Source organism: Pelobates fuscus, chromosome 2 (genome assembly GCF_036172605.1).
Source record: "Pelobates fuscus isolate aPelFus1 chromosome 2, aPelFus1.pri, whole genome shotgun sequence".
Lineage (NCBI taxonomy): Eukaryota > Metazoa > Chordata > Amphibia > Anura > Pelobatidae > Pelobates > Pelobates fuscus.
This window is the reverse complement of record NC_086318.1, coordinates 79,076,103-79,148,191: the sequence shown is the minus strand read 5'-3', so window position 1 is coordinate 79,148,191 and position 72,089 is coordinate 79,076,103. Positions and strand designations below refer to the sequence as shown.

At 42.1% G+C, this 72,089-nt stretch overlaps 1 protein-coding gene across 1 annotated transcript; it reads right to left on the bottom strand.

The window, feature by feature from the left end:
- Positions 1-29,190: 29,190 nt before the first annotated feature.
- On the bottom strand, positions 29,191-69,896 carry PID1 (phosphotyrosine interaction domain containing 1). The gene is made up of 3 exons (XM_063440933.1): positions 69,764-69,896; positions 42,891-43,037; positions 29,191-30,107 (listed from the first exon to the last, which is right to left on the bottom strand). Exons 1-3 carry the CDS (start codon positions 69,791-69,793, stop codon positions 29,631-29,633), a joined length of 654 nt encoding a protein of 217 aa, XP_063297003.1. The 5' UTR covers positions 69,794-69,896; the 3' UTR covers positions 29,191-29,630.
- Between the last annotated feature and the right edge of the window lie 2,193 nt (positions 69,897-72,089).

Genomic DNA, 72,089 nt, shown 5'->3' with positions numbered 1-72,089 from the left:
CATATTTTGCAAAGACCTGATGGTGACAGTGGTGGCCCAGAGTTGCAGCAGATTTATGGTTACTTGATGCTGTCCCCTACGACAGCACCATCTTCGTTCTTCAGTTCCTGTTGTTGTATCCACAAGGAGCCCATGTCAGTGCTGTACTCTTGTATATGCTACAGAGAACAACACTGATGTCTGTGGAGGATACCATGGAGGGCCATGGGACCGTGGGGGGAATTCAGAGATAATATCTTGCTACGGCGGAGATAATGCTTTATTCCCACAGCTGACACTAGCGATGGCTGGGGGAGGTGAGAACAGTGATGGTGGTAGCTCCATCGTTTGTCAAATTTTGCCAAGTTAGAGATTTCCCATAAAACAAAGTAATCCCTGAATTGGATTATGATATATTTTCACTGCATTGGAATTTCAGAGAAATTCCAATGCATTCTTTATGAACATTTCACAAATATTTTATCTTTATGATTTGCTAAACAAATAAGTGACAGAGACCCTTTGCCTAGATAATGTTGTTTTTACAAGCTAAGCGAATAGTGGCTAAAGTATAGATAGTGTAAATTATACGAGTGTCTGTACCAGTTATCTAGTACTTGTATGGCCAGGGGTAAACACAACCAAGTAAGAGGTGGGTCTGAGTATGTGATATGATTGTAAACCATTGCTAACGTAAACAACTGAATTAGTAAAAAGAACACATAACAGATATACTGTGGCTAAAGCAGAAGTTATAGATATATAAACTCCACAGTCGGCTTGCACTACACATGCCCGCTGATAGTAACCAGCAGCACTTGACTTACACGCATCCCAGGTGGTCAGCACTCATGCTTAGCACCCAAACGTAGCTTTTATTTATCATCAATGTTTCACGACCCTGATGAAAGTTTACGAATTTAAACTGAAATGTTGATGATACATAAAACCTTTTACATTTTAAAGCTCTAAAGTTACAATGGAATAAGACCATCTTTGGGATCCTTATATATATATATACATATTAGATGGAATTTATGGGTTGAGAGAGTCAACTGATGCTCTGAGCCAGGGAATGCTCTATGGACACATTTGTATAAATGTCCGGATTATTCTAAGAGAAATCATTGTGCATTTTTTAAAGCGGTTCTGTCACTTCATGGTATTTCACAAAGACATAATTTTTATGAAATACTGATTGAGTTGGAATGTCATAGAAATGCTATTGCAATCCCAACATTCCATAAGATAAAGTAGGGAGTACTTTGTCTTATAGCCATGCCTGAGGTTGACAAAAGCCAGAGCTACAATGTCAACATTTCTCCAGTCCCAGCAGCTGTTACAAGTGACGGATGTGGGATTCATGGACCGTGATCTATCCAGTTTGCAGCAGTCTCACAGGGTTTCTCGATAGACCTCAGTGTTGTACTGTTGTACTCTTGTCAGTGTACAGCACTGACACAGCTCCTGGTAGGTCCAGTGCAAGGAGTTGAGCCGGTCCCCTGGATGAAGATGACGGCGACTGCAAGGTACTTCTTCAGACAAGTAAAACGTACACCTCATGGCAACCCGTCCCTGACCAGAAATGTTACCTTCGGGAATCTTTGCAAAATATGCATGGACCCCTGAAAGCTTCAAATCCGCTTTCATTTTTAACCAAAGTAGCTGAACTGAAAACATAGTTGACGTTTGGCCAATTTGGCCTAAAATTTAAAAATCACTTTGAATTCCTTACAATTCACCCCGTACAGCACACAGCCTGGGGAATCTGACTTTACTTTTCCAGCACGGCCATAAGATCTTTAATAGAAGCAATATCTTTAAACATCATTCCTTGAATTCCAACCCACGTCTTCAGCAGGGGAGGGCTGGCAGCGTTAGGCCTGGGGGGCAAATCCAGTCAAGTGGCCCATCGCACCAAGAGGAGAGTAAAAACACGTTTCCCATGTGATTGAAAAGGGGGGCAGTCACCTAAACAGACACACTCACTGACAGGCACACACACTAACAAATGCACACTCACTGATACTGACTCACACAGCCATACAAATTGACACACACACATACAGGCATACTGGCTAACAGACACAGACAAACTGGCACACACACAGAGACATACATACTTGCACACACACACACAGACATACTTGCACACACACATAGACCTACTGACAAACACACACACACACACACAGACCTACTGACACACACACACACACACACAGACACAGACATACTGACACACACACACTTTACACTTTTAAAGACCGTTTCCTACCTTTGCTGGTACCTTTCCTAAGGTCCAGTGTGCTGGCTAGGGTGCTTGGGAGTTGGGGTCTGGCTCTGCTTGCTGTGTATGGGCCACCCGGTGGTCCCCCTTAGTGTGTGGGCCCCAGTTCAACCACAGTACCAGCACCGTGGGCCCATGGAGGGCAACGAGGGGCATAACTGGGGACCACTGGGCCCCTGTGCAAGAATTAAAGTAGGGCCCCCTTGTCACTCTACCTGGTGCATATTTTCACTCCTCGTCACTCCCCACTAAGCAATACACATGGTTGACATGTGTGTGGTTTATTTGTGTGATTGTACTGTTGCTGAGTGAGTGTTACATGTATGTGTGTAGTTGGATGAGTGTGATTGTGTGGGTGTGAGAGCTGGCTGAGTGTGATTGTATTTGTGGCTGTTTGAGAGAGAGACAAAGAAACAGAGAGGGAGATAGGGAGGGAGAGACCGACAGAGAGCCAAAGGGAGACAGAGCTACACATGTAAAGAGATGGAGAGACAGAGAGTGACACAAGGAAAGGAGAGCCAGAGACAGCTAGAGAGAGACAAAGAGTGACACAAGGAAAGGAGAGACTGGGACAGCTAGAAAACCATAGAGAGACAGAGAGTGACACAAGGAAAAGAGAGCCAGAGACAGCTAGAAAACCATAGAGAGACAGAGAGTGACACAAGGAAAGGAGAGCCAGAGACAGCTAGAAAACCATAGAGAGACAGAGAGTGACACAAGGAAAGGAGAGCCAGAGACAGCTAGAAAACCATAGAGAGACAGAGAGTGACACAAGAAAAGGAGAGCCAGAGACAGCTAGAAAACCATAGAGAGACAGAGAGTGACACAAGGAAAGGAGAGCCAGAGACAGCTAGAAAACCATAGAGAGACAGAGAGTGACACAAGGAAAGGAGAGCCAGAGACAGCTAGAGAGAGACAGAGAGTGACACAAGGAAAGGAGAGACTGAGACAGCTAGAGAGAGACAAAGAGTGACACAAGGAAAGGAGAGACTGAGACAGCTAGAAAACCATAGAGAGACAGAGAGTGACACAAGGAAAGGAGAGCCAGAGACAGCTAGAAAACCATAGAGAGACAGAGAGTGACACAAGGAAAGGAGAGCCAGAGACAGCTAGAAAACCATAGAGAGACAGAGAGTGACACAAGGAAAGGAGAGCCAGAGACAGCTAGAAAACCATAGAGAGACAGAGAGTGACACAAGGAAAGGAGAGCCAGAGACAGCTAGAAAACCATAGAGAGACAGAGAGTGACACAAGGAAAGGAGAGCCAGAGACAGCTAGAAAACCATAGACAGAGAGTGACACAAGAAAAGGAGAGCCAGAGACAGCTAGAAAACCATAGAGAGACAGAGAGTGACACAAGAAAAGGAGAGCCAGAGACAGCTAGAAAACCATAGAGAGACAGAGAGTGACACAAGGAAAGGAGAGCCAGAGACAGCTAGAAAACCATAGAGAGACAGAGAGTGACACAAGGAAAGGAGAGCCCAAGACAGTTAAAAAAACTAGAGAGACAGAAAGGAAGTGAGACACACAGAAAGAAGTAGAGCCAGGAAGAGACAGCCTCCTATGTGTGCAGGGAGAGGTGAGGTTGAGTATGTCACTCACCTTGATCCTGTGTGCCACTGCTGCCAGCTGGGACAGGGAATCCTGGGGGCCTAAGGGCTGCTTGGCTTGCTCTGTGCTCCCCTGTGCAGTCCCAGTGCTGGCATCCTGGAAACTGAGGGAGGGGCCCTGCAGGCAGGATATGGAGGCAGCTCTGCCAGAACTCCGCCCAGGAAGAGGTGAGGGTAGGCATTGAGTTCCGGTGTGCCTCCGCGGCACACACAAACAATGAATACAGCGGGACCTCCATCTGCACCTCACTCTGCCCCTTACTGAGGTTACTGGCCGATCGGCCAATCAGTGAGGTAAGATAATTTCTATTTAGTATATTGCCGAATTAGCAATATACTAAATAGCAGTTTTGCAAGGGGAGCCAGTCCTGCCAGCAGGGGTCTCCAGAGCAGCCAGGCCCCCTGGTGTGATGGGCCTGGACGCAGCTCCGACCCGGTAGTTCAGCCACTGGTGGGAACTTTTTTATTTTTATTTTGGATGTGGGCAGCCCTGGATTTAGGACGGCCTGGGGGGCAATTGCCACCCTGCCCCCCGGCCCAGCCCGCCCCTGGTCTTCAGTGTCTCGTCTTGCTGCATGACAACATCTGTCTGGCAATGACAAGGTTAAAATAATGGTTACGTATTCCTAATTACCTCTTTTTATTTGCTTATTTTTTTCCCTTTTCAGATGAAGTCCAGATGTTATACTAATAAGAATTGTTTTTCTCTGTTCCCTCTAACGGCCCCTATGAGGAAACAGAAGCAGACATTGCTCTCCGATTCCCCATAGGAATTCTCCCTAAAAGGAAGTCACAGGGAACAGATTTAAGAATAACAATAATATCAAACTCTGCATAAAGTGCACATGTTACAAAATACTTAGGGAAACAATTAGATGCGGCTGAAAATTGAACATAATGTAAAATATAGACTGTTTAAAAACAAGCTTTTGTCACAATGACCCCTTGCTATTAATGTTGTTTAATATGGAAGAAAGCAGAATAAAATGGGGTTTGTTCATTAAACAGTTAATTTAATTTTACATCAAATAACCTGAATAGATCTGGAAAAAAAAATTGTCACAGCATTATCTTAAATTTTGCCAATTATATGTCAATTCAGCACAATTCACTTTTAGAATGTGAGGCCCTATATTTCACTTTTTTTATGACTGACTGTAGCTCCACTTGTCAAATGTCTTCTGGACCATATCAATTATGTCATATAATATATTAAAGCCAGCTGGCAGAACAAAACTGTTTCAAAGCTTTATACCTGTTTGTTAAGCTTACTTCTTTTTTTCTTTTTTTTTTAATTTGCAATTCCTCTTCTCTTTCTAGGCCCTGTTTCCTTCAAGTCTTTGTAAAAACTGGACGTCCAAGAGGATATACAAATAAATGTTTGAAACCAAGGTTAACAACTGGATGTCAGAGGGTTAGATTGAAAGTTTTTCTTCAATACCTTAACGACTCAAGCCATCCCCCCTATAGTCCCAGATCCAGCTGGACCATCCCATATCCGGGCTAGTAGCCCTCTGTCCCGGATGATTCCCTCATGTCCCACATCCGGGGAGAACAGGGGACTGTACCCAGCACAGAGCATATTAGGCGCCCTTGCACTAATGACATCAGAGCACTAGAACCATGCAGAGAATGAATTGTCAGCACTCTTGGTACAGTCTGCCCTGATTGGCTCTGCCAAGGACCAGTGTTAATTTTGGTGGCAAATTTCAATTTAGTTTCAGTTTAGTCTTGTGAATAAAAAGCCATTTTACTATTAGTCGTATTTTAGTCTTCTGAATTGTTTTAGTTTTTGTCTAGTTTTAGTCGGCTAAATACCCAGTAGATTTTTAAATACCCAGTAGATTTTAGTCGACACAACTAAAATCTAATGGGTTTAGTTAAAGCCTCTATCTGCCTCTTTTGCCCCTTCCCCAGCCTCTCTAGGTGTCTCTCTCCCCAGCCCTGGTCTGTTTATTGGGCCCCTTCCCCAGCCCCTCTAGGTTTCTCTCTCCCCAGCCCTGGTCTGTTTATTGGGCCCCTTCCACAGCCCCTCTGTGCACTGTTACATTTTGGCGGCAAATTTCAATTTAGTTTTAGTCATAGTGTTTGAATAAAGCTCCATTTCAGTTTTTGTCATATTTTAGTCATCTGAATTGTTTTAGTTTTAGTCTAGTTTTTAGTTGACTAAATTTCAAAAAGTTTGGTCGACTAAAATCTGATTAAATTTTTAGGCGACAAAACTAACACTGTCCAGGACAGAGCATGTCAAACTAATTTAATTTTATGAAAGAAAAGGAAGCTTTACTCTATCTTTACTTTCCCTCGGCAGCATAGAGATTGTCATCGCAGGCAACTGATAGTTAAAGAAACATGCAGCGTATTCCGAATCCCCCAAAACCATCACAGTCTATGACAGTCTACTAATGATGAACATTCCATCTTCTTTTATTTGTTGCTCCGTCAGATAAGTACAACATATTTCAGTTTGCCTCATAATATTTTCTGTGTATTTACTTTATGATTTATTTATCTTCATTATCTGGTATTCTTTTGAAGTATGTTTTTTATTTGTGATTTTTGGGGCTTCATGATTTATTACTACACTCTACGTTGGGTTTTGAATTCATTGCATATTTTTTGGTTTGCATACAGGGAGTGCAGAATTATTAGGCAAGTTGTATTTTTGAGGATTAATTTTATTATTGAACAACAACCATGTTCTCAATGAACCCAAAAAACTCATTAATATCACAGCTGAATATTTTTGGAAGTAGTTTTTAGTTTGTTTTTAGTTTTAGCTATTTTAGGGGGATATCTGTGTGTGCAGGTGACTATTACTGTGCATAATTATTAGGCAACTTAACAAAAAACAAATATATACCCATTTCAATTATTTATTTTTTACCAGTGAAACCAATATAACATCTCAACATTCACAAATATACATTTCTCACATTCAAAAACAAAACAAAAAAAAATCAGTGACCAATATAGCCACCTTTCTTTGCAAGGACACTCAAAAGCCTGCCATCCATGGATTCTGTCAGTGTTTTGATCTGTTCACCATCAACATTGCGTGCAGAAGCAACCACAGCCTCCCAGTCACTGTTCAGAGAGGTGTACTGTTTTCCCTCCTTGTAAATCTCACATTTGATGATGGACCACAGGTTCTCAATGGGGTTCAGATCAGGTGAACAAGGAGGCCATGTCATTAGATTTTCTTCTTTTATACCCTTTCTTGCCAGCCACGCTGTGGAGTACTGTGGACGTGTGTGATGGAGCATTGTCCTGCATGAAAATCATGTTTTTCTTGAAGGATGCAGACTTCTTCCTGTACCACTGCTTGAAGAAGGTGTCTTCCAGAAACTGGCAGTAGGACTGGGAGTTGAGCTTGACTCCATCCTCAACCCGAAAAGGCCCCACAAGCTCATCTTTGATGATACCAGCCCAAACCAGTACTCCACCTCCACCTTGCTGGCGTCTGAGATGGACTGGAGCTCTCTGCCCTTTACCAATCCAGCCACGGGCCCATCCATCTGGCCCATCAAGACTCACTCTCATTTCATCAGTCCATAAAACCTTAGAAAAATCAGTCTTGAGATATTTCTTGGCCCAGTCTTGACGTTTCAGCTTGTGTGTCTTGTTCAGTGGTGGTCGTCTTTCAGCCTTTCTTACCTTGGCCATGTCTCTGAGTATTGCACACCTTGTGCTTTTGGGCACTCCAGTGATGTTGCAGCTCTGAAATATGGCCAAACTGGTGGCAAGTGGCATCTTGGCAGCTGCACGCTTGACTTTTCTCAGTTCATGGGCAGTTATTTTGCGCCTTGGTTTTTCCACACGCTTCTTGCGACCCTGTTGACTATTTTGAATGAAACGCTTGATTGTTCGATGATCACGCTTCAGAAGCTTTGCAATTTTAAGAGTGCTGCATCCCTCTGCAAGATATCTCACTATTTTTGACTTTTCTGAGCCTGTCAAGTCCTTCTTTTGACCCATTTTGCCAAAGGAAAGGAAGTTGCCTAATAATTATGCACACCTGATATAGGGTGTTGATGTCATTAGACCACACCCCTTCTCATTACAGAGATGCACATCACCTAATATGCTTAATTGGTAGTAGGCTTTCGAGCCTATACAGCTTGGAGTAAGACAACATGCATAAAGAGGATGATGTGGTCAAAATACTAATTTGCCTAATAATTCTGCACTCCCTGTATGTATTGTTTGTCTCTGTTTGGAATGGCTTGTTTGATAATGCACACTTTCTTGAATCATTTTAATTTATTTGTTTTTTCCCAGTGATAGACATGGCAACACTTACTTATAGGGCAGTGATGGCACGCCGGGCCCTCTCTGTGGGCACGCGGCCGGAGGTTCACCATCAATGCAGAGTAGGCACCTGCCTGCCTGAAACGGCAGGCGCCTACTCTGCTTCCGGATCGGGAGGCAGGGGGAGGGATCTGTGATGCAGCTCCCCTGTCCTCCCGCGCGATGCTGTGTGGAGCGTTGCCGAGCGTTACCATGGCAACGCTCCACACAGCATAGCGTGGGACGACAGGGGAGCTGATTCACAGATCCCTCCCCCTGCAGTGCTTACCACCACCGGACCACCAGGGATGACACACAGCACCCCTACCCCCCCCCAGCAGTACCCCTTCCCCCCACAACAGTACCTCTACCCCCCACAAGAGTACCCCTACCCCCCCAGCACCCCTATCCCCCCAGCAGTACCCCTACCCCTACTACCCCCAGCAGTACCCCTATCCCACCAGCAGTACCCCTAGCACCCCCAGCAGTACCCCTTCCCCCCAGCAGTACCCCTACCCCCCACACACAGTACCCCTACCCCCCCAGCAGTACCCCTTCCCCCCACAGCAGTACCCCTACTCCCCCACAGCAGTACCCCTACCCCACAACAGTACCCCTACCCCCCGCACTCCTATCCCCCCAGCAGTACCCCTATCCCCCAGAAGTACCCCTACCCCCCCAGAAGTACCTCTACCTCCCCACAAGTACCCCTATCCCCCCAGCAGTACCCCTACCCCCCCAGCAGTACCCCTACCCCCCCAGCAGTACCCCTACCCCCCCAGCGGTACCCCTACCACCCCCAGCAGTACCCCTACCACCCCCAGCAGCTCCCCTTCCCCCCCAGAAGTACCCCTACTCCCCCCCAGCAGTACCCCTACCCCCCCACACACAGTACCCCTACCCCCCAGCAGTACCCCTACCTTCCCACAGAACCCCTACCCCCCACACACAGTACCCCTTCCCCCCACAGCAGTACCCCTACCCCCCACACAGTACCCCTACCCCCCGCAGTACCCCTTCCCCCCCAGCAGTACCCCTACCCCCCCACAGAACCCCTACCCCCACACACAGTACCCCTACCCCCCACAGCAGTACCCCTACCCCCCACACAGTACCCCTACCCCCTTGCAGTACCCCTCCCCCCAGCAGTACCCCTTCCCCCCTGCAGTACCCCTACCCCCCCAGCAGTACCCCTACCCCCCACAACAGTACCCCTACCCCCCCACACAGTACCCCTACCCCCTCGCAGTACCCCTCCCCCAGCAGTACCCCTTCCCCCTGCAGTACCCCTACCCCCCAGCAGTACCCGTACCCCCCACAACAGTACCCCTACCCCCCAGCAGTACCCTACCACCCCAGCAGTACCCCTACCCCTCCAGCAGTACCCCTACCCCCCCACACACAGTACCCCTACCCCCAGCAGTACCCCTACCCCCCAGCAGTACCCCTACCCCCCCCACAGCACCCTTACCCCCACAGCAGTACGCCTACCCCCCCCCCCACACAGTACCCCTACCCCCCCAGCAGTACCCCTACCCCCCAAGCAGTACCCCTACCCCCCAGCAGTACCCCTACCCCCCAACAGCACCCCTACCCCCCACAGCACCCTTACCCCCGCCCAGCACCCCTCTCACACACACATTACCCCTCATACACACACACATACAGCACCCCTCTCTCACACACACTTACACACACAGCACTCCCACACACACACAGCACCCCCACACACAGCACCCCCCCCACACACACACAGCACCCCCCCACACACACAGCACCCCCCCACACACTTACACAGCACCCCTCATACACACACACAACACTCCCACACACACACGCACCCCACACACACACACGCACCCCCCCCATACATGCACCCCCCCACACACGCAATTGCCGTGTTGGCACCTTAAGGAAAAAAAAGTTGGGCACTCGGGCTCAAAAAGGTTCGCCATCACTGTTATAAGGTTTGATGTTGTGGGCTCAGCAGGCTCTCTCATCATCATGGTATTTATATGGGAGATGGCAGTTGGGCATTCCAGTTGATTGTGGAGAACTGGGGGTTACCCGAGATAGACCTGATGGAAACATTCTCCAAAAAACAGGTGAAGAGATTCATATCCACCTTCCCTGATTCCCAAGCAGATGCAGTAAATGCACTATCGTCTTTTTTTGTCAATCAATATTTTAATGAAGCTTACTAGACACATAACATTGATATAAAGCACATATAAAGCTGAACATATGTTCACAAGTATGGTATGACAATTCAAGCTTTGTAAAAGGAATAGTGAAATTATTTTTTTTTGGTTTAGAAAAGGCATAAAACGAGGGGGCGGGGCCTGACTGCCAAGATGGCAGGACGTGCTCCATGAGGGCTCCCTTGCCAACGAGCACAAATACGATTATCCCGAACAATCCAACCATGCCAGCAGCACAAAGTGCCCAAAAACCGATACAGGACCACACAGGGAACAGAACGACATCTGTCCCACATCGACACATCAAACGAGCACCCTTACTGGCCATGCTGTCTACACTGGAGCGGAGCCTGAGGCGTGGGGGAGGCGGACGATCCCCCGGCACAGGACCTGCTCATAAGTCTCACTTGGAGGTTGCCCCGCTACCCCCCCTCTGGACCGGCGGGGGATATCCCGGTCCTCGCTGGGGACGACTACCCCCACAACGCGGCTCAACCAAGCGACCAAACCCGCAAATACACGGGACTACAGGGGCGCACGCAAGATGGCGGCAGAAAACACCCTCATCAAACCACCCAAGTGCACCCTAGAATTCTTTTACCAGCTTCGCACCAGCCTCTGGACATCGCTCCACACAAAGGGTCAGCACTTCAAGCTGGCGATGCAAAGTGTGGCGGCGTGGATCCGCCTGGCTACCTAACCCGACGCCTCCTGAGTAGAGGCCCACCCCGAGCCCCCAGACAGCACCATCCTTGGAGCTCAAAACGGCAGGAAACAACGACATGCCTCCCAGACTCCGGCCTTCACCCTCACACATACCAGAGTGAGACCAAGCTCGCACAATTCACCTACCACTCAGCAACACCGGAATCCTCCAGCCAAAGAAGCACCTCGCGCTCATACCCCCGAGTAGACGGCCGCGAGGCTTACCGGAAAGCAACACAGCTTCCAATTGGCAATGGACTCGGGCAGGGAACCTCTTCAGGACATAAGGGTGGCGGACTCTTGCCGCAGCACCAACTCTGCAAGTGCCCATGGCCCACCTGTCAAGCCTCAAGGGTCGGCATCGGCTGATTGGGATGACATGCACCGGAGATGGACTATGCTCCTGCAGGCCCAAAAGCAGGGACAACACATGGTCCTATAGTTCAAGCCTGGGAGATGACCACTCAGGACAGGGGCCGAGGCACAAGCACTGCGGGACTCTGATGGACTTGAAATCTTTCTGGTTGCCTAGGTACCCCCCTGCATACAGAGAATGCCATAGCTACCCATTTAGTTTAAAACAGCGGAGTACACATTACATGTCCCAATTTTGAATTTCATGCTATTGCCCTACCATAGGTTAACACAAGTGGGACACTATAAGCAATTATAACACACCTGTGGTTTCATCTTATAGAGCTTTGTAAATAACGCATATGAACCTGGCTTGAATCAAAGATGCGCTAGCTACTTTAGCATTGTTTTATTGATATCAGTTAAACATGTATAACTTTCATTACATGCAAAAATTGTTCCTAGATTGTTTCAAACATGCTTTTCAAAAAAATAAAATAAATGTGCAATTCCTGAACGCCATATTGTCAATACTAGTGTTTAACCTATGCATGCTGTTGTGGCAATTGACATATGCTTGTAACTCCTCATGCACAGAAAAATAAAGAATTAAAAAAAAAAAAAGGCATAAAACAACAACAAATTGTCGAATGAAAAGGCTCATCCATTATACAGCTGAATACAGCGAATTAACTATCAACAAAGGACCACTAGGACAAAAGAACAACAAAATAGAATGCAAATAATGAGAAAAAGAACATAACCAACCATATAGACTTTTAGAAGTGGCAGAGAGTAATATTGACAGGACCAGACCCCAAAAGAGTCTGTGCCTGTTAACCAATGTCTATTCTGGAGAAATAATACTGGTTTTGTGAATGGAGGCCAAGGAGATCTCTCTAAAGTAAGTCTCTCCGATAAAAATGGAGACAGCCATGAGAGGTAAAACCTTACTTTAAGTGCACCCTATGGCCACCAGATCCTAACTGGAGATTTCACCTTCAGGGGTCTTTGCAAAATAGGTGACAGATCTTGGAAGTGACAGATCTTCTTTAAGTAGTTTCTTTCAGCATAACTTACCGTACCTTTGTGATGTTATTACAGTACAAATGTCACACTGATCCAATCTGTATATGTAGGACAAGAAGGCTGGCAGCTTGAAAAATAAAAAGTTTGATGGATTGATTTAGATTGAATCAATTTAGCATGAAAATCATATATCAGCATACCATGTGTGATTAAAGAAGTGTTTATTTACCTGGTAATCTCCATAAAATCCATTCTTTGTCTCCAATGAAAAACAGACCAGCTGGAGTTCAGATGGTATCTGTCAATACACATCTCATTGAAATATTAGTGTTTACAGCCTATATTTACCCCTCAGTGCTCTGGTAGGCTTTGCGATTTTCCATTACCATAAAGCATATGGCTGCTCAACAGAAGGCATATGACAGCAGGATTCCATATTGGCACCATCAATATTGTGTAAAAAGAAACTCGAGTCAACAGGAAAAAAAATTAAGATACTCAACGTGGCTGTTATGTTATTGTTCCAATAAAATATATTTTAAAAAAATATTATAAAAACAAAACTATGCTGAATATATTACAGGAATTTGTATATATATATATATATTAGCTCGGTCCATAAAGAATATAGATTTTTTTTCCGGGGAGGGGCTGGAGCTTATCTTACATTGGGATTTTATAAATTGGCTTAAGTTTAACCCCTTAAGGACACATGACATGTGTGACATGTCATGATTCCCTTTTATTCCAGAAGTTTGGTCCTTAAGGGGTTAAATTAGATTCATGGTTGAACTAAGATAGTGTTAGATAGATCCTCGTGACATTTGCCCAAATTATTTTGCCATTATTAGAATGCGATGGGATACAATACCCAAATATGCGGTTTATTTAGGAAATGTTATTTTATTTAGCAAAATCTCTGTACTTTTGGGGAATGGGTTAATTCAGAGAGCATTTAAATACCATCTTTACCTTTAGTTTATCATTGCAATTTTCTGCACATGCAATTCTTCATTGGTATTTTCGGTAAATATATTTCACCAATATTCCATATACATATAGTAATATTTCGGGTAATATAAATTGCTGTAAACTTTTCAATTGTCTGCCTTACTGTCTGTTGCTCCATTCCTTGCCCCTCCTAGCAGTAAATAAATACCGTTACCTATGTTGCTTCTCCATTCCTGCACAGAAACCCAATTATCCAACAGCAATAAAGAGCAACTTTATTTTCACAAAGCACTACCCACCAACCCTCTTCTCCTGCCCATCCAGTTTACTTATTTCTTCACCAGCTGCTTGAAATCTCACTCAATTACCTCCTCGTCCCCATTACAACTTACCAGCGGCTGCAATTATCCTTTAATTCCATCAAATTCTCCCTGCTGCCATAGATTGTAAGCTCACCCACTATCTAGCTAGAACTCATGGGCAAGGCCCTTTTACGTTTCCTGTCGGCCTGTGTATATTTTATTGTCCCACTCATCATTCATAGAAAACCACTATTGTCCATGGGAAATAAAAAATAGTCAAGGAAGCAGAAAATTCAAATCAAGTAGACCTCATTCAGTGTAGGAAAAAAAAGAAATTGAGAGTTTTCCTTAGGATAATGAAATCCCAATTATATCACATTTTAATAGTGACTATAGGGACGTTCAAAAAAATAAAAATAATAATAATTAACACTTAACAAGGACCAATCAGAATCTGTCTGAAACAAGAGCAGGAATTGAATTTAGCAAAAATAAATGAATGGAAGGGAGGTAAGGCTTAAACCATGTGGAGTGGAACATGGCAATTAAGGGATCCATGAAATGGAAAGGTAGTGCGGATTGTAACAAAATATCAGATGACAGAGTAAAGGAGTTTAAGCATGCGTGGGATAGGCATAAGGCTATCCTAGACTTAAGATAAGGCCAGGAACTAACTGAAAGTATTTAAAAAATCGGGCAGACTAGATGGGCCGAATGGTTCTTATCTGCTGTCACATTCTATGTTTCTATGACAGAAAGAAAAAAAAAAGAACGAAAGAAAGAAAGAAAAGGAGGTGGTAATGGAAGGAATCTGAGGTTGAATTCTTTTTATGTAGGGCTCACCATACCAATCACAGGCCCTGTGCCATGACATTTGTAAGCATGCAGGAGTACGGTACTAGGCTAGGCAAGTCAATGAAGATGTGAACATGGCTCTACTCAATGAGTGTAGTTCATTTCTCCCACTGCTTGCCAGCCTTAATACCCTGCATTCCTGTATATCCATGTATCCACAGGAGCCTTAGGTTCCAGGTTTATGAAATGTTTACTTGAGTGGGGGCAACCAAACTAATGGGCTTTGGGTTTTCATTTGCAGCAGCATAATTAAAGCTATCCTTTATTTACATGTCCGTGATCAAATCACATTAACGGGAGCAACTGTGGAGAGACTCTGACAACCCCGTTTCCGCCTGTAGGCAGTGATTTGTTTTTTGTATTAGTTTCTGCTAGTATTAGTTTATTAATCTCAATTACCTGAAATTCAAATATTTAGTCCTGTGGTCCCAGAGGACCAGTCCTACTTGATTTATGTTAAATGTGGCGTTTCTCCTCTTCTTAAACTTAAGCATTTCAGTAGAGACTATAGTGTATGAAAGTAATTTTGCAACATCTGCATCCGCTCACATTACTGCCTGCACGGTTTTAAAGAGGCAGGTTCTGTTTGTCGGTTTATTGACAACTTGCCTCTTACGAATGCTGGCATCAAGCAGCACGGGTCTGCAATTCTGGACATAGGCCCATCATTGTAGCTTGAGCAGACGTGGGTGGTCTGTCATGGATTTTCACAACTCCAAGCTTTTAGGCATGCATGTTGTTTGCTGTGTACAGAAAACAGCCTCTAGACACTAGGGGATTATTCAGAAAAAGAAAATAGGACTGAACTCCTTTTGCTAAGTGTCTCAGAGCTTCACAGATCTGTCTTCCATCCCGTTCAATGCAGTAAGACCATGAGCTAAACTTTGGGGAAAATGATTAGTTACAGAGTTTAACTGAGCCAGTTTAGGTTTGTCCAGATTACTCTTTATAGATTTTTCTTGGATTTCTGCCTTGTATCTACTTACTCATAGTCAACAAACTGGCAAAATGTGGAACTCAACTCATCCTAGTGATTTGTAATAACTAGGTCCGCTAAGCGTATTGAGCAACAATTCTGCAAAGGATTAATGAACTTTGTTAAATAAATAGCGTGGTAGATAGACTTGGCTGAATATTTGGTTTTGTTTGCTTTATGTGTAGTACGTTACTGCTGTTCATGACTGTCAGTGTTTTTAGAATAGAACAGTATGTCTACAATGCATTTGGAGACATCTGCATCAATTTATTTGAGTGCGTGAATTATTTAAAGAGACATTTACCTGACTTTTATGTGTTTAGAACTAATCTACACAGCTTGGAACGCAATTAAGTAGGTATTAGTTAGAGCAAGTATATGTATAATCTGAACCATGTGCTAGATTGTATTGATGCTTCTTTTTATTCACCTTCAAAACAATGGACCAACTTCATGACTGAAAGGGTCAGCTCTGGGTCTGAATCCACACACTTGCAATTTTAACATGGTACAAGCTAAAACGTGAACATTGGCCGATGTTCAATATGTCAGCGATATGAGAAGGAGAATAGTGAATGTCAGTGTAAGTGTATCAGTGAGAACGTTTGTCTGTCAGTGAGAATATGTATGTCCATGTACTGGATCACCCCTTCTTCTTTTTATTTATTTTTATTTTTGAAATTCTTTATTTTTGGTATGCAGGGTAGTAACAACAGTGCCTGTGTCGCCACAACAGCATTGACAGGCTCGATTTTCATAGACATATGATAGCAGTATTGTGGCAAAAATCTTGAGAAAATCAAGACGAGACAGGGGGGATATGATAGAAACATTTAAATACATAAAGGGATTCAACTCAGTTAAGGAGGAGACCATATTTAAAAGAAGAAAAACTACCACAACAAGAGGACATAGTCTTAAATTAGAGGGGCAAAGGTTTAACATTAATATCAAGAAGTATTACTTTACTGAGAGGGTAGTGGATGCATGGAATAGCCTTCCAGCTGATGTGGTAGAGGTTAACATAGTGAGGGAGTTTAAGCATGCGTGGGATAGGCAGCATAAGGCTATCCTAACTATAAGTTAAGGCTCGGGACTAATAAAAGTATTTAGAAAATTGGGCAGACTAGATGGGCCGAATGGTTCTTATCTGCCGTCACATTCTATGTTTCTATGAAAAACAAGAAAGGTGGTGGGGTATGTTTGTCAACCATGAGTTAAAGTCAAATCTTAGGCATGTGGAGTGTGACGAGGAAAATGTGGAAGTTTTATGGGTAGATATCTGCTTGGGGCAAACAAAGGGAAATCAATTATTGGTTGGGATATGTTATAAACCACCTAATGTAATGAGGAAGAACAGATGTTAGAGCAAATTGGGAAAGCTGCAAATCGGGGTAACACGTTAATTATTGGAGATTTTAATTACCCGGACATAAATTGGGATACAGTGACTAGTACTTCAGCAAGGGGAATCAGGTTTTTGAATTTGTTAAATGACACCTTCATGTCACAACTGGTACAAGCACCAAGAAAGGATGCTTGACTGGATCTCGTTATAACAAACAATGTTGACCTTTTGACCAACATTCAAGTAGAGGAGCATTTGGGAAATAGTGATCACAATATGGTAATTTTTTAAATAAAATTTAAATAAATTTTAAAAAGCAAAAAGCAAAAGCACCAATGTGGCTTAGTAGAGAAGTAAAACAAGAGATTAAAAATAGGAAAAGGGCATTTAAAGCATTTATATCGGACAAATCAGAGGCATCCGATATAAGATATAAGGAAGCCAATAACGCTTGCAAAAAGGCAATTAAAGTGGCTAAACTAGAAAATAAGAATTTAATAGCCAAAGAATGCAAAACCAACCCCAATTTTTTTTTTTCAAGTACATCAACTCTAAAAAAACAAAAAATGAAAGTGTAGGTACACTGGAAACAGAGATGGGTCTGTTAGTTAATGAAGACCAGGAAAAGGCAGAAATTTTAAATAACTTTTTCTTCAGTATATATTAATGAGGATCTTATGGCAAGCGATTGCTGCAAAAAACTTGCGGATAACTTGTGGTTGGATAACTCGAGACAAGGTGCTACAGCAATTAATGTAAATAAAGCTCTGGGGCCTGACGGTATTCACCCACGAGTACTTAAGGAGCTAAGTAGGGAAATAAGTGAACCACTGTATTTATTTTTTTAAATTCTTTTGTTTCAGGTATTGTACCGGAGGATTGGAGGAAGGCAGATGTCGTTCCTGAATTTAAAAAGGGTTCAAAATCCTTGCCTGGAAATTATAGACCTTTGAGCTTAACTTCTGTGACTGGGAAAATATTTGAAGGGCTATTAAGGGATAATATTCAGGAATTCATTGGGAAGAACTTTGTTATTAGCAATAATCAACATGGTTTTATGAAACATAGTTCATGTCAAACTAACCTAATTGCATTATACGAAGAAGTAAGTAGAAGTATAGATCAGGGTATTGCAGTGTATGTGATCTACTTGGATTTTGCCAAGGCATTTGATACGGTTCCTCACAATAAGTTAGTCTTCAAACTAAAAGAAATTGGTCTAGATGATTATTCTTGTTCTTGGGTAGAACATTGGCTTAAGCATAGAGTACAACGAGTTGTCATTAATGGTAAATTTTAAGGTAGGACAAAAGTGGTAACTGGTGACCCTCAGGGTTCTGTTTTAGGACTGCTTCTTTTGAACATATTTATAAATGATCTTGAAATGGGCATTGAAAGTCATATTTCGGTGTTTGCAGATGACACAAAACTCTGTAAAGCAATAAAATGTGAGCAGGATGTTGCTTTGCCGCAGAGGGATTTGGATAGATTGGGGGATTGGGCACTAAAATGGCAGATGAAATTTAACATGGAGAAATGCAAAGTTATGCACTTCGGGGTCAAGAATGCACAAGCAACTTACACCCTAAATGGTAGTAAATTAGGGACAACAAGACACAAGAAGGATTTGGGAATTGTTATAGACAACAAATTAGGCAGCAATATGCAATGCCAATCTGCAGTTGCTAAGGCCAGTAAGGTTTTGTCATGTATAAATAGGGGCATAAATTATCGGGAATAAAATATAATTTTGTCTCTTTATAAATCGCTGGTAAGACCACACCTTGAATATGCGGTGCAATTTTGGGCACCTGTTCTAAAGAGGGATATCATGGCACTAGAAAAAGTTCAGAAGACGAGCTACAAAATTGATAAAAGGAATGGAGCATTTTAGTTACAAAGAAAGGTTAAAAAATTTAAATCTCTTTAGTATGGAAAAACGGCGCCTCAGACGGTATATGATAACATTATACAAATATATCCGGGGCCAGTACAAACCATTATCTGGAAATCTATTAATAAATAGGGCTATACATAGTACACGAGGTCACGCATTTAGGCTGGAAGAAAGGAGATTTAATCTAAGGCAAAGAAAAGTTGTTTTTTACAGTAAGAGCAATAAGGATATGGAGTTCTCTGCCTGAAGAGGTGTTTTTTTCAGAGTCCATATAGATGTTTAAACAGCAATTGGATAAATACTTCCAAAACCATTACATGCAGGGATATAATTTCTAATTAGTGGGGTAATAGCTGCTTGATCCAAGGAGATATCTGACTGATATTTTGGGGTCAAGAATAAATATTTTCCTAGTTTGTTGCAAAATTGGAAGCGTTTCAGACTGGGTTTTTGCCTTCTTTTGGATCAACAGCAAAAACAAATGTGAGGAAGACTGAACTTGAGAGGCAAGTCTCTTTTCAGCTATGTAACTATGTAACTATGGAGTAAATGGGCAGCAAACTGAAAACCCCTTTAATAATCTCGACTACAGGACATCTTCAGTAAGGTTAAAAATAATAATATTGTAAAGCAGACCCAAAGGTATGATGATACTGACCACCAACCCAGAAAGGAATATAAGAGTAAGGAATACTAAGGCTAAGGGAATGGTTTCACACCCATGAGAAGTGGATTGATAAGAACCCGCCCACTCTTTTAATTCCTCCATGGCATCATACTTCTGTATCTTATCCTAGTCATGGGTCTTAAAAATTAATTAATGATGCTCAGCACTTGATCCGATAAAAGGGGATGGGTAACAGTCTACGAGAACTGCAATCCACATCAGCTGCGAGAGATTGAGCAAAAGATTGGTGGTTCCCTGAAATAACTCTGCAGTCCAGCCCAATTGGATATTGGTTCCCTTGACTGACTGATGAATCAAAGAATAGCAGGGTCTGGAGGTCCAGATTGGGTAAACCAGTACTAAACGCTGTACCCAGTCTCTGCAAATCAGATGGTCCACCTCTGGTCTGAGCTACTCTGCCACCGCTTGAGAACTTGTGGTGGCAGAACTGAGTCTGTTGAAACACTTCCTGTGATTCTCCTGCAGCCCTATAGGGGCGAACCTCTGTCCAAAAGGGTTTCTTGTAGCCTGAAAAGGTCCTTTTAAGCTCTGAAAAAGATCTCCTTACCTAATAACGCCCTTTAACCTCCTGTATGAAAGAGGGCCTAAAAAGGTAATACTATTCCAAATTGGGGAATTTAGGTTAGAGCTTCCACAATATGAGGTACAGTTTAAACATTAATAGTACAAGGAGTCAAAGACAGCTGTGTGTTTTTATAGGGTAATTCCCAAAAATAAGACAAGCTTAATTGATAGTCCAACACCCGGATTAACGAGAAAGAGAAGGAATATATTAAACTGTGACAGAGGCAAACCTGCACACGCAAGAGTAGGGACTACTGCTATGAGTTGCCCAATATTGTCAACAACCTGACCCACAGCCTATGGATCGAGTGAATGGCTGGACTCACCCACTCCACAAGGGTGAGAAGGTAAAGGGGAACCTGCACTGATCTACGTAGTACAGGTGTGTAGTTCCAGCCAGGTAATTACATACTGTACATGGACATTATGCCTATGGAAAATTCGGTCTTACCAAAAAAAATCTGGCCCTTCTACAGGAACAGGGTTATTCCTTAAAAAAAGCAAATTATCAGATTTGAAGTAAATTTCACATTCTAGACCACAACAGCTGAATTATAAAACTTCTCCAATCAATAAGATATGCTTAATTTTTTGCCATTTCTACCTAAAAAATGTAATTTACTCTGACTCCTTGTGAATGATCACGTGCATGCCCTATGTGGGTCATATTACTCACAAACATTTAGTTACAGTTGCATTTATAGGCACCTCTATTTCAAAGAGCTGTGTAGGCTTCACTATATATGTCTCAATGCCAAGGATGAGCCCTGTTCATATTAGGCCAAACTAGCTCTTCCAAAAAATACAAGGAATAAGGATGTACTGGACTGGAACTAGTAGAGAGAAAATAGTTTCTGAGTTTGATAAGGACTAGTACTGGAGCAGAGTTGTAGTGAACGAGTTAAGGTACTGTTGATCCCAATCGGTTAAACACGTGCATGAAAACTGATTTGATTTAGAATAGGGCAAATCCGGAGGGGGATAAATAACAGCTCTATTCTAGACATGAGGACAGCCATACATGACAAACAATGTGTTTGCTAAAGGTTTGAGAGTTCAAAACATTAATTCATTATAACAGTCAAGAATACAGTATCAACAGGAATTGAGAGTCACATGTTCAGCTTAAGACATTTCCTCGGCATTGCACAGGATTCCGTGTCCCTGTGTAGTAGATTGTAAACGATGTTATGAACTGACAAAGAGTGACTGGTCTAAGCTTGGAAGTCCTACAGAGCCTGAAACACTGATCCTATTGTGTTAGAAATCTCTCTGTAATTAAACAGAGGAACAAACATATTTACTTTCTGTAAGCCAACTCCAGCAGCCTTGTGCACACTAAATATTTATAAGCCTGCTTAATGTAAAGACCTATCACCCAGCAGCCTTATGGTCTAATCATGTGGGTATCTACTATGAGGTGCATAGCGCAGATCCCAAAGGGACCTTTTGTTTGTGTTTTTATGCTTTTGTTTTATTTATTTTTTTACTGCCAACTATAGCAACATATGAGAAAAATATATGAGATCACAAATTATGCCCAAAGGGTTATTTATTAAAAGGACCACTAAAGTTACCTAGACCTTTTCATTTATTGTTGTGGCCTGGGTGCAGTGTCTCTATACTTTTTTTTTGTAGAAACACACACAACAGGGTTAAACACACCTCTTATCAGTGTCCGACGCTGTGAGTCTTGGTAACGGAGAAAAGGTGTCAAGGTGCCTGCCGCTCTAGATTGGAGCATTCTGTCCACATGTCAGAGGTTCCGCACTCTCTCCCATCTCCTCTGGCAGATGCCGGCTGCTGCAAAACTTAGCTCTCATATGGCTCTACCCCGATAATTATGTCAATGTGCTTTCGTCATGCAGATGTCACCCACGCATTTCAATGTCACATGACAGCCAATAACCTATCCCATCCCTCTTAAAGGGAAACTATAGTGCCAGGAAAACAACACTGAAGTCTGCTGGCAAGTGAGACATAATGCTTGCATTAGGATTTCCCCCATACGAAAGCATTATTCAATGCTATCCTATGGGGATTCATCCAGCGTCGTTTAGGCGACCAAAAGTGGCCTATCCACCTAAAAGTCCCTGTAGTGGCTGTCTGGTAGACAGCCACCAGAGGAGAAGTTGACCCTAGCAGGTAATTATTGCAGTTTATAAAAACTGCAACAATTACATGCTCAGGATTAAGGGTGATGTGAGTTTGCATCCAGACCACTTCAATGAGCAGAAGTGGTCTGAGTCCCTACAGCGTCCCTTTAAGACTATTTAAGCTCTTTTGAACTTTTTCTCAGTGTCCGGTTATGGTTTGCATTATAGCTTATCAGAGAGTGTGATATATTACAGATTCATGTACCTGGACTATTCCAGGTACAACCCAGCTTGTACCTGGATCATTCTATATTCCTTGATTTTTGGCTTGCCTCATCAGTTACGGACTTTCTATGTCCATGAACTTGGTCTGTCATATATTAATCTAGATCACATTGAGTCGGCCCAAACGTTTTAGCATTCAGTTTTTATATAGGTGTGTTCACTTAAAGGGACTCTATAGTCACCATATAAAAGCAAGAAAGACAGGTCCCCCAGCCTTCCTTCTTGCTTTTATATGAACTTTCATTCATTAAAAAAAAAAAAATCGGTGTTTTTATATTAAAAACTTACCTCCGTTCCAGCGCCGAGCTCCCCGCTCGTCCGCGCCCCCTTTTTCGTCAAAATGACGAAATCGCGGGGCCCAATGGGACGGCTTCGCACTGCACCAATCGCGTTCTTCATAGAGCGGCATTGAATGCCGCCCTATGAAGAACCTGAGCGCTTTACCGCGCATGTGCGCGGAATGCGCGTTCGCGAGCTGAGCTGTCTGATTGACAGCTCAGCTCGCTTTCTAAAACCTACTGTCCCCCCCCGGCCCCCACCCCTGTGCGGCGGGTGGGGGCCGTAAAATTATCAATGAGGGGGGGGACCTACTGCCCCCCCCGGCCCCCACCCCTGAGCGGCGGGTGGGGGCCCTAAAATTATCAATAAGGGGGGGACCTACTGTCCCCCCCCGGCCCCCACCCCTGTGCGGCGGGTGGGGGCCCTAAAATTATCAATGAGGGGGGGACCTACTGTCCCCCCCCGGCCCCCACCCCTGAGCGGCGGGTGGGGGCCCTACAATTATCAATAAGGGGGGGACCTACTGTCCCCCCCGGCCCCCACCCCTGTGCGGCGGGTGGGGGCCCTAAAATTATCAATGAGGGGGGGGACTTACTGCCCCCCCCGGCCCCCACCCCTGAGCGGCGGGTGGGGGCCCTAAAATGATCAATGAGGGGGGGACCTACTGTCCCCCCCCGGCCCCCACCCCTGAGCGGCGGGTGGGGGCCCTACAATTATCAATAAGGGGGGGGACCTACTGTCCCCCCCGGCCCCCACCCCTGTGCGGCGGGTGGGGGCCCTAAAATTATCAATGAGGGGGGGGACTTACTGTCCCCCCCCCCGGCCCCCACCCCTGAGCGGCGGGTGGGGGCCCTAAAATTATCAATAAGGGGGGGGACCTATTGTCCCCCCCGGCCCCCACCCCTGAGCGGTGGGTGGGGGCCCTAAATACAAAGGGGGGGGGACCCTAGTTAACCCTCCCCCCCCCCCAAAAAAAAAATATCTCCCTACCTACCCCCCTCACCCTAAAAATAATGAGGGGGGACCATTAACTAAAAACCTGTAAAAAAGAAAAAATGAGATAAAATCAACTTACCATTCGATGTTTTCTTTCTTCTAAAATCTTTCTTCAGCCCCAAAAAAGGCCAAATAAAAATCCATAATAACCGACGCAATTAAAAAAAAAAAAAAAAAAAAACCGAGCGCAAAAAAAAATAATCCATCTTCACCCATGGAGGGCTCCGCGCAGACTGAGCTCCGCAGGGCGGGGGAAGGCTTATAAAGCCTTGCCCCGCCCTGCAATTATGCTAAGAACACTCTGATTGGTGGGTTTAAGCCAATCAGAGTGCTCTTTGTCATTTTACAAGCGTGGGAAAGTTCTTTGGAATTTTCCCACGCTTGTAAAATGACACAGAGCACTGTGATTGGATGGATTTCAAGCCATCCAATCACAGTGCTCTGTGTCATTTTACAAGCGTGGGAAAGTTCTTTGGAATTTTCCCACGCTTGTAAAATGACACAGAGCACTGTGATTGGATGGATTTCAAGCCATCCAATCACAGTGCTCTGTGTCATTTTACAAGCGTGGGAAAATTCCAAAGAACTTTCCCACGCTTGTAAAATGACAAAGAGCACTCTGATTGGTTTAAACCCACCAATCAGAGTGTTCTTAGCCTAATTGCAGGGCGGGGCAAGTCTTTATAAGCCTTCCCCACCCTGCGGAGCTCAGTCTGCGCGGAGCCCTCCATGGGTGAAGACGGATTATTTTTTTTGCGCTCGTTTTTTTTTTTTTTTTAATTGCGTCGGTTATTATGGATTTTTATTTGGCCTTTTTTGGGCTGAAGAAAGAAGATTTTAGAAGAAAGAAAACATCGAATGGTAAGTTTTTTTTAATCTTTTTTTTTTTTTTTACAGGTTTTTAGTTAATGTTCCCCCCCTCATTATTTTTAGGGTGAGGGGGGTAGGTAGGGAGATAACTTTTTTTTGGGGGGGGGGAGGGTTAACTAGGGTCCCCCCCTTTGTATTTAGGGCCCCCACCCACCGCTCAGGGGTGGGGGCCGGGGGGGGACAATAGGTCCCCCCCTTATTGATAATTTTAGGGCCCCCACCCGCCGCACAGGGGTGGGGGCCGGGGGGGGGACAGTAGGTCCCCCCCCTTATTGATAATTTTAGGGCCCCCACCCGCCGCACAGGGGTGGGGGCCGGGGGGGGGGACAGTAGGTCCCCCCCCTTATCGATAATTTTAGGGCCCCCACCCACCGCTCAGGGGTGGGGGCCGGGGGGGGACAATAGGTCCCCCCCTTATTGATAATTTTAGGGCCCCCACCCGCCGCACAGGGGTGGGGGCCGGGGGGGGACAATAGGTCCCCCCCTTATTGATAATTTTAGGGCCCCCACCCGCCGCACAGCGGTGGGGGCCGGGGGGGGGGAGGAGAGTAGGTCTCTCCCCCCCCCTTCAACCACTATTGTGGACCGTAAGCGTCCCTGTGGGTTCGGGCTTCAGCTGTCAGCTGAAGCTGAAGCTGTCAGCTGAAGCCACGCCCACAGCAGTGCTGACAGGCTATCAGCACACAAAGCACGTTCACAGTGCTTTGTGTGCTGATAGCCCGTCTGATGCATTCACCCAGAATGCATCGGACGAGAGGCCTTTTTAGGGCCTCTGAACTCGGAAGTCCCTCTGGTGGCCGTCTGATTGACTGCAACAAGAGGTGTTCCAAGCTTCCAATGTAAACACTGCATTTTCTCAGAAAATACAGTGCTTACAAGAAAAAGGCTCCGGGTAGCTGTAGCACTCACCTGAACAACCTCATTAAGCTTAAGTTGTTCAGGTGACTATAGTGTCCCTTTAAGCACACATGTTGGATTTAATTTTTTTATTTAGAAAGTAGAAGTATAGATTGGGGCACACCCAGAATGTGCATTTGTTAATGAAGGGAGGTACTGCTGAAATTACCAAAAAGGTGTTTGCTACCACAACCAAATATATAGTGATTTTGTCCATGTTCTGCTAAGTTCCCTACTGTGTCAAGCTCCATTGAGATCGAGGGGACTTTATATATATATATAGCCTGGAAGATTTGAGAGAATTTAATATTGTGTATGTGTTTATTCTGTAATCAGCACAGTGGCAACCCCAGTGGATAATGTCCCCATACTGACACATTACTAGAAATGCTTCCTGGGAATCCGAATTCCTAGGTTATTTCAATTTATCAGTAATTAGAAGTAGCATGAAATTTTATTTGATACTTAACTCACTAACAGGCGTTAGATAAAATGCTTTATTCTCTAGATGTGATGACAAAAATCTATGTGGTGGTTTTTGTTTGTTTATTTTTCAAAACAGTTAGCATCTCCAGTGTAAACAAATTAAAGGAACACTGCGACCCTAAAACAAACTTAATCGTAATGAAATGTTATGGGAGTCCCTGGGCACCCTCTACCTTATGATACTGTTTAGAGTCCAAAACTATAAACACTTTCTCATCCTCTTCTTGTTGCAGGAGCAATTTATAGAACTGGGAAATGCATTTTAGGCTGGTAGTTTGAACATTAGTGCATAGTATAGAACAGGGCTGCCCAAAAGGTAGATCCCCAGATGTTGTAGAACTGCAACTCCTATGATGCTTTGCATGCTTTTAGAATGGCAAAGCATCATGGAACTTGTAGTTTTAAAACATCTGGGGATCTAGATTTTGGGCAAACCTTGTCCAGGTAACTTGTAAAGGTAATCTTGGAGGGTTTACAAACCTGGTGCAAGTACACGATTGGGGGGAGAGGGGAGGAAGATTGGGAAGGGTATGAAAACCATTAGAACACTTACATCTGAAGTACCTGTAGACTTTTAAAGCCACCTGTCCCCATAACATTTTCGCATAGATGACTTGATGAGGAGACAGAGAATTAAACAGACCATTTATACATCAATGCTAAACTGCAATGTTTAGGATTCAGTGAGCTGTAGATTTGCATGCAGAAAGGAACATGTTCGTCCAACAAGTAACAAGATCAAAAATCGTAAATGCATCCCTGGGAGACAATAGCATCTATCAAAAGCTTTAGGTTTGAATTCACTCCGCAAAAAAAAAAAAAAAAATGTAAATAAAAAGCAGGTAAAGATTATATATATATATATATATTTTTTTACATTTATCTGCTCCTTTCTTATGCTTTCTACACCCAATACAGAGTAGACAGTGATCTAAGCAATCAGTGTCCTTTGAATGCTGGTTAAGTGCATTGGGCATGTCTAACAGATTTACACATGTGATCTGCTGACAGGGCAATAAAAGAGGGAGTCTGGTCAGTATGATTTCGCTCTCCTGCTTCTGCGCAATGATGCCTGTTTTGGTCATTAGTAGACCGGTCTGAAACTGAGACAAGTAGGGAATTGGGGTGCAGCTGGAGAAACAACCCTAGCTGAAAGGCGAGTCCAACAAGGCAAACTGACCGCGTTTATAGTAGGTTTATATTCAATCTTTAAATACTTTTCAAGGTTTTTCTTGCTTTATTCTGGTTTATATAAAAAAAAAAGGTTTCTGGTTAAAATAATCAAATGATTGTCTGTAACTCGAACATCGTAATTATTATTCAAATATCAAGTTACTAGTAAGCTGTCATTTTTAATTTGAAATGAAAAACAAAAATCACCCCCAACAACCCCACCACACACACTAAAAACATAACTTTTACTTATAGGAAGAAAAAAAAAAAAAGTGGTTTAATTTACTTACTTATAGGAGACACCAACAACTAAATAATGGCATTTTAGATTTAAAAATAAAATGCAATTGTTTTAAGAAATTATTTTGGACAAAAAGCTTTACAAAATGGAGGAGGGAAACACTTTAAAAAAGCAATTTGTAATAAGTTGAAAGAAAACAAATCCAAAATAAAGTAAGTTACTCATGTGTGGTAAACAGGTCTGTTTTTAATATATTTATTATATGAAAAAGCAACACATTCACAAATAAAATAGCCTTTTAAAAGGAAATTGGGGGTTGGGATTTCCTGTTGATATTTGCACAATTTAATTTAATTGAAATTCCAGCAAATAGGATTAAACACATTCACAGTGACCCATAAACACTTTAAAACTTACTTAAAACATACGTCTTATTAAAAGGAATATGATTTCATTAAATTCTTGTAGAGAAAATGTATAATGAAATGGGACATCAGTTTCTTCTTGGGAAGCCCAATACAAAAATAAACATTTGTTTAAAGCAATATGTGCATTTTTTTTTTTTTTTTAAATAAAAAAAACAAAAACCACATCACAACCTTCTTGTAATCCACGTCATAAACCATTCCCTTCCTGTCTCAAGTACCATCAACCAAATATTTCAGCAGCGCAGATAGTTAGAATGGATATACATTAAATCCTTGCAGGATCTGACACCATGTCACAAAAAACAAAACAAAAAAACAAACAAACAAACAAACAAAAAAAAAAAATCAACAAACTAAACACCTGCCCAATGATAACTACTAGATTAGTAAGAGGCATACAACATCTGCAAAGTATGGATTCAATCTTGTAATTTGCATACCTCAAATAATAAAGAAGGGTTTTCAAAAATGTGGGGTTAGATTCATTTAGGAGCCATACTTGCATTTGCAGGAGTCTTGATGTAAATTCAGAGAATCAATATAAAACATTTAATGTGTTAAATGGGTTTAATTTTTTTTTACTTTTTCTTTCCAAGGAGCTGTAGATACCCGACTCCAAAGACTGGCCAAGTTGGGTTAATGAAACTAGGTAGGAAATGCATTTTGTGATTTTCTAAACAAGGAAATTGGTATTGGCTCTGATCAAAGCTTTGGAATGGTGATCAGAGCCAGGAATCTGATTTTCTTAAGAGATGGGAAAGATGTATGGTTTGAAATAGGCGGAGTAGGGGTAGAATGTTAATAGGGAGACAGCCACAGTATCTTATACTTCATTAAGGAGCACCAGAAGCAATTTTTCTGGATTCATAGCTTACCATAAGAGGTTTTAGGCCCATCACCAAAAACAAACAAAAAACAAAACCATAGGGTATTCAGTGGCTGAGGTTTTAGCACACAACAATCACACTTTCTTCTCCAAAACTTATCTCCTGATCCATCAGGTAATTGATAGAAATTCACCTCTTCTGATCCTCATCACCATGACAGATGAACACATGGTCTAGTGAATATCATTTAAAGTGCTGATTCGCATCTGAAGGTGCTTCATTGGCTCATTTTAGAGAAAATATTTAAAAAGAAACAAAATGCGACTAGGTGGTGCTAGATGTGGCTGTAAACTAGTGAGCCAAAGCCACCACAGCGTTCCACATCTTAGGTGCCAACAGAATTTAATGAGATTAAAAAAACCATATGAGGCATAACACTGTTAAAGGGGGGGAAAAAAAAAAAACGATAACTGATTGTGTGTAAGATAAAAACCAACCAATAATGTAGGTAAAATAAAAATATATGCTATGTATCTATGTATTATATATATATATATATATATATTTTATATATCTATACTGTGTAAATAAAAATATGTTTCAGAAATGGCACAATTTATGAGTTTCAGCCAAAAATAATAAAAAGGCAGCCTTAGGAATGGTCAGAATGTTTTTTTAGTTCTAACAAAAAATAAAATCCTGCATCTGCACGTTCTGCAATGGATCAATGAATTTCCAAGGCAACTTGAATTATACAAAGGTCGTGCAAGTTTTTATGACCATAAAAAAAGGTACTGAGAGGAGGCAGTGAATGAAGAAAGGAGGGAAGTGTTGTCACATTTTTTGGGAAAGCAGCACTGCAACAGACACTTCAAGGCCACATATCTATAGAGGTTGAATTTCTATAGAAGAAGCTGACCAGCTAATGTTCTGTCGCTTCTTTCCCAATGGGACCTTAAACCAGTTGCTGCTCCAGATTATTGATGCCTTCCCCAGGAATAAGAGGACACAGTTCAACCATCATCAGATTCAAATCCTTGGGATACGTCCTCAGAGGAATTATTCTTGTGGATTCGACCATCGCTCTTCATGCTGTGGAAGGTTTTCTTGAAAGCTACCATCATAGCGTGTGCCAACTTCTTGGCTTCTAACTTGCTCTCGCATTCCACTGCATGACAATCCATTTGGAAGCTCAGATCGTCGTTAATTTCCCGGTATACCCAGGCAAAGATGTTGGGGCTTACATTGTGATCGGCTGTGCAATAGGCAATACGTGCCACCTGGAATGTGTCCATGTGGACAGTCGCTTCACCTTTGATATCTAGGTGATGGAGTCGTACCTGGAAGGGGCGGATTTCGAGGATAGCGTTTGAGGGGAACACATCTTCACGGGTCAAAGTGTGTTTCTTCCATAACTCAATAACGGGTTGTTCCGTGCAACCCGTTGAAAACTGTGCACCAGTGGTTGACAACTTGCCCAGGTATGTCACCTAGAAAGCAAAATAAAAAGAATTTAATTTGAAATTCAGAAAAGGGATTCTAATGTAATTTCCAATTAAAAATAAAGGACAATTGTAAAAAAGTTAAAATGGCAGTTACAAATATCTGATCCAGTTTTATTATAATAGAATGCAAACATATGCTCCAAACCCCCCCCCACAAAAACATGTAGATAGAAGGGAGAACACAACAAAACACTCCAAATACCATAACCTTTGGAATACAGTAGTTATGGTGCCAGTAGTGTCCTGGCTCCTCCCCATCTAGGTGCTGCTCCCTGTCTTTAAAGCGGCACTGTCATGCCGAACTTACCTTTCCTCAATCTCTTCCTCTTCTACCCCTCTCTCAGGATCTGTTCTTCTTTTCTTCCTGTCTCCTTTAGTTTTCTTTAAAACCATAAGACAAAGTAGGGACTCTTTGTCTTATGGGATTCCTCCGCTTGACCAGCTCTGACCAGCGGAGGAGCAAAGTGTGCTTCATTTCCGCTGGTCAGAGCAATTTTCCCATGATCCCTAGCTTTCCTCCCTGTTCCCACAATGCTTCCTGTCAGTATTGCCAAACGTCCTGTCACTTAGACAGAACGCCGGCAAAACTGCCGAATTGCATCCTAACAGAATTCTCCATTGGTGTTAGGATGCAATTCGGTACTTTGTTTGTATCGGAATTTCATTCTAATGAATGAAACTCCGATCCTATTCATTGCTGTGGCTGCATCTTGCAGCCGCTTAGTAGATAACTCCCTAATTCCCACGGTATCAGGGAGCTATCTACTAAAAGGCTGAAAGACCTGAATTGGTCTTTCAGCCAACTTTACTAATACTAAGTAAAGATTACTTAGTATTAGTAAATAATATGCCCCTACTCGCTATACCGCGAGTAGGGGCATGTCTAGTAAGCAGTGAGCAGCCTGTGGCTGCTCACTGTAAAAAACAAAAAACAAACAAAAAAAACAATAAACACCCCCCCTCCCCTGCGCGTGGGTTAAAGATGGGGGGGGGACACACCTACTGTCCCCCCCCCCCCCGGCCCCCACCCCTGAGCGGTGGGTGGGGGCCCTAATAAAACAATAAGGGGGGGACCTATTGTCCTCCCCCCCGGCCCCCACCCCTGCGCGGTGGGTGGGGGCCCTAATAAAAACAATAAGGGGGGGGGACCTACTGTCCTCCCCCCCGGCCCCCACCCCTGAGCGGTGGGTGGGGGCCCTAATAAAATAATAAGGGGGGGGGACCTATTGTCCTCCCCCCCCTGGCCCCCACCCCTGCGCGGTGGGTGGGGGCCCTAATAAAAACAATAAGGGGGGGGGACCTACTGTCCTCCCCCCCGGCCCCCACCCCTGAGCGGTGGGTGGGGGCCCTAATAAAACAATAAGGGGGGGGACCTACTGTCCTCCCCCCCTAGCCCCCACCCCTGCGCGGTGGGTGGGGGCCCTAAATGAACCCCCCCCCCATCAAGGTGACTAGGGGTCCCAAGCCCCTAGTCACCCCCCACCCAAAACATTCTATCCCCTACCTACCCCCCTCACCCTAAAAATAGTGAGGGGGGAATAAAATAACTAACCTGTAAAAAAAAAAAAAATTAAACTTGCCATTTGACGTCTTCTCTTTTCTAAATTCTTCTTACTTCAGCCCCCCAAAAGGCCAAATAAAAATCCATAAACCCGTCGCACTTTAAAAAAAAAAAAAAAAAAAAACGAGCGCAAACAAAAATTAATCCATCTTCACCCATGGAGGGCACGCCGCGTACTGAGCTCCGCAGGGCGGGTCAAGGCTTATAAAGCCTTGCCCCGCCCTGCAATTAGGCTTAGAACACAAGGATTGGTTGGTTTAAGCCAATCAGAGTGCTCTGTGTCATTTTACACAGCGTGGGAAAATTCAAAAGAACTTTCCCACGCTGTGTAAAATGACAGATCACTGTGATTGGATGGTTTTCAAGCCATCCAATCACAGTGCTCTGTGTCATTTTACAAGCGTGGGAAAATTCCAAAGAACTTTCCCACGCTTGTAAAATGACACAGAGCACTGTGATTGGATGGATTTCAAACCATCCAATCACAGTGCTCTGTGTCATTTTACACAGCGTGGGAAAGTTCAATTTTCCCACGCTGTGTAAAATGACACAGAGCACTGTGATTGGATGGCTTGAAATCCATCCAATCACACTGCTCTGTGTCATTTTACAAGCGTGGGAAAGTTCTTTGGAATTTTCCCACGCTTGTAAAATGACACAGAGCACTGTGATTGGATGGCTTGAAAACCATCCAATCACAGTGATCTGTCATTTTACACAGCGTGGGAAAGTTCTTTTGAACTTTCCCACGCTGTGTAAAATGACACAGAGCACTCTGATTGGTTTAAACCAACCAATCATTGTGTTCTAAGCCTTAGTGGTTATAATGTTTAATGTTATAAAAAAAAAAAAATTATATTAGCTAAAATGTAAGCTTGTGCATATTAAAGGCTCTATTTGTATTTTGTAATTCAAACCTTCGATCAGTGCATGTCTGCCTTACTCTTGCTCCAAAAGGAAAGCCATCTTTAAAGGAACACTCCAGGCACCATAGCTTCAGTGGAATGAAGTTGTTATGGTGCCAGGAGGTTCATAGTGCTGGTTAATCTTTAATAGTAAAATCGCTCATGAACAGTTTAACCACAGAGTCCAGTATCCAGTGCCCCATCACTCTGCCCCTGTCATTTCTCAAGAAGTTTTGCGAATGGGGAGTTACTGCTTAGCTTACAGCATCAGCTGACACTCAAACCCAATCAGCAACACCCCTGGCCGTGGCTTCCTCTTTCAAGAATTTAGAGGCAGCAGAGGAATACTGGACTTTGGGGTTAAACTGTTAGTGACTGATTTAACCTCTGAAAGTTAAGCCTTCGCCATTGACCTCCTGGAACCATAACAACTCCATTCCAATGAAACGTGCCCAGAGTGTTCCTCTAAGCACCACTTAGTCAACCAAAGCCCATACAGTTATCCAAGAGCTAGTTCGAGTTCACATATCCAGATGTCATGTGCATGTGACTGCCAACTAAAAATGCAGCAGATTCTGCAGTTCAAATTGTGCTTAGTCTTAGCAGATATTTTGTGCTTCAGACCAAATAGATGGTAAGCCAGGAAATTCTTTAAAATTAGATTTTGTAATTCATACATAGTAAATACCGGTATACCCTCCCAGGCCATTATTCAACTTGAACAGGGGTCCTCAAAATCCGGCCCCCCAGATGTTGCTGAACTACAACTCCCATGATTCTTTGAATTACATAGATAGCCAGAGAATCATGGGAGTTGTAGTTCAGAAACATCTGGGGGGCCGGAGTTTGAGGACCCCTGAACTAGAATAATAATATAAAATGAAGACAGTTTCCTTTAAGTTGAAATCACACCTTCGTAGCATTACATGTACACACACACACACACGTTTTATGAATAGCTGTATTAGTCTAGTAGTAACACTAAATAAAGTATTGTGTTTGGTCCAAGGACATGGAGTTGGATGTAGACGATTTTGTTTTGCACATATCTGCCTATATAATAATCCAATAGCTCCATGTTGCTTGAGGACCCAAAAGCATTCTTCTAGTTACACACATATCCCCCACTATATATTGTACAGATAGATATTAAAATAAATACCCAATTTATTAAAAGTACCGCCATTTGGAAATTATCCGAACTCTAGATTTTAAAGATATACTTCTTTCACCAAAGACACATTAAGTGTTTCAAAAAATGTCTGCATACAGAACCTCTAAAATAAATATGGATATCTTATTCATGCCATGTTGTCCGGTAAACCCCTATCCATCCAGCGTGAGGATGCAAATTTGGCAAACCCCAAGCTAATAACATCTAGAATTCCTTTGGATTCCAGTAGTTGGCACTCGGAGCAGTAGTGATTCACTGTCAATTTACATTCTGAATGAGAAAGGCTAAGCAGCGTTCTGCCGAAGACACATACGATTTTTGCCAAAAAGTAAAATTACGAGGCCCCAGACATTCCACTGCCTGAATGAATACAAGGGACCTCATTTAACCGTTACATCAGCAGTTTCAGTCCAGCCAACTTTTTATGTGGTTGGTGGTGGCTGGCTCATTCAATACGCCCTCCTGCTGCAAGTATGCACAGAATCTGATGGGAGAAGAAAAACAAAGTTGTCTGCCACCATTTGCTCAAAACCCCCACACCTGAGTGCACCCTGGACTCTCTCTCGTATGCTTTTTAAATCCTATATTCTGAAACATTTTTTGAAAGTATTATACATATACAATAGGAGGAGATCACCACAAGAAAGGTGAGTTTTCTTTATTCTCCGAAGATTGTTTTTTTCCCTTAATAGATCTTCAAATTTGATCAGATATTATAGACACTTCCAGTGTTAGGAAGTAGGAAAAAAAAAGACTTTAAGGGAGCAGGGTGTGTGTTATCAAGTGAATACAAAAATTACCACTATGTCTTCCCATGTGCAGAATGCTGGAGAATTATCTTGTATGGGTAGAAAGATCAAGAAATGGCCTTAGCTTCAGAAAAAAAAGTCTGCCAAACGTAACTCCCGGTAGAAGAGAAAAAGAGCATCTATCTATAATATATCTCCAATTACTCGAAACCAAATTACAAGTACACTTCACTTTAGGGATGTTTCCAAAATATGCAAGGACTTAAAAAGGTTCTAGTTACAATTGTACGCAAATGATTAAATTGTCACTCTGCCACAAACTGACCATTTCTTGTTTAGTCCTTTGTTATGCAGCGTTCGTCATGGTCAGTTAAATACATTGTGATCATTGACACTCTACAACAGTGATTAAGAGTGTATATAGATCGTGCTGAAGTTTCTAGTAATGGCGTAGTACACACCTCAGTTGCTAAGACTGTCTTGAAATAGCCCAAGATGGCAATCAGGGGTATAGGGTCTCTGTGACTACCAACACATACCTCTCATCTGTTTTGGGCACAAATTCCTCTGTCACTTTGTGATCATCTTAGCTCTCTTTTCTATTGTATCTGAGTGTATGAGAGTAAAGAACAGCTTCACAGCAATAATATTCACAGCAATGTGCCTTTAGACTACAATAGATGTTTTTAGAAAACAGCCTGTGTAAATAATAGGGATGCGCAAATTCGGGACTTCGTCAATTCCCTAACCCTACTCCTAACCCAAACCACCACAACCACTTACACATCTAGGGTTAGATTCCGGTCATCATTCACGTAGTTTTCCCTCCCTCTTGTTTTTTGCCACTTTTCAGAAATCCAAAGCATTTTGGTACTTCTGAAATTGGGCACTTCGGACATTCAGAAGCATCCGAATGTCCGAATTGCCAAAATTCTTAGTAATTTACATTCTAAACGAATTGCACATGTCTAGTAAATAAGATACATTGTTCTTGTCCAAAATTACATTTTAGTTGCATATATTATTAGTAAGTCACGTAAAAGTTCTCAGAACAATCCCATCCCTGGTTACAGCCATTGATTCAATATATCTCTAGGAGAAGATGCTGACTGGCACAGCACAGATTTTTTGCAGCGCATGCGCAATACCCTCCCAATGCTTTCCTTTGGGAAAGCATTGGATTGGCTAAGATCATCAAGATTGATTATCTCAGCCATGGAGGCAGGGACGCCTCTGCAAGGGAGATAAGGTAACTTTAATAACCTTTAAACTTCAGACAAGGGGGCCAGTCAACTGAACATCTATTCCAGCTCTATAGTATTAGGAACATAAACAGGTTTCTTTAAATCAGATAGGTCATGTTTTGTTTTAGAAAGATATATTTATCAAAGTCTGGTTATATGCAATTGTTTTCTGTTAACTTTGTCCAAATTTGAAAAATATTGCCCGTGACTTTAAAGTCCTTACAATTACACAACAAATTGGAAAATTACTAAAAAAAAAAAAAAAAAAAAACAACCCACAAACAAACAACTACCAGGGTTTAGCAATACTGTGCTATAAACAAGTATAAATCATAATTAAGGGAATACTTTGGCAACCAATATCTGGTGAGATTAAAAAGTATATCTAAAATGCACAAAATATAATATACTGAACACAAAGGCAAATATCTAAAAATGTCTAGTTTGGCCGTTCGAAGATCCCATCAGCACTCTATTCAGGAAAAATCAAAACATCTGGTTAGAAGCTAGCAGGGAGCCAACATTTTGGATCCAATTCTGCATTCCCCAATCCAGACGCTCTCACATGCACCCAGCCAGTAATGCACTACAGCTTGAAGATGGGGGCTATATAATTTAACATATTTGCTTTCAGGAATATGACAGCTATAATCAAATGTTATGCTTAAATGGACATTTGTGGTACAGGATTGTAATAAAGAAACAGGCAGACGCATTCCTAACTGCTCCTCCCGTTGGATAGATGTTCAGTCTTGTGATAAACAGGCATCGCACACAGCTGTGAAGCCAAAATGTTTCCGTGAGTCACAAACTGGCTAAGAATGTTTTAAACTTTGCAAACACATAGGATGACAGCAGATTAAAGACCAATTGGCTTTTGCCTTTTCTGCTGGAAGATGGTACCATGCTGCAACCACTGCTTCTAAAAATGTTACTGGCAATGTTGGCTCTTGTGCGCCTTTCCACACGTGACTAAAATATGCAGGTTTTTATTTTATTTTTAGGAAAAATATACAAGCAAATTAAATTGCCTTGGACGGGTCAATCCCTCTTTAAAGTCCAGATACTTAAAGGGAAACTATAGAGCTAGGAAAAGTATAGCTTCCTATAGTGCCCCCTCTCTCGCACAACCCCACTCCCCCGTGGTGCTGAAGTGGTTAAAAACCCATTTATCACAAACTATTCCAGCGCCAATGGATCTCAGAGCTAGTTCAGGCTCTGCCTTTGTTCCCCAAAGCCAGCATGGGGACCTAGTGCGCATGCGCAGTGATCCTATTAGACTTCCTCCATAGGAAACACTTAAAATTGTAAACGAACGGATAAAAGATGATTTTGTTTGCTCCTTAAACTCTAAACAGGGTTAATCACTTCCATGAAAATTTCAAGTGGATTCCAAATTTAAGGCCACTTTAGTGAATCCAGTTTCTTGAAAATTAACCATTTGAAAAAAATATTTGTTTTATAAAAAAACAACAGAATGTTAACCACGGTCTGTAAATGATTTTTACTTCAGGAAGACCAAAGCATGTTGGCAGCCATGAGTAAGCATGCAAACTGAAATATTTCAAAGATTAAACCTGTCAAGTACAGCACATCATACCCCCATCACAAATAATAAAATTGCTCAGCCAATCACCACTCATTCATTCACTGCAGGGTTGGAATGAAAATGGATATACTTGGACATCATCTGGAATTAAATCTAATTGCCTGCATAGATTTTCTTTATTCGGCCATTTTAATTTTGTAGACTGGTACGTGCAAATACTATGTGATCAGAGAAACCATTAAGCAGACTGGTTACATTTCAAATGGAAGGGAAAAATGACTTTGATTATGTAGTGAAATGTTCTAGGCATTCCTAAGACCACAGAGCTGCAGTAGATCCACTGCTAATGATTCTGTGTAATTGGACATGTCAAACAATCACATTCTAAATGACTCACAAGTCATTCTGAACAGCAATACCCATTTGCACGATAACACCAATTCATCTGTTTTACATTAGCAAGGAGAATTTCAAGCTGCTGAAATTGCTCGAGCAGGAACAATGTTAGAAACACCGCTGTGTGCAGAAAATGGCTGAAAAAGAACAAAACCGAAGCCGTCAGATTGTTCCTGCCCCAAGATATTTAGCCAATCTCAGAGCCAGCTAACTTTGGCACACCAGACATTTGTGAATCCCATTTCCAATGACGCTCAGCCAGAATAATAACAGGTTGCTTGAAAACATATTGGGCTCTTATCCATATTAAGTTATTTTTAAAATGTATGTATTTTATTTAAAAACATTTTAAAATAACTTTTGTAAATCCAAGAGTGCACTTTATACCGACAGCAGAGGATTTGATTTTTATTTCTTATAAAGCTAAAATGATTGGCTTATATATAGTTCATTTTAGGAGGAAGGGTACTGGACGAGATTCCATTCCTAAAGCCAGGGCAATAAAAGACCATTTCCATTTATAATCGTAAGATTACTTATAACAAGGCAGAGCACAGTTCTCCTTTTAGGAAATCTACATCCTGCTTGTTACATAAGCAAATCCTTGAAAATGATTAATCTCCTTATAAAGGGGGTACCGGGCTGCATCCTTGAAATAGTTAGTGGCTTCTTAGCCAGGGTAAATCCCACTTTATCTAAACGGATCAACAAAGGCGATAAAAACAAAGTTTACCATCAAGGTTTATAAACTAGGTTCTTGAGCTTTCATATTCTGCGCGAATGTTAACTCTGAGCCATTAGGATATAGATTAAAAAGAGAGAACAAGTTAACAGTAAGGTGCCTGGCGATTGGAACTGTTGATTAATCTCATAGATTTATGTATCTCTTGTTCCGATACGAAGAATCTCCATTATGGCATTACTTAACTGAGGGAGATCTTATTAATGAACAAATCAATTTCTAACAAATATATAGTATGCAGATTTTTTACAATTTAGATCACAATCTCTGTTAAGAACTTGAATGATACAATTGGGCTAGTATGGCCTGGTGTAAATGTAACTTATTACAATAAAGACCTTTTTGTTGCTGCATGCAGTTAGACAATTGACGTTGCAGCCACATGTATGACTAATTCTTCTGTATGTGTGGCTTTTGAACACATATTCTAAGTTTAGTTTAGTTGTGTGTTTTCTTTTTTTTTGGGGGGGGGGGGGGGGGGGGGAGAAGAGGGGAAGAGAGGGTTGCTTTTTCATATTTGTTAGTTTCTATCTCTAAAGTCTTATGTTGAGAATACCCCTAAAGGACAATGAGTACCAATGCAACTTTGATTCATTTGATTTTGGCCTCATTAACCTTTTCAGTAGCAGCATATCACTATCTACGGTTTTAAAAATCAGCTGCAGGAGAGGTAAGTAACCGCACACAGACCCCAGTCTGTATTATGGCAATGTAAATTGCCATAATACAGACAGTGACTCGAGTATAAGCCGAGTTGGGGTTTTCAGCACAAAAAAAAATGTGCTGAAAAACTCAGCTTATACTAGAGTATATACGGTACTAATATTATCAGGTGGATTCCTTAGGGTTAGGATAAGTGTTTGTGTAGGATTAGGGTTAGGCTGTGTAGGGTAGGTGTTAATGCTTTTTATTTTAAGGAGTTAGGAATAGTGTAGGGTTAACGTTAGGGCATGTACACTGATAGCATAGGGGTTGGGTTTATATAGCGTTGTAGAAGGATAGTACATGATTAGCATTAACTACAAACATTCTATTTAGATCATAGACATATGAGGTATTTAGCAATCAGGACTGATATATGACTGATATATGGGCCCCAGTAGATGTAGGTTGAGGTGAGAACACGCACAGTTTTTGTTTTTGTGTTTTTATTTATTTATTTTCTTTATTCCCAATGGGCAAGGTCCGATGAGTGGCAGGAATCAATGGATTCTGAGTCAGTTGCTGTCTCCAACTCGCCCCTGCCCATTCTCACTCCAGAATGAGAGGCTGTCTCATGTTCAGCTTGTTCTGGGTATAGCCTGAGGTCTGCAGCACAGAATGGGCCCTCCGCTGTGGTGGCTAAGTGAGTCAGCCTGTCAGAAGAAAGGGAAAATGACTGGGGCTTGATGCCTGGCTGGAAAGGGTGGTAAAGGCTGCTTCCTGCCATGGTTTTTTTTTTTTTTTTATTTAACAAATTAATTTCATTTGTCTGTAGAATTTCAAACATGTGGTGTGTCTGTGTGCTGTTTGGAGAGTGCGTCTGAAATGCAAATGTGGCAAAAATCTGATCTGGGCAGAGTGAGAGCCAATTGTCAGAGAAATGTGGCAGTCTAAATTGGGGAAGGAGATTGTAAACCAGCATGGGGATGTAGCATCTTTTTTGAAAATCTGTTTTTATTAGTCAAGATAGCATAACATGAAACGACACATATCGAGACCAGCATGTCTTTACAATACAGAGATAGCAATAAGCCACACAGGGCATCAAAGTAAATTACCACATTAAAATATTACAGATTTATATATATTCATCCAATACATTTACAACATTAACAGAGTATCTAACCATTTTATCCACAGAGAGAGACCTTACCACTCCCCTAATATTGTTAACAAACGTGGGATCCACGTCTTCCAATTCATGGAACATCCATTCTAAAAGTTCTCAGCTCAATCACAGAGCCTTCTCAATAGTACATCTCCAACTCATTAATCTGTCAAAAAAATGGAGGACTTGCAAAAACGGCAGACATCAGATCTACACAAACCCCAGTAGAGCAACAGAGTTGGGGGAATAACCCAAACCCCTGAAATATCATGGTTTCTTTAAGTAAGAAGTCAGACCACAAGAGTTAAGTTGGCCGATTGAACACCAGCAGGATTCGGTCACAAGTTTGGACTGCTCTCAGTAGAAGACCTGGATAACAAATGAAAGCTGTCTGACTGCAGACAGAGCAATCAATTCTCATCCAACCCATTCCTTGTCCTCTGCTACAGTGTTGCATAGGTGACTAGCCTCGCCAAATGGACAGCATGTTACACAGGATCTAAAAACATTACTAACAAACCCTGCAAAGGAGCTATAGAAACAATACAAACTTGCCTGTATAACACCCCCCTCTCACCCCCAAAATTCCTTTTACAGAACATCTGGAACAACATTCAGAAATGTTGTCACATGCCTTAGTGCTCCAACAGTAAGGGCAAACACTCCAACTTTTTAATCCAAGCAGTGAATGTATACAAAAAAGGTCTAAGGTCACATGCAAATTCAGTCAATGCCCCTGGAATGGAATTGATGTTAGTTTACTCAGGATAAACAGTTTTTCTGAAGATGGATTCATAAAAAGTGATGCATGCCAGACAAACATACATACACACACCAACCAAAACTATTTTGCATCCTTAATTTCTTCTTAATCCTAACCACGGCCTACACAGTGAACTCTACCATTGTGGACCACCGTTTTTCCAAAGGAGAGGTTTTTGGTGTTCGGGCAGGGGTAAGGAAATCAAAAAAAACAAAAACACATTTCCCCCACTACTCCGCATATGCTCTTACTCTACGATGAGGGTACCGTGTATAGGAAATTAGGTGGGATGCAGGGGAACAAAAGGTGAGTGCACTGTCTGGCTATAAGATTAAAATAACCATGACTGTGCAATAGGCAGATGTTCTTGATGCTTCTGTTTCTATTACAGCTGATCACCTTTTAATCATTATCTGATAAGATGGCATATAGACTTTCTGCTTCATTCAATATATTCAACATCATACCAAGGCTGCCAACCCAGAGCTAGCTTCTGCCTGCTTGTAGGAAGGGAAGGAGAGAAGTGGACAAGGGAGTCTGGAGAAGAAAGGACATTTTGAGTTTGTGATCAGTTAGAGAGAGGAGCTGTGGGGCTTCAAGATGGACAGGTAGTCTGCGTTAACAGATGGAAGAGAGATTAACATAGGGTACATGCAGGCTTAAAAATGTATCCTGCTAGTAGTGTCTTACCAGCACCACCTTCACCAGATACAAAGCACTTGAGAGGTATGGCTATTCTAGTGCTTTCCATTAGAACGATTCTGTAATTAGGCCCATCATAATTGTCAGCACCAGATCCTTAATGTAGCAGTGCTAACAAATCAAACATTAAGGAAGAAACCAAAACCAGGCTGTACAATAAAGCTTTTTCCCAGTTAGAATCAAGGTTTTCCTACTTTTTCCACTCAACACCACTCTCCTCCAATAAAGAAAATATTTAAAGAAATGGAAAAAGAGCATTAAATCTTAAAGCTTGAGTTGCATTGCATTTAATCTAAATAATTTACTAACCTTTAAACAATGACGTCTTGCAGCAGAGGCAATATAAATGCCAAGAAATGTAGAGAGGCCAATAACACCCATAAACTCTATAAGGAAACTGCTCGAAGGAACAACAGGGAAGCAGCAACCAAGCATGACGCGGTCATAAGGTATTACAGTCACTTTGTACTAATAAACACCCAATTCCCCAGCTACATAATCACACGGTATTCTTCAAAAGTGCCAATAAACATTCAATAAAATGTTCTCCATGGAAGTTATTTTACACCACAATGTTTAAAAGCACACAGGTGACTTCTCTCTCAAGGCTGTAGTACCTTTCCATAAACAGTGTCAGGAAAACAGACAGACAATCTAGATCTGTCAAGTAAGAGTCTCAGGCCAAGCATTTCCTACTAATTCCAGCCTTTTCCTCTGTTTTCTTTATGGGGGAGGTAAATTGGTTTCCTTTAAAGCTCCAGGAGTGATAAGCAAAACAAACAATCAAGCAAGCTTGTGGTGCAAGGATGATGAATGAGGTGTAGCACAGTTCATTAGTTGGATATAAAGTGTGCTCACTGACATAGCACAGACCCCACTTCAAAATCGGCAAGGAAGAGAGGGGAAACTTATAGATGCAGCACACTTTGCTTACTCTATATGCAGTGTTTATTATTACAGTGATAAGCAGAAATGTCTACCAGATAGAATTCGGAAAGGTCACCAGGGACAGGTATTCTAAAGATAAATATATGGTCATCACTAGCTTACTTAAAACATTCGGTTTGGAGTTTGCCTTTGCTTTTAAAAATATCACTTGCTAAAATATGTCCCAAACCATCAAATAAGGGAGATAATCCAATGCAATGTGAGTTTAAGAGAATGGTTCAGTACCTTGCATCCAGCTTGTGGTCGGGGTTTGATGAGCGGGGCTGTGGTGCAAAGTTCAATGGCCTCTGGCTCATGGAAAATCACAGTTGGAAGAGGCTCTTTTCGGAGGGTCAACACATTCAGCTTGGATTTGATCATGGTCTGGAAGTGCTAGAAGAAGAGACCGAACCGAGCATTAGAAAACTCACAAGACCACAAATTTCACACATAATTTAATTAGCAATTATAGGGTTATCCACTAAAGTGCAAATATACTCCAGGTTAGTAAAATTGGGTTTATCCAGCTCAAAAAGTTATATGAGAGGTCCATCAACTTACAGTCATGCCAAAGTATATGGCATGACTGTAAGATTGTGCAAATAAAAGATATGGTGCATGTCTGAGAGTTAAGAGAGTGACAAAGGTCAAAACGTGGAATGGGCGACAGCTGAAGGAGAACATGACTGTGGGGAGGAAAGAGTTGATCTGGAACATAACAGGTAGTGGAATAAGGGCATGAGAAGGAACAGTGGAAGACTAGAAATATATTTTAGACATGGCAAAGAAAACAACAGCATAAGAAATCAATGGAAATGCAGAGGGTAAGGGTCATGCCCAGTAGGGTAGAGGTTATAATTGTAAATATTAGAGGACAATGAATATTACATACAGTGCACACATGCACATTGGTGGACAAAGGGTGAGACCCTAAACTACCAGCAATGTATGGCTGAAATAGGCTGAAAGTGGTCAGGTGATGCTCATCAGTTTATTGCAGTTGTTATTGTGCTATGGCTCTAGATCTAATCCTTATTTCTATAAAAACAATTTCAAGAGGTTTGACAAAAACCAGGACCTGGATCGTCTGCAGCCACGCGGATTATGTGGAGACTATACTTGGGATTTGAAACAAACACACTTTATTATAAGTGCACTTCAAATGCTGGCAGAACGCATAACTAAAGTAGTTCAGGAAGTGCAAATTAGTATTTACACTTTGGTTCAAGCAGAAACCCAATTTACTCAAATACCCGTATATCAAGGTACTTACTCTACCAATAAACAATCTAAAGAATTCCAGTTTACTTAAAAGAGAATTAAGCAAACAAAGGATGACTTATGAGGGACCTTCACTTGTATCTGGACTAGTTTTAAACAGCTGCTCGAAAACAGCCCGATTGACTCCATCTGTTATTCTACTTCCAGCACATGTTTCCTCCAAAAGCATGAGGGGGCTGATGTTTCCAGGCTGAGCGCCTCGTTTCTTAGAACTTAGCAGGACATATGCATCAATCCAGAAGATAGAAAAGGGTCTAGGAACTCGTAGAGTCAATGCATACGTTCTGAAGGACATTAGTCAGCTGGTACCAATAAACCGAAATAAACTATATCATGACACCACATCACTGCATTTTATTTGAAGTTTCTTGGTTAAAAATGTTTAAATCTTTTAGCTCGGTCCTAAACACATACTGCTCACACACAACCCACAAACAGAACAAATGAATTAATGGAAAAAAAAAAGATAAAACCAAAGGAGATGGACAATTCAAACATCTATCTCTTGTTTCCTCTCAAGTACTGCTTGCTTGTATGTTGAAAAGAGTTTAGGATAAGGATAATTTCTGTTCTAATACCGAATGGATCCCCCCCCCCCTCCCACCCCTGTATACACTTTTCAATAACCAGGACCTTTTTATCAGGATAAGAAGTGAAAACAGGTTCACTGTAATGATGACATAAAGCATTGGTGTTTGAAAGGTAAATCCACAGATATTTTAGAACTACAATTTATTTATGGTGCTCTGTCATTTAAAAGGCTGCCAAGGCACCACGGGAGTTTTAGTCCTACAACATCTGGAGATCTACCTAGTGGTCATCAACACCGTCAATCTGCATTTCAAACTGGAAATAAGGTTATGGCAAACCTTAGAAACGAGCAAGCTATGGCTCCTAAGCTCGTACAAATAACACTGGTGGCATCAGAATGTAAACATTTTACTCTGAAAGTTCAATGATGCACATTTTCCTGGCTCATATTTTTAAAAAGAAGTCTGTTTACTTTTAGTGAGCTTCAACATTTATAAGCAATGGATAGGATATGGGAAAGAGGACCAATAAAAAGAATTATAGGCACACAGAAGTCTCAATTACACAAGCTCCAAGGAATGCCTACAAATTCTAGGATGCTCCTGTAGGAGAGCCAAACGAATTTGTAACGGGGACATAAAGAAAGCAGGAACAACTGCGCATCAAGATTTAGTTTTATGGTGATGCTGGCACCTACATTTTGAATAATTTTATAGGGAACGCTTTGGAATAAAAACTTTTGTCAGACTCTGAAAAATAGAAAACACAAACAGACTAACATAGAATTCCAAGTTGTATAATCAGATCGAAAACGGTAAAAATGGCAGGGATAGCATGTTAAATTGGTGTGGTCAATTAGGAAGCGCTTAGCCTCAGAATGACAAAATGTCACGGAACAGAGATAGGAAACAAAAAATATATGGCATTATTTTCCCCTGACATACAAATCAATGTAGCTTTTAGATTACATGATATACATTTGTTAAATTATTTTTTTGTTTTTAAGGTTAGTGTTTTAATACAGGGGTTCATGGTTAGTGCAGGGTAGTGTAAGGGTTAAGCACTCAGCATTTGCTCGAGAATAATATGTGCAGTAAGATGGACCTATTCTGTTCTTTCAGCCCAATGAATTTCTATCATGGTATGAGACAACCCAAATATTCACATCTAACCTGGCAATGTACATGGCAGAATCACCTAGGAGATCAGACACTCTCTAGCAGCTTGACATTGGTGTTGAATTATATATGTTGAGTTGGCTAGAAGAGGACTTCTCTCCAGTGGTCCTTCCTTAAAAAGGCAAATTAAAATCTACTTCGGACACAAAAGAGAAGGTGTGAAGATCTGAGTGTACATGAATAGACACAAAATAGCCTTGTTCATCCTGGGAAAGCTGCCATGTGCTTGCTCAGCATTGAAGCGAACAGTTTGTGCTTCCAAGTTGTGGGATACACTCTGGCATTACGTTTTTCTGTGGGTGAAATGTTGCAATGTGAATATTGAACATTTCATTTATAACAAAAAAAAAAAAGTTTCTCCTTAAAGAGATTCTATAGTGTTAGAAATGCAGATTTGTATTCCTAACACTATAGTGGCCCTCCTCACCCCTCCCTCACTCACATAAAAGGTTAAAAACAACCACAACAAACAAACAAAACACTTTTACTCACTCACCTGATTCTAATGCCGATCTCTGTGGGCAGTGGGTCGACGCTCTGCCTCCTCTGACGTCATCCAACAGGGTACCTAATGCGCGTGTGCGGTAAGTACATTAGGCCCTCCCCAAAGGAAAGCATTGACACAATGCTTTCCTGTGGGGTTTTCACCGACGTTTGATGTAATGTCTTCATGCAGAGCGTGAGGTAGGCGATCTAGAGTCCGGTAAACTCCGAAAGCACCTCTAATTTAATTGCAGTTTCTCAACAACTGAAATGATTTATATTGCAGCACAAATGGGACAGGGACACTGCACCCAGACCACGTTCATGAGATGACGTGGTCTGGGTGCCTATAGTGTCCCTTTTAAAGTTTAAATTTGTTGCCTCTTTGTCACCGACTGTTGTAGCAGCTAGTGAAATCTAAAGATGGTCTGGCCTTGCCCCATGACTTCTTAAGATCTGTCCACTTAACCCCATGTACCTGTTCCATACTACACTTTAGATACACATATTTGGAAAACACTATTTTTTTTTATATTTAAAGGGACACTATAGTCACCTGAACAACTTTAGCTTAATGAAGCAGTTTTGGTGTATAGAACATGCCCCTGCAGCCTCACTGCTCAATCCTCTGCCATTTAGGAGTTAAATCCCTTTGTTTATGAACCCTAGTCACACCTCCCTGCATGTGACTTGCACAGCCTTCCATAAACACTTCCTGTAAAGAGAGCCCTATTAAGGCTTTCCTTATTGCAAGTTCTGTTTAACCCCTTAAGGACACATGACGTGTGTGATATGTCATGATTCCCTTTTATTCCAGAAGTTTGGTAAGATTCTTATCCCCTGCTATGTTAATAGCTTGCTAGACCCTGCAAGAGCCTCCTGTATGTGATTAACCCCTTAAGGACCAAACTTCTGGAATAAAAGGGGATCATGACATGTCACACGTCATGTGTCCTTAAGGGGTTAAAGTTCAATTTAGAGATTGAGACACAATTATTTAAGGTAAATTACATCTGTTTGAAAGTGAAACCAGTTTTTTTTTCCATGCAGGCTCTGTCAATCATAGCCAGGGGAGGTGTGGCTAGGGCTGCATAAACAGAAACAAAGTGATTTAACTCCTAAATGACAGTGCATTGAGCAGTGAAATTGCAGGGGAATGATCTATACACTAAAACTGCTTTATTAAGCTAAAGTAATTTAGGTGACTATAGTGTTCCTTTAATTCTATATTTATTACTGCACATAAAATACAGAATCGCAGATGTAATATCAGTGGCATAATTTTACATATCACAGAACAGGGCCATCAGCCCAAAACATTGTTAACATACAAAGCAAACAACGTACATGGGGTCAGAGAGATATAATTAGTTACCATTATCTAAGAATGTGGAGCCCTGAGCTCCGTAATGGTATCACCAGAAGGGATTGCAAGGCGCCCTGCAGTTGGCCCTTCCTTTGGACTATGTGTATGCGGTATCCTATGTAAAAAGAAGAAAGGCATCGAGAAAAGGTAGGAGAAGGAATAAGGAATAGACAAGTGAATAGAAGCTAAAGAGGAGATCAGAGAAGAGTCGCCACCACTGCCAAAGTGGAGGGAATAGGACCGATATCCTATGGCTCCAGAGCTTCCCACAGCAGCACTGTTTTCTAAACTGCTGGGAGAGAGGTTTGAAAATGTCCATTAAAGACGTTATCCCAGATTTTAGGTTCCACTATCTCGAACGGAGGTGTCTTGTTTTTGATGATAGCATGCCAGGATATGCCCACCACCTGTAAAGATAAGTTCCCCAATGTACACAACGCCTCCAACAACTGGTAGATTCAGCCTTCCCCATACAAAATTGTTTAACAGGTGTGGTGTACAAGCGGAATAGAAGTATCAATGATTGACGTAACACAGTTGGAGGATTTGGTTTTTGCCTCCCAAATCTCCAACTCCACACCCAGGTCTTGTTTTCACAGCTCAGTGTTTCTAAGGTTGTCCATTCATTTGGGTGATTGAAGAAGTGCTTATAAAGCCAGAGGATCAACCCTTTTTTGGGGGGACTTTGTGCGTTCATAGACTTTCGAATGTTGTTAGGGGAGTCTGAACAGCTTGTTTTAAGTCACTTCGAGCATGCAAAGTCTCTATAACTAAAGTAATCTCTTGGGGTCAGCCTGGCCCTCTGTTGTAACTCATTAAAAAGGTATGAATGTGTTGATCTGATATAGGTGACCAATCCTTTGCAGTCCGGTAAATTCCAGGCCCCTAAAATCTCTAGGGTTCATGCCAGGAGGAAAGGCTCAGTGCTTTAGGTATAGGGTCATATGAGATGGAAAAGGAGGTCAGGGATAATTTGGCCAAAGTAGAGTGCCAAAGGTAATTTAGGATAGTTGGGCAATTATTGGTCTGTGTCTCATTGGTAACAACATGCAAAATTGGGGGGGGAAGCGGACCAGTGAGTACCAACTCCAAATCAACCCACCTCCTCTCATCTGGAGGGGTATGCCACATGACTATTGGGGTCAACTGGGTTGATAGAGATTTTTAAAAGTCATCAAAACATTCCTAGAGTATACATGAAGGTAGGGGAGGCTTTACACAGGTCACGATTTTGTAAGTGAAGTGTTTAACGAGATTACATAGATCTTAATCAAATGTAAAAAAAAAAAAATCCCAAGTTTTACATATACTGAAAGATGGCATTACCCAGATAAGAAAGATTAAAAAAAAATAAGGATGCTCTAATACTATTCAAAGAGTTTGCAGAGGGCTTTATATAAGTTGCAGGTCAGTGTCTAACTGGAGAAACTCTTTAGGTTTAGAGGAATAAAAAGGGAGCTGTGACATCAGAATCCAACTACAGCAACCAGCGAGCAGGATGCATTTCAGAATGGAGGGTTGGATGAACAGGACCAGAGAGTCAGGATTAAGTTGTATAAAGCTGCAAAGCATTTTGTCTTCCCTCCCCCCACCCCAAAAAAACCTACAAAATTAAGCATAAAAAAACAAAACAAAAGAATGCTGAGCATCAAGGGAAATGCAGTAATAAGATTAACCATCACTGCCTTTGTGAGCCCTCATTGTGTGGTGGTGTGGGTTATTTGGGTGAGAACATTAACCATGTTTCTGATCCACAACTGCAATGTATGCCATGTGGGACATTTTCTAAATCTTTATAAAATTAAAATTCCCATTTAAGTTAGAAAAGTGTGCATCTGAAATATTAGGGGGAAAAAAATGTGGATAATTTAACTTCACTTAAACACAATGAATAAAAATAAATAAAAGGTTAGGATCTAATTTCTTCCATTCTCTCAGGAATCTGAAAGCCATACCAGAGTCCAGAGCAAACGAGACGAGTGTAAAGAAATAGTTTGGGAGTTACCACTATTCCAGGATTGCCAGCTATGGCAGATGAAAGGAATCGGAATCTCACAACTTTGTTGTGACAAGGTCAGGACTTCTAATCACGGCTGGTTCTGGCTGGTGGCTAATGAGTATTTGCCCAGTGGCAAAGCATGTGGGAATGATTATTAAAAGAATGCTAATCTATTTCTTTTCAGTTAAAGGGAAACGGTCACTACTCTGGAATTCACACCATCGAATAAACCAGTGAAAATCACCTAGAACTTGCATTAACCTCCCCCCCCCCACGAGTGTCATATTTTTAATTTAAAATGTATATTACAGATTAAGCAAATTACATAATCTAGTTCAGTTAAAGTCAGGGCAAACATTGCAAATGAATAACAAAAATACAACCTGCACAACTGTAAAGCAATAATTTATTTATTGATAAAATAATTTACCAGGAAAGATACATTGAGATTTCTCGTTTGAAAGTATTTCCGGTTTGCAAATGAAATATAAAGCCTCAGTTTCACCGCAATCAGAAATAATTACCAGCTGGTCGAGAAGTCTGCAAATTGCAATACAGCTACCTCTGCTCCTTTTAGGTTTGTTCCGGGAGGGAGTGACAGAGGAGACCTTTCTTATGCATCACAGGGGGGCAGAGCTATCTCACTCACTAACGATGATGTAGTCTGATTGCCCATTGGAAAACATTTGACATACTATAGTTCATGTTTCATTGGTTTAACTCTTCAATTTCTGAACTCTCAGAGTGTGCATGCGCACAATTCCTTTAACCCCTTAAGGACACATGACATGTGTGACAGGTCATGATTCCCTTTTATTCCAGAAGTTTGGTCCTTAAGGGGTTAATCCCCTTAACAGACTGTGTCTGTTCACATAATTATGCACATTTTTAATGGGACTTGCTAAACAAATTTTCATTTCTGTAAAAGTTTTTTTTTTTTTTTTTTTTTTTACGGCTTAATAAACTCTTATTACAAAAACACATTTAAAGTCTGCAAATTGGCTCAAAATGGCAGCATAAAGGAAGCTTTGTAGTATTCGTACAGTCGCCTCTTAGCACTGCATAGTTTGGGTTAATACTTTTGTAACGGACCGTTTCAGCAGAAAAGGGTAAAAATCCGTTTAGGCGATAATCCCCTTTTCACAAAAAGGCACAGCTACTGTAAAAGCACCAAAACTCACGAATTCGGATATAAATGAATGCACCAAACTCCCGAACTGCATACAAGGGAATAAGGTAGCACTCCAACTGGAACCTCACGAATAGCTGCTAGCAGACGAACAGGAAAAGCAGACATCAGCTTACACTCCTAGCAATCAATCTCCAACAGCATACAGTGAAACCCCCCCAAGGACGAGACAAGGCTCCGTGTTGAGGGTCAAGCAGTGGTCTGTTTATTGAGGGCTACCTGCCCCTGTATTTATGCAGGTCTCCCACCTGGTGGACACTCCCCTAGGGGACCAAATGGAAGACTGAAACAGCAGACAGACATGTATCATTTTCGTACACACAGCCACAATACTTTCCCACAATGCATCCTGGTTTCCTCCTCTCTGTCCTGGAGATAATTAATGAAGTAATTCAATTATCTCCCAGGACAAAGGCCAGACTCCATTATGCACGTGGTGACACAGAAACAGACTATCACTTTCAAATACATACAGACACATTTTATACACAAAACACAGACATGTTACATATCCCCAGATAGCTCAGGTCTGGGTGCACATTAATAGGTGAATGGCACCCAGACCACACAAATACATTTTAATTGCCATGGAGCCAAAGTCTTTAATTCCACGAACAGGCTCCATGGCAGGCTATCTGGGTTACTACAGTTCACAAAGATTGTGATACAAATTCAAAGTCCCGAATAAGAACCAGGGGGCTGGAGGCTCAGCGGTGCCTGCACGCAAAAGTGTCCGCTTATAGTAAAGGAAAGCCGGGCAGACAAGCGCTGGCTGCCCGGGGAGCTCCAGAACACCGCCAATGTGTGGCGGCTAGGTGTAACCGCGACCACCCAGTAACAATCAATTAAGCTGCGGTTAACCGCAGCTACTGGGTGGTCAATTGCCGGCACACGCTTGTTAAGCCGCTTAACCGCGGCTTCAGGGAGGTCAATAGGAGGCACACGCCAGCTTCTGGGTGGCCCATTAACAACGCCGGCCGGCTTCCCACGGCTCTGGGGAGGCTGAAAAGAAGCTGATTGTTCGGTAGATAGAATCTACCGAATGGCTGGGCAGAAAGGGAAAAATAAACCTTTCTGCACAGTAAAATTAACCCTTTAGCTGCCGGTCCATAGTCCAGAGGCAGCAGGCGGGCAACCAGGCTCGTCCAATACAATGTGGCGAGATTGGTTTCGTCACAACTTTCATGACCTTCATTTTACAAATGTATTATTTAATTGTATTTACAAGATACTTCGATATTTTGTGTACCAATGAATATTTTAATATACTCCTGTATGTGTAACGTTGCTTAGTAAATTCAATCAAATTACAACTTTGTTTTTTAGTTTAAAAAGAAATTAATTAAAAACCTCTCTTTTCACAAAATGTTCAAAATTGTCAGCGCTGCTTTAATAGTTTGGATTTAAGTGCTGTGAGATTTCTAAGATTCCTTGCTCAACTGTGACCATGTAATTCCTATATTCTCCAGATGTGACCTCTTTAAAAAGTTTTTTGGTTTTTTTTGACCAAGCCTTCCCCTTTTCTAATCTGTCTCTGATCCCAAGCCTTTTAGTTTGGCAGATGTTGTACTTGCATAACTGAATGATGTTTTAGAATTTTTTTTTAAACACACTTTTATGTGTATATGTATGCTCGTATAAAACACACAATATATGTGGGAATTATAATATATTTTATTTGAATAATCACAGTTTCCCCCCCCCCTTACTCAGGTTGAACAATTTTGTGGTCTTTAAAAACAAACAGTCTGAAGTGTGATGTATTCTGTACGTTAAACAAAGCTATATATTAGCCTTTTTATCTTGTTTCTATTACTTCAGAAGAGCAAGCAGCTTTTAAACCCTACATTTAAGCCAACCATGTATGGATAAACTTAACCAGCTCACTACCAAAATTGACAATACATATTTTTATTCTCATGCATTTTGCAACATGAATTTTAGTAACATTCGTTTTTAAAGGGACACTATAGGCACTCAATGAAGTGGTCACGGTGCCCCTCTCATTTTAACCTGCATTGTAAAATATTGCCATTTTGCAGCAACAGTAATGATTACATTGCATAGTTAACCTGCCTCTAGTGATGGTCATACTGACAATCACTAGAGGCGCTTCCTCAAAAATAACCAAGTTAAACTCTGCTTTTACAATCAGAAGGTCCCATAGAGACCATCTAATTGGTGCAGTGTGGTGCTTTGCCAAGCTTTGGATTGGATGTGATCATTCTGACTGACTATCTCAGCTACGGAGGCGTGTCAGCTGCCAGCCACCTTTTAACCCTTGCGGGGAGGGCGTGTCACTCTAGACTATAACAGAGATAGGCAACTTTCGGCATTCCAGATGTTATGGACTACATCTCCCATAATGCTCTTACACACACACTGCTGACAAAGCATCATAGGAAGTGTAGTCCAAAACATCTGGAGTGCCGAAGGTTGCCTATGTCTGGACTATAATATGAATACACATTTGTATTCCTAACGCTAGAGTGTTTCTTTAAGTTTCTCAGCAAAGCAATCTTTATTGAAAATTAATAAACTGTCAGTCTGAGTCATGTTCTATAATAATTAAAAAAAATCTGCGCACCCAGTACGCACAGTACAGACAACATTTTTGATATAAAGAGACCAGGAAATAATGTGTGTATTCACCAAATACAAAAAAGGCAACCGAACAGCATCTGATCGCAGTTCAGCTGTTCTGACCCATTAAGTTATTCACAAAATGCAGATTTGGGTATTTCATCTGAATTTGCACTTCCATTCAGCTGTCTGTTAAACTGAGGCAAATCTCCACATTACATGGCGTATTTATTATACCATCTTCTCTTTCCTGTAAGTATAAAAGAGCTCCAGAAAATAATTGCAGGTCAGAAGGGGTGCCCTAGAAAGCGAAATAAATCCCTTTATGATCACTTACGGTGTGTACAGTTTATTCCATGGGTGCTGCCTGTCCATCTCTCACATTCACAACATTCTTTATAAATTCTTCTTTTACAAAAGCTAGCAAACATTGCAATTTTAGAATTCCATTGATACTTTTCCACTTGTATTTCACCTAAAGCTGGAACAATCTGATTACAGTGACGAGAGTGTTGTAGGGTATTTAATCAGCACTTTCATTTTTTTGCACTTTTCTCACACAGTTCACTTTTGATGTATTATACATTTTTTATTTTTATATATATTTTTTTATTTCTATTCCATGGAAGCCGCTATAAACTCTTATGTTGGTGTATTTGCCAAAGCTTGGTGTATATGCCACAACGGTGATCATTATTGGAAACATAATTGATGATCTTATTGCCGCCTTGCTCTCAGCTTTGTTACTTATCCCAATTAATTTATTGTTCTTAAAATATACAAATAAAACACACGCACGCACACAGGGCGTTGTACTTTTGCTGTTTGTAAGATTTTCTATACAACAATCAAAATGGGCATTCAGTCAAACCAAGACTTACTCCATACCCAAAACCTAGCCAGAAAGCAAAGAGCAGTGTGAGAGAGGTCATTTAACTTCCCGAAAAGCTACAAACAAATAAAAAGTTCAGGGTCTTAGACATTCAGGCTGACTACAAAGCGGTCGCTATCCTCCAACGCCCACTTTCTACAACACATGTTCCTACGAACAATCAAGAGCAATAAAATTATTTACTTAGATTAGTAATGTGATTTACTTACAAAGTAAACAATAGGATTTACTTTGTGTGTCTCTAATGCTTTAACTGAACGTCCAGACAAACTATCCAGGGACCTACTGGGGGAAACAAACTTGAACACAATGCACACTCATGCACGAATACACACTCACATACTCAATTGCAGTGCCAGCGGGGCCAAAATGATTACCACTCCTACCACTGTTTTATCGCAGCTGTCTCATAGACTAACGCCAATGTCACTTTGCCTCCCTTAGCAAAATGCACGATTACCACTAAATCAGTGGTTAGCTAGTATAGCATGTTTAATCTTACACTCACTGCTGAAGAACCACAAGCGTAGTGATTTATACTTGTCTCTACTAACTATATCTCAAAAGGTGCCAGTACCTCAATGCCATATCTGTGACTTAACGTGTTGTCAATGTACTTACATATGCTGTTGTGGCATCGTAAGATGATTTTGTTACCGCATGCACAATAAAAATAAAGAATTTAACCCCTTAAGGACACATGACATGTGTGACATGTCATGATTCCCTTTTATTCCAGAAGTGTGGTCCTTAAGGGGTTAATAAATAAATAAATAAAAATAAACAAAATGGGCGCACTAACAAACCATAAAGGGTTTTCTAAGACTGGTTAAACTTCTGCGCTGCTAGAAGTTAATGGACAAATTAACTGTAATCATAAAGACATACCAAAACAATGTATAAGACATAGTACAAACACTGAGCACTCACCAAATTAGCCTATTTGGTAAACAAACTGGTAACAATGCAGAGGCAGAAATGAAATGTCCTGCACTCTTTATGGAATCAAACCTCCTTCGTCACATCAAGACACCAACTGCAGCAACCAATATATGGTCTTCATCCAGTGCTTTTTTCAAATCAAACAAATTCATAACCCATCCCCTCAATAATGAAAAAATAATAATATCGTCAATGGCTAGCAACAGAGGGTGGGGTATGGTTGCTTATAGTGTCAGCCATTTGCCAAGATATCCAAACCTAACTCAGCAATAAATAAATATGAAAAACATTGGTAAGAGGAAGTTGAAGAAGGGGAACTCAAGGAAAAGATGAACAAGAGGAAACATTTGATATACAAGAAGCTTTTGATGGCCAAGTTCAGCAATTATGAAACGGGAAGAAAAAAAAGAGAAGTATGTGGTTATGCTGGAATAGTGTCACCCCAATAACATTATGTCTTGCAATGGCAGTCCAAAGGTCTCTCTGAGAAGCTGTGTGCTGAGAACTTTGGAATTCTGCAAAATCAGTTCTTCCACGAAAGCCAACACCTTCACACAGATTGTGCTGACTGAAAGGTCTTAAAATTCATTTTACAACATCAGCTGGGACAACTCATTATTAAAGGGTCACTTTAAGTTGGACTTACCACCAATCATTTATTGGGCCACTCCAGCCAGGAGAAAACCTACCTTTAGCTGCAGATGGTGACTGCACCATCGTGTACATAGGTTACAAAATCACGGGGGTTAAGTTAGCTTAGCTCCCGTTAAAGCAAAGATGGCCTCATTTAAAAGAAGTTGCCCACTTTCAAGTAAGTTTTCAGGTGTCAATAAAAAGGTTGATTGTCAGATTTACACTCGTTGTGCATTAAACTAATACATATAAGCCAATAACTTATTTTAGTCCAAGAATGCACAGTAGCTTTTAATCACCTGCACGGTTGGATAAATTGTGGCTCCAACTAAAGAGGGCTAAAGATGGCTGCTCTCAAAGCATGGGTAATACAGAAGATGCACTAAAATCATACATATACATACACACTTATGTATATGCATAATAATAATAATAATAATAATAAATACACAGATGTTATAATACATGTATTTATTTTATTTTGGATAATGGAATGTATGACAGTTTTCCTTTAAGACTAGTTTATCATGAATTTTAAAATGCATCACATTGGTCCCGGTGTCTGAAGTGTTTTATACAGCATTTATAAAATAATATAAACAAAATATTTATGATACCCAAGTTTATTAAATGTGCCTTCTTATGTCTACAAACACAGAAATAGAGGTCTTAACTGATTTTTTTTAATGTATAAAAATTAAAGATACATTTTATTTAAAAAAATTATTACATACACACACACACACAATATATATGTCCAAAAAATAAATCACAATGAAAAATATTGGTTTATGGATGCAAAGCTTATTTAAGAGTTTAAATATTTTACAGAGTTCAAAACTGTAAGCACAACTTAAAATAAAATGAAATCTAAAATGCTCTTTATTTTATTGATTAATGTTTCAGGTAAATCAGAGACCCATCCAACATGGGATTTCCCTACGTTAAGCAGTACAGTAGCATGTGTTATCCAGGATACCAGGATACTAGGCTTCTAAATGCTGTAAAAACCTTGTGTGCTGTATGCTGGGTCTTGCCTTGTAAGATGTTTTAGATCAATTCCCTAGAGTTCTCGGATAGATTTAAAGCTGCTCGAGACCTGCCAAAAAAACCTCTGTCTGTTGGATTGTGTAAATTCATCTGGCAGCGCATCCGGCCCACCATCTGGAGAAGATTTTCCAGCAAACGAAAAGGAGGCACGGCTCCAGCTAAACAGGACAAGAGGCCTTTGGCACTCCTGGGATTTCCAGAATACGTGTCACTCGGGAGAAACCTCTAAAACACTAAACCAGGGGTAGGCAACCTACGGCACTAGTGCCATGCACGGCACTCGAGGTGTCTTTGCACGGCACTCAAGGCTGCTAGAGCCAAATATGCTCTGGTCTATCAGGAGTCCCAGTAAAACTTCAGATATCTGCTAATACAAAGAGGTGGTGAAGGACAATCCTCAATTTATGCATTGCAGCACGTAGAGGAAGTGATCTCAGATCTGTAGTAGAGCAGCCTGCAGCTGCTGTTGCAGCTCCTGTCTTTGACCTGTACCTGGCCAGCCTGGTCCCCACTGGAACCCAGGGAAGTCACCAATACTGCTAGATATACACAGAAATGCAGAATAACCCTCCCCTCATACAAATAATACGAACAGCCCACAAACAAACATACACACAATCCGCCCAAACGTAACAATCCACATACATGCACACAAACCCACATGCAGCCTCTCACATGCTATACACCAAACAGCCCCCACACATACACACACTACCAAACACACAATGTGACATATCCATCCACACACAATTCCACAAGCAGCCCCCATACACAGCCCACATTCATAAGTATCATACACGATAGCATAAACTAATAATGAACATATACAATATAATAGCTCCTATACGCACAAATACAACAATACAAAGCAATCACAGTAAAAATAACAAAAGCAGAATACGGCAGCATACACACCTCAATTTAAAAAAAATAGGACCGGCACGCTACGGGACATCACACTCCTATATCGGCACAGTGCTGCTAAAAGGTTGCCTACCCCTGCACTAAACTATTGAATACACCAGACTGTTCAGGGAGAGCTATCCAAGTATAGAGAATCAACGGCAACGGGTACCAAGAAGCTCAAATATGGAGAATTACACCAATCACAGTTAAAGGGTTATTTACTAAAGTGTGAATTCAAAGTGAATTACAAATTTAAGGTCAATATAACAGAAGTGGAAAAATGCTCTAAGTCAGCTATGGTTTTCGGTTTGGCTGCTCTGCCCTTACATTTAAAGTCTCACTTTAGTGAATAAACCGTATAGTGTAAGAGCCAGAACCAAGTCGTCTCCGGGATTAGACCTTATAAGAACAAAAATAAATACAAAACAGTGGTTGTAAGGATTAAGAAATTTAGAGACAAACGTTTGAGAATGGACAGTCAAATTTCAGTTGCAAAGTTCAGGCTCAAAAAGAACTCGTAGCATTTAGTTGTCAACTTTTTGGGATTAAACCCCAAAATTCCACTGGGGCAAAACAAGTTAAATAAAAAATTAGGTTGCAACCGCAGACTCTTCAATAGCAGTTAGTGGGGCTGAGGGATTTTAAAGGAACACTATATAGTCACCTGAACAACTTCAGCTTAATGAGGTTGTTCAGCTCCCTGCAGCCTCTCTCATGTAAACACTGTATTTTCTGAGAAAATACAGCGTTTACATTAAAAAGCTAGGAACACCTCCAGTTGCAGTCACTCAGAGTGAACCAGAGGGACTTCGGAGTTGATGGAGGCATAATAGGCCTGCATCCACTCAGATCTGCTGTCAGCAGAGCACAGGGCAGCACTATGCACAGCATCCTGTTATTCAGTATCTCCTCCATCTGCATGCAGACACTGAACTTTCCTCAGAGATTTATTGATTCAATTAATCTCTATGAGGAGATGCTGATTGGCCAGGGCTGTGTTTGAATCATGCTGGCTCTGCCCCTGATCTGCCTCTTTGTCAGTCTCAGCCAATCCTATGGGGAAGCACTGTGATTGGATCAGGCTACCATATGTCAGCAGACTGCTTGTTTTTCCAAGTCTAGCAGCATGCAGATTTACAGCTTCTGGCTTGAATACAGTAAGATTTTTACTATATTTATGGAGGCATGAGGGGCCCAGGGGGGCTAGATGGTGAGGTTAACACTATAGGGTCAGGAATACATGTTTGTGTTCTTGACCCTATAGTGATCCTTTAAGAACCGTCAACCATTCCGATTTTAGTTTGGTGTGGTCAAAGGTTTACAAAATAATTCAGGTTACAAAGGGTGTCAAGGGGTTAATAAAATATGAATAAAAAGCATCCACACACTACTTCCATAAAACAATATGAAGCGGTCATTCTGCAAAACATCAAAGCAACTATGCCAGTGGTTCTTAAAGGGTTATCTCCGAGCACCATGACCACTTCAGTGAGTTGAAGTGATGATGGTGCTCGGTGTCTGTATGTGCAGTAGCTTTTGAAACCCTGCACATGCAGAGTGAACAGATTAACCCTTTAACTGCCAAAGATGTAGCTCCACCACTGGAAGCATCATTAGCCAGAACAATGTTCCCGGCTGGCTAATGTCAATGCTAAGAGCAAAATTATCATCTGGTACCAGCACATACAGGATGCAGACAGCCAATGGCGAAACCGCTCCCAACCCCTCCGTGCTGCCTCTGTCATTCCCTCAGTTTGTCCTCCGTTACCTTCCTCCCCTACAAGCAAGAGTGAGTGACATATTAGGATGTCTGGATTGAAGGGAGAATTATTATTTTTAATAATGGGGTGGGGGGAGGGGGTGGGGGAGAATGTTATTCCATTCAAAAGCAGTGTTTAAAGGTTTTAGTTGGTGTAACCTCAAGGATGGGATTGCTATTTTACCAGGTCCTCAATGCATGGAACAAGTGCATCATATTAGTCACAGAAAAAGGACAGAAAACTGCACATATTTAATTGGCACCAGGAAGAGACCAATGAAAGAAAGTTTCACAGAATTGATATGGTTATAACATTAGGTTAGGGACCTGTACTAGGATATATAGTTGGAGATGGGGTCACCAAGCTAATTCTACATATGTACGTTCGGTCGCAGTTGCCAAAAAATAAAAATTAAAATAAAAACATTTCATAAAAAGGAAGAACCTCTGACCTCGGCTATTGAGAAAATAATGTTATTTTAATGCAGATATCAAAAAGGTCAAGTACTGTTCAAAGTACTCTGTAACTGTAAACTATTTTAGCATTTCAAAGCAACAGCAGCCTACTTGGAGACGTTTTCCAATTCCGCCACAGTCACAGGCTGGCTGTTTTAGAATTCACTTCAATGAATCTGTGAACTTTTTGCTAGTTAGTCGGCTTATATAACAAATAAACAATGTAACATAGGCGCCCTTCCATTTTAGTAGTATTTATTCAGTTTTCACTGGGGGGAAAAGATGCCCCTCTCAGAACATTTCCCTTTTACAATTCAGACTCTCTGCAGGATATTGACCGTCTCCTCTGACCTGGAACTAGTTAAGGTATCAGTCAGAGCTGTGACAAACCAATCATATAGTAACAGTAAATGTAACCCAAGCTACATGCACCACATCGGTATGAGCAGCCAAATGTACACAATGCAATGACCGATGCCTTCCTCAATAACAGTTTACAAAGAGGAGGAGAATAGACAATCATGATATTTAATGCAAGAATTAAAGGCTTGCTAAACTCTTTGTATAAAAGGTACTGGAATTCTTAGATTGTAAGCTCGCAGACCGGGTCCTCTGTTCATTTTGTATCATTATATGTTTATTATTTTTCTGTATTCCTTCTGTTGTACAGCTCTGCAGAATATATTGGCACTATATAAATTCCAAATAATTATAATAATAATTAAAAAGTGAAAATGGCAGGTGGAGGGGACAAATGAAAAGGTTAGTTTTAAAACTGTTGGAACATTTGTAAACATTGCTTCCATTTCACCATGTAAAAACACACACACACACACACACACACACACAATCAGATATAGGCAAGTGTTTATATTTGCTCTGTCTCTTCCATGATAACAACATTAGGGTTATGCATATCTCATTAGTGAATGAGCGGATTCTTTCGACCCACAGCTAAGCCGCAGTCAGTCAATCTGGCAAAAGACAGACATGCAGTTATATACGGTGTCTGTTTTGGTGACCTCTTCTTCGAATGCAGACTGCTCAGCTTACAGCAGATCAGCTCCCATTGCCATCATTGGCTGAGCTGTGTACATTACACATAATAAAAAAAAAGGAATCCATATGGAATGGCCTTACAGATTAAGTGTGGTAGAATATTTGCCAAAATACCCCCCTTTTTTTTTTTAAAATAACTTGTCCATACTGTGCAATTTGGCTTTTCATTAACCACCCCTCTGTGTCTACACGGTCTGGTTGTTTGTTTATATAAGAAGCAGCTATAACACATCTCATTTTGAACGCCCAGCATGAGTATTAAACAAGGTAGTTTATCAGAAACATCAAGTGACAAGTAAGGTTTTTTTTTGTCAATATCGATTTATTTTTATTTTTTTAATGGAAAATGTAACCTTCTCATGTGCAGTGATGGAATTTTACAGAAATTTCAGGGCAACTGAATTTACACAAGGCACATTTTCTCTAAGTTGCAAAAAGTTTTTTTTTTTTTCGTTTTAAGTGTTACAGTTTCCATATTATATGTACAGCATCAACTTGCACATGGGTGAGAAGAGCTGTAGAGGATCCTGCGGTGGGACAGGATCTTCCATAAACCTCTGTTTTCTATGTGTCACAGTATGTGTTGAAGAAGTGATGATGGCAGCATTAAAGAGGAAGTAATCCAAGCGAGTATATTTCACTAATGATTCTGCCTCCCATCAGCCCCCAGATATGTTGTATAGGAAGGGAAAACTGGTCTTTACACAAATTGCAGAGCCCCACATGTAATAAGCCCACTTTAAATATGCATTAAAAATGCCCCAATTTAATGGAGAAATCCTGTAATGAGATTAAAGGGTTACTCCAACCTGTGGAATCTAAAAAGATATTTAATTTAACCCCTTAAGGACCAAGCTTCTGGAATAAAAGGGAATCATGACGTGTCACACACGTCATGTGTCCTTAAGGGGTTAAATAAAAACCCTATAGGGTAATATATACTAGGTCATCCTTGTTACCCCTCTGCCAATCGGGGAAAAAACCCCACCAAAACAGTAACAAAAAAACAAACAAAAAACCACACTCCTAAATAATATTTTTAAAAAATGAAAGCAAAAGAAATAAAAATAAACCCACAAATTGCTACCCAAAAAAAAAAAAAAAAATTAAATAAAGTTTCTGTGCTCAGCCACTGCTCACTATTAACAGTTAAACGGAATCCCCCCCGACAGCTGAAGTAGTTTCAAGAATACGTTGTCATTGGTTTAGTAACCTTCCCCTCCCTCCTGGCTTGATCTCAAAACGCAATGCAAATTTTAAACATCCCTTGCTCCAAAATGCTAACATGCAGCCAAATGTTTCTCCAGCCAATGTGTTTCATTGGAATACAAGAGGATGCATGCATTACGTCTATTGCTAGTCACTTCTCCAGGCACCATCCTTGTCAAGAACGTGGGATACATTCCTATAAAAGGTCATGTGTCTACACTCTAGAACAGTCTCAGGTGATTAGATTTTGGACTCTTTTAACATGCAACATTTACTCCAAGCCTGAGTTACACATACAGCAAAAGCTATTTTTTTCGATCCATGCTTACTGCTTATAATTTGTTCCATTAAAACAAAGAAAAATGTAACAAAGCCCTATCCGGCCCACCCAGCCCGGTTTCATCTGACTCAAGTTTTCAGTTCATTTTTTTTGGAAGACTTGCACACATACAGAACCAACAAAAATGAATTCTGCAGTGAATCTAAATCTATTTATGCATTAGGCACAAATGTGAAAAGTAGAAAGGAGAGACAATAATGCCGAACACATACAGTACTGAAAGGGAATTTTTTTATCACAAACAATTCTTCGGTTAGTGCATAGTTGTTCAAAGAATTAAAGGATCAGTCTAAACACCATAACTATTTTTGTGCTGTATGGATTACGGTGACAAGAGTCAAATTTTGATGCTTACTTGGGTGGCCTTGGCGCTCGTGGAAGTTCCTCTACCACATTAGCTAAATCACTTATGTAAATATTTGGAAGGAAATGATAGGCTGAGAGAGTCAGCTGAGACAGAGTCAATGAATTCCATGGAAACATGGGCAGAAATTAGATCACAAATGCATACATATGATCTTACACATCAGCGATATCTGGGAAGAGAAGTCAGCCTGCATGGCATTTGACTCCTGAAAGGTTGCAATAGAGCTCTCCTCAGTTGTCACCAATGTTCAAAATGCCAAAAGGTACATACTTGGTGGTAGAGTTTGTGACCTGTCCATACACTCAACCCTATTTCTCCTGCATCTTTACTCAAAGCATCAGAACCACCAGAGTGCACTGTACTGCTTATTATGCCAGAAGTGCCCAGGCACTCCCAATGTAAGGAGACAAACCGATTGACTTCTTAACTGGTGTATATTGGCCTCCAGTCACTTCCTTTAAGGAGAGACAGACGCTCCTGTTTTGCAGGACCAACTCAACGGCCGAAAGCATCAGTTGACTGCCCTCAGTTAATGAGGTCATGCACCATGTTTAACTCAGAGTGCAGAGTGTGTCTGACGGTCACAGAGTTGGTCACAGGTACCCAGCAAATCCCAGGTAAGAAGCGAAACCAATATCAAACTGACTATCTATATTGGCAGGTGAGTGTGGGGTAGAGGTTCCAGGGTTCTCCTGGCACCGTGACCACTGCAGAGGGATATAGAGGCTACAGTGCTTGGAGTGTTCTTTTCAGACTACAAAAATAAATGAAAATACAAAATATATCTTTCCATATTTTATCAGCTGCTAAGAAAGAAAAATGTCTTTAAATGGAAAAACTGCCACATATCTTATAATTTCAGAAATAATGGATTGGTTTGTACTAACCAGATGAATTAAAAACTATGAACAACAACTATCTATAGTTGTATATGGAAATCATGAAGCAAACCTACATATGTTTCATAACTCTTAATGCCACTTATTGGATGCTATAACTATATAATGCTATTCATAAAGTTAGAGGATTAATGGCGGATTCTCCCAAGTTTTATGACTGCCATGGACGTGTTCATGCGTTCGTATTTATTTTCATATATGCCCAGTTTTCAATTCCTCTCTATGAATATGAAGAATCCTATTTTTCTACAATTACAGCATTAAAAAAAATAAAAATATCAGTTTATATTTCACAATCTTAAAATGTGTTTTTTCCTGATAATTTCTGATCAAAACATTATCTGGGACACAACCTTCATATAGCTGTTATGTAAAATCATTTTGCTTTACACTGACTTTTTCAAAACTCTAACGCAAGACAAATGTAAAGGCCCCAATAACACACTAAGACTTTCATATATTCAGCCTGGCCTGCCGTAACACAGCTAGAGATAAAAGCCATGTATAGGAGGAAATGCATTTACAGTGATACCTCGGTTTACGAATGCGTTCTCCGGGACGTTTTGTATTGCAAAAAATTTGTAAACCGAAACGTGGTTTCCCATAGGAATGCATTGAAAACCAATTAATCCATTCTGGAGGTTGTGGTGACATTCTGTCATCAAACTAATATGGTGACCAGGGGTCATGTGACCAAGCTCATGTATGCTTTTCTCACACTGGGATAAGCTTTATCCTTTGATATGGTAATTCAATACCTTTACAGGTCAGGAAAGAGATAACCACTCGCAGACATGGGCTAATTTTTATCATGGTGAACTGTGAGTGAGATCTGGTGATTTTATAAGATTTAGTTGTTATTGTTAGTTAGGTTGTTGTTGCTGTTGTTGTTGTTGGTATAGTTAGATTGTTTGTAATTATTTGTATGTTGTTGTTGTTTTGTCTCTGAATAAATATTTGTTAAAGTAGACGGACCAGGGTTTATAAATTATTATGTCCGCATACACATATAGAGTTTGGTAATACACCACAGAGGTCAGAAAAAAGTCAAAATGAGCTGCCATGGAAACCCACTCACAATGCAGAACACACAGTAAAAGGCATGCAAACGACAAAGCTCAGCTCCCTACCTTTCCACCGCTTGAGAAATGCACCAAAAAAAGTTCCAAAAAGTTACCAAACCACCGAAAAAAATAAATAATCAAGAATGGCTCCCAAAACTCGATGCAAAAGCCGCTCCAACACCTCCACACTGGACGCCACGTGCTACCCACAGACTCCAGCATGCACGGGGGCGGCGGTATAAACCTCGCAGGTGCAATGCATACTGGGGAAACTTGCTTTGTATTGAAAAAAAAAAAAAATACGTAAACCGAGGCATTATTTTCAATGGATTTTCATTTGTAAAAAGAAAATTATGTTAACCGAGGCGTTTGTAAACTGAGGTACCACTGTATTTTGAGATTCCCTGACGTCTGGGAGCAACAGCAGTAATCAGTCCTGTGGATCTAAAAATCACAGCTCTATAGTCAGTTACAGTGTAAAAGCTTCTCAGACATGTCTCCCAGGCTAGCGGGAAACATGTCTCTTTGCTGAATCTCCTAATGTACTTGAAAGTTTCAGCCAGATCAAAACACGCTTTTCATATTATTCTTCTGTTTTTCATTGAACCAAAGATGGAGAAAGCTGGGGGCGAGGGAGGGGGACTTAAAAACCTCCAACTATTGCTTAAGCATTCAAAACAGATCACGGTCTGGGAATAGAAACAGAATGTAGCATTGTATGCAGATAAAAACATTGGTGAAAGTAGATGAGACACATTTCACTGCACTGAGTGTACACAGTTTGTAGTTAAGAAATAGCGTTTCATGCCCTCATTCGATCACTTTCTGCTAAATATGGTGATACGGTGTGATGCCAAGTATAGATCTACCTACACCATTTATTCACTGGTGAACAGGCTGCAGGGACTGAGCATTTCTGCTAAACGGTGAGTAAACTATTTAATATTGATGTGGGACTCCGTGCTATGGACTCCAGGCACCATACCCACCTCAGCTTCCCAGAGACAACAGCTTCTGCAGGTGAACACTCCATCAACTCGCCCAAATGTCTTTCCCAGTTCAGTTACAATATGTTAAGCTTTGCCTTTACAGTGATGTTTTAGGGATAGAAGGAGGCTAAAGCAGCTCTGTCACACACATCAGAAATTAATATTTCATAAAAATCAAATCTTTATAAAATATTCAGATTGACTGTGTTGGAATTTCGGGGTCTGGAGGAATCCTCCATAGGCTTCAATGCTGTACATTCGCGCATGCATACAATGCTATGTAGGCTTGTGCCAGATGAAGTGCCAGTAGCTGAAGAAAAGAGTAATTAAAAGGATGGTGCGCCCACAAGTGACAGGTTTAGGTAAATAAATCTCACCTTTCCCTGACCTCCACACCCCCAGCGGCAAAGTCACCGTCAGCAAATTTGCAAAGACCCCAGATTGTGACAGAGCCTCTGCAATCACATCTCAGTGAACACGTTTGCAAGTTAAAGGGACACTATAGTCACCAGAACAACTACAGCTTAATGTAGTTGTTCTGATGAATATAATAACTCCCTTTAGGCATATTCATGTAAACACTGCCTTTTAAGATCCATTTTGCTGCCCCTTCATGTCACTAACTGACAGACACACACGCTGAAACACACACATACACTCACTGACATACATGCACTCACACTGACATATACTCACTCACTGACAGACACTCACATCCCTGGGGTCCAGTGTGGGGCAGCTCCTCACTCCTCCCGCCCGCCGCTTAGTATGCCGGGGCCGGAATGACATCATATTCCGTCTCCCGGCATCACAGAGGGCACGCGAGTGAGGAGTGAGAGGCTGCAAGAAGAGCCTCCCTCGCCACCTGCCTTCTCCTCTGGTCACCGGCATTTGATGGCAGAGAAGGCACCTGTCATCAAGATAAGAAGGTGCCTGCTCTGTCAGAACTTTGCGTACATGTTATTTCACATAATTTTGGTTTTGAAAAACTCTAAAATTCCTTTAGATATCTGCATATAATTCTGCATGTTGTGTGTAATACTTTTGCCATAAAGTGATAAAGACTTTGTTTACATTAAAATAACAAGCTTAGAAGGTTCAGCGAAGGGGTCATAGTGCCTGGAGTCTGTATGTGCAATGTTTTACTGTGAAATCCTGCACATAAAGAAATGAACCCATCTGCTGCCTTTGGTGTAGGCACCTCCAGCAGGATCACTGGAGTATCATTAGTCAGCCCAGAGGTTTCAGGTGGCTAATGTGATTTCTATGCACATTTGGACTTTGTCATCAACACAAATAGCATGCGGACGACAGACAGCCAATGGTGGCAATCCCCATCATGCCACCAATGTCCTCTACCTAGCCCATGTTCCCTTTCTGGTGAAGGGGAGTGACATCAGTGGAGGACTATCGGACTGCAGTGAAACCTTGGTTGTGAAGCTGGAATAGAGTTAAGTTTGAGCAACTTTCTTACATTTTTTATTTCTATTTATTTTTTGGGGGGGTTAGGGAGGGTCAGTATAGGAAGGGTTACTCTGACCAAAAATTAATATTTAGTTTTTTTTGGTTGCAGTACCCTTTAAGCTAACCTGCGCAATGCAGAATGGATGTACTAACACCAAAATGGTTGTTTCTGCACCTCCAACGCCATGACTGCACTTCATTAATACATATTCCCATATCTTGGTGACACATCATGGTACTTTATTTTTGTCTCCACCAACCAAACAAACCTTTGAGCTGGGAACATGACGGATCAGTAAACAGAAACAAATGGGGGAGGGGGGTAAAATAAACTTGCTAAGGTACAGATTGCAGAGAAAAATAATGAATTCCAGGACTGCTATTGCAAGTTGCACAATATGTTGGCCCATCTAGTAACATTTCTTATAAGGCCACATGCAGATATAAAATAGTTTAAAAGGCACCTCAACAGACATGAAACCAAGGGTTGACTATAAACCCTTAAAAGGGACTCCACCAAAATTCTGAATAAACAAACATCCTCTGGTAGGCAGTATAAACATATTCTATGCAAGAAGTTCTTAAATGCCACTCACAGAACACTACAATGCACAAAGTTAGAAGAGATTTTCAGGGCTCTTTACAACACTTTGTTTTGTTCATACAGAGGAGACCTGACCATTTGGTGCACTTGGTAAAATAACCTAGCTGTTCAGCTTCTCTACGAATAATCAGAATGGTCAACAGTATATTTATATATACTGTAAAGCAAAACAAAAATAGCAAAAAAACTACAGTTCTGTGTTGTTGTATGATAATGTATAATGATAATATGTTAGCAATATAGTTTATGTTGTAATTAAATTTTCAATTGATGTTTATGCAAAATGATTGCATCAAGAAAAAAAAAAATCCTGCTTTTCGGCATCAGCAATGCTCAATTAGGGGTTGACTCAAAAAAAATAAAATAAATCAACACACCAGTACAAACAAATACTTTATATGTCAGAGTACCAAATAATAACAGATATCAGTCACTCATGTAAACTACAAATACTGTACAAGTCCCGTCATCCCTACACATAGAAAGTACTATAGCCAACCACATTACTTCTATATCTGATCACCAGATATTTCACTTCACTGGCCCGCCGACATCCCTGGGCCACCACACGTCACAGCCCCAACGACGTCCCTGGGCCACCACACGTCACTGCCCCAACGACGTCCCTGGGCCACCACACGTCCCTGGGCCATCACACGTCACTGCCCCAACGACGTCCCTGGGCCACCACACGTCACTGCCCCAACGACGTCCCTGGGCCACCACACGTCACTGCCCCAACGACGTCCCTGGGCCACCACACGTCACTGCCCCAACGACGTCCCTGGGCCACCACACGTCACTGCCCCAACGACGTCCCTGGGCCACCACACGTCACTGCCCCAACGACGTCCCTGGGCCACCACACGTCACTGCCCCAACGACGTCCCTGGGCCACCACACGTCACTGCCCCAACGACGTCCCTGGGCCACCACACGTCACTGCCCCATCGACGTCCCTGGCCACCACACGTCACTGCCCCAACGACGTCCCTGGGCCACCACACGCCACTGTCCCAACGACGTCCCTGGGCCACCACACGTCACTGCCCCAACGACGTCCCTGGGCCACCACACGTCACTGCCCCAACGACGTCCCTGGGCCACCACACGTCACTGCCCCAACGACGTCCCTGGGCCACCACACGTCACTGCCCCAACGACGTCCCTGGGCCACCACACGTCACTGCCCCAACGACGTCCCTGGGCCACCACACGTCACTGCCCCAACGACGTCCCTGGGCCACCACACGTCACTGCCCCAACGACGTCCCTGGGCCACCACACGTCACTGCCCCAACGACGTCCCTGGGCCACCACACGTCACTGCCCCAACGACGTCCCTGGGCCACCACACGTCACTGCCCCAACGACGTCCCTGGGCCACCACACGTCACTGCCCCAACGACGTCCCTGGGCCACCACACGTCACTGCCCCAACGACGTCCCTGGGCCACCACACGTCACTGCCCCAACGACGTCCCTGGGCCACCACACGTCACTGCCCCAACGACGTCCCTGGGCCACCACACGTCACTGCCCCAACGACGTCCCTGGGCCACCACACGTCACTGCCCCAACGACGTCCCTGGGCCACCACACGTCACTGCCCCAACGTCGTCCCTGGGCCACCACACGTCACTGCCCCAACGACGTCCCTGGGCCACCACACGTCATTGGGCAACCACCAGCCCTTGGCCACCACAGTTCACTGGTCAACCACCAGTTCTGAGACCACACTGTATCTCCGGGTATTCTCTCCCTCGTACCGTTATGCACTGTGTGAAGCTGCTCTGTGTTACCGATCCCCCCCCCTACCAGAGCCCCAGTAACACCGGGCTATCACAGCTCTCCCTCCCTGACATCCTGCTCTCACCTGTAGCCTCTCACTGGCCGGCTGCCACATCTCGAATCCCCGCAGGGTGTCTTTAACTGCTGTCCGAGCTGCGCTCCCCGAGGCCAGTCTCCGAGCTCTGCTCTCTCTGCCCCTTAACCCAGGACTGCTCAGTATCCCCAGCCTGCTCGGCCCTGCCCTCAGCCAGCATTCTGACCCCGCCCTCTTCGCTCTCTGACTCCGCCCTAATCACAATCTATCACTCCCTCATCACTCTCGGACTCCGCCCCATCTCGGTTTGTCACCGCCCACATCACCCTCTGATCACGCCCTCATCACTCTGGCACCGCCCTCGTCCATGTCTGACTCTTCCCTTATCGTAGCTTGTCCCCATGACGACGCACTACTCACACACTGACCCCGCCCTAGTCTCTTTCGTTCTCCATCTCCACTGACATGTTGGCTCCGCCCCTTATCCCAGCAGACTGACCCCGCCTTTCATTGTCTGCTCTCTTCCCACTGAGGACGAAGCCCCGCCTACTGACTCTTTCCCCACTGTAACGGCCACAAAGTTGAGCGCAAGCCGGAGGAATACCTTACTTAGACACGCCCACCAGTTGCTGGGGTTCAATGGGATGATGGGCGTGTCTTTAGAGGCGCGCAGTGATTTTTTTTTTTAGACTTGTGCACATGCGCAATGGGTATACCACCGCGTTACCATGACAACGCCTTAACCCGCGTTAAACCGGCCAGGTTGTAAACATCCCGGAAAGCATTGTGTTTAGTAGCAGGGTGATGAGTTATTGTACTTACAGGATCCTTTCATTCAGTATGCTATCAGCCCTAGTACCCATAATAACATGTACTGACAGATATAACCAGGGCAAGGCCACACAGCTTCACCCCCCCCAACCCTCCACAAAAATAAATAAATGGGATCTTCACCTGTGTGTCTTATACTCACTAGTCATTAGCTTTAGTGTATATTTTAGCCCATTTCCCCCCTTACCCCCTCTGTGTGTCTCTTTTCCCCCCTTCAGCCCCACTGTGTGCCTCTTTCCCCCCTTCAGCCCCTCTGTGTGTCTCTTTTCCCCCTTCAGCCCCACTGTGTGTCTCTTTCCCCCCTTCAGCCCCTCTGTGTGTCTCTTTTCCCCCCTTCAGCCCCACTGTGTGTCTCTTTCCCCCCTTAAGCCTCTGTGTGTCTCTTTTCCCCATTCAGCCCCACTGTGTGTCTCTTTAGCCCCACTGTGTCTCTTTTCCCCCCTTCAGCCCCTCTGTGTGTCTCTTTCCCCCCTTCAGCCCCTCTGTGTGTCTCTTTTCCCCCCTTCAGCCCCACTGTGTGTCTCTTTCCCCCCCTTCAGCCCATTGTGTGTCTCTTCCCCCCATTCAGCCCCTCTGTTTGTCTCTTTTCCCTCCTTCAGCCCCTCTGTGTGTCTCTTTTCCCCCCTTCAGCCCCACTGTGTGTCTCTCCCCCCTTCAGCCCATCTGTGTGTCTCTTTTCCCCCTTCAGCCCCACTGTGTGTCTCTTTCCCCCCCTTCAGCCTCTCTGTGTGTCTCTTTTCCCCCTTCAGCCCCACTGTGTGTCTCTTTCCCCCCTTCAGCCCCACTGTGTCTCTTTCCCCCCCTTCAGCCCCTCCGTGTGTCTCTTTTCCCCCTTCAGCCCCTCCGTGTGTCTCTTTTCCCCCTTCAGCCCCACTGTGTGTCTCTTTTCCCCCCTTCAGCCCCACTGTGTGTCTCTTTCCCCATTCAGCCCCTCTGTTTGTCTCTTTTCCCTCCTTCAGCCCCTCTGTGTGTCTCTTTTCCCCCCTTCAGCCCCAATGTGTCTCTTTTCCCACGGCCCCTCTGTGGTGTCCCTCCAAGGCCCTCCGTGTGTCTCTTTCGTCTCTCAGACCCACTGTGCCCCCCCCCCCAAGCACCTCTGTGTGTCTCTTTCAGTCCCTCCCTTGTCTAGTTGTGGTCTCTTCCCCTTCTCTACTCCCTACCTCTATTTTGTAGCATGGCCGAATGGACTATGGTAGATGATCTTCTGTATCCTCTTGTAACATATTCATCCTCACCTTGCGGTATCTGCAGTAATTGCCTTACTAACAAATCCGGTAGTGCCGTTCAGCGGCCATGCGTCAATGTATCTGACTCCTGCAGCATGCTGGTGGACGACGGCCGCTGCAGAGTCACACCAATTTGTAACCCCACGCCCGCCCACGGTATTGGCGACGTTGGCGTGCGTTTGACGTCACGCAAAGGACTCGCACGCACGTTCTGGGGACAAAGGCCGCATACGGCCAATTGGATCTGAGGGAGGCTTATTTAAACTCCTTTTGCCTTTTCCTCATTGCCCTGTCGTGGTTTCTTTTAGTGGTTGTCCGAA

Excerpts from the sequence above, each read along its gene's own strand:
- PID1 (XM_063440933.1), bottom strand. The coding sequence starts at position 69,793 with ATGTGGCAGCCGGCCAGTGAGAGGCTACAG. Across the intron at positions 43,038-69,763 it reads CGGCCAGTGAGAGGCTACAG|CACTTCCAGACCATGATCAA; the intron begins GTGAGAGCAGGA and ends CTCTTCTTCTAG. Across the intron at positions 30,108-42,890 it reads GACCACAAGCTGGATGCAAG|GTGACATACCTGGGCAAGTT; the intron begins GTACTGAACCAT and ends TTTGCTTTCTAG.